Source organism: Zingiber officinale, chromosome 9A, assembly GCF_018446385.1.
Source record: "Zingiber officinale cultivar Zhangliang chromosome 9A, Zo_v1.1, whole genome shotgun sequence".
NCBI lineage: Eukaryota > Viridiplantae > Streptophyta > Magnoliopsida > Zingiberales > Zingiberaceae > Zingiber > Zingiber officinale.
The window spans coordinates 5,459,164-5,531,252 of record NC_056002.1 but is presented as its reverse complement, the minus strand read 5'-3'; the positions used below and the strand labels follow the sequence as shown (position 1 = coordinate 5,531,252).

The window sequence follows — 72,089 nt, the reverse complement described above, 5'->3', positions numbered from 1 at the left end:
CAATGCGAGGGATGCCATGTAAGATTTTTTATAATAAAATTTTGTTACAATTTTTCATAACAGAATTCTGTTGTGATTTTTCATAACAGAATTCTGTTATGATTTTTCATAACAAAATTTTGTTATGATTTTATCGGATCTGGGGTTTATGCACTATTTATAGGGATCATAGTACCATATTGTACAATTATGAGAATCATCGAATGTGATTCTCTCGAGTAAAAAGAATTCTAATAAAGCTTCGGTCGTTTTTTGGAGTAGGCACGTCGTCAAACTACGATAACTTTTCTTCTTCCTCTTCTCCTTCGCCTTCCGCGTGTTTGCGCCTTTTCTTGAGCTTCTTTGTCTCATTGTTCCGTGTGATCTTTTTCTCTCTTCCTTTTCTTCCGCATTAGAGGTTAAGAGGTGTTGCCCCCACCTCTTTGCGCAACAATTGATATCAGAGCTGTAGGTTTCGACGGATTTCTTCAACATATCAGTGACGACTTCAGCGAAGTTTGATATGGTGAAGTTTGACGAAATTGAGAACTTCGGATTATGGCAAAGAAGAGTAAAGAACTTGTTGGTGCAATAAGGGATGATAAAGGCGCTAGGAGAAAGGAAATCAAAAAGCATGGAGAGATCATATTAGGAAGAACTTCTTGTGAAGGCAATTGCAATAATCAGGCGTTATCTTACGAATGATGTGATGTACCATGTCATGCACGAAGAGTCACTAGTGGTAGTTTGGCAAAAGTCGAAAAGTCGGTGCATGCCAAAGTCATTGACAAATAAGTTATATCTCAAGCAGAAGTTATTCGGGCTAAAGATAACAGAAGGAAATGATCTGAGTTAGCACATCAATGCATTCAACCAGATTGTGAGTGATTTGAAACGGGTTGATGTGAAGATCGAAGATGAAGACAAGACATTGATGTTGTTGAATTCTCTACCTTCTTCTCCTACATACGAGAATTTGATTATTACTTTGATGTGGGGTAAGAAAACTCTCAAATTGGAGGAGATTACAAGTGCGTTGTTAGATTTTCACCAAAGGAAGAAAACAAACAATGAAGTTTCTCAGGGAGGACTTGTGATAAATAATAACCAAGAGTGTGGTAGGAGCAAATCTTGACATGGATCTGGTAGCGACAACAAAGCTCGTTCTAAGTCGAGAAGGAAGAAGGTGATTATGTGCTACAAGTATGGAGACAAAAGCTACATGAAGAGATTGTTCAGAGATAATGAAACATGTTGCAGAGAAAAGGTAGTTCGGCAAAGTTTACAAACATAGTTGAAGAGGAAAATTCAAAGAGCGTTGCTGGAGATATGCTATCGGTTATGTCGAGTTCAGAACACAGATGCATGGATCTTAGACTCTGCATGCTCATATTATATGACTTCAAAAAAGGAGTGGTTTGACACCTATAAGGCAGTGGATTCTGGTTCAGTGCTGATAAGAAATGATGTTTCATGCACAGTTGTCAACATAAGGAACGTCAGAATTAAAATGTTTAATGGTGTGATTAAAATCCTATGTGATATCAAATATATATCAGAATTAAAGTAGAACTTGATTTTACTAGGCACATTGGATGCTATTAGTTGTAGTTACAAATTAGTAAGCAGGGTGATAAAAGTCAGCAAGGGAGCTTTGATGGTAATGAAAGGACAAAAGTTAGCAGGGAATATCTATAAGTTGACAAGCACTACAATTGTAGGTGGAGTTGCCTCGATGGAGTCTGAATAAGACAGTACTGTCTTGTAATATATGTGGCTAGGGCATATGGATGAACGTGAATGCTAGAACTTTACAAGATAGATTTGTTGAAAGGTGTTAAGACGTGCAACCTTGAATTCTATAAATTTTGTGTTCTTGAGAAACAGCATAAAGTACAATTCAAGATTACAATACACAAGACGAAGGGGATTCTAGATTACGTACATACGGATCTCTGGGACCAGCGAGTGTAGCATCACACGGAGGACATTTGTATTTTGTGAATTTTATTGATGATTACTCACGAAAGGTCTGCGTATACTTTATGCGCTACAAGTTAGAAATTTTTATAAGGTTTAAATTGTGGAAAACTAAAGTGGAAAATTAGATCGGAAGGAAGATTAAATGTCTTAGGTCAGATAATGAGACTGAGTACATTGGTTCAAAGTTTTAGGAATTTTGTGAACAACATTGGCTAATGAGGCATTTCTCGGTTTGCAGGACACCTCAGCAGAATGGGGTAGCAGAAGGTTGAACAGGACAATCATTGAGAAGACAAGATGTCTCAAGCTGAATGTAGGGCTAACAAAAAAATTTTTGGGCGGAAGCAATTAACATGATATGTTATCTCATTAATAGATCACTAAGGGCAGTATTAGAAGGTAAAGTATTAGAGTAAGTATGGATAGAAAATCAAGTAGATTACTCTCATCTTTGAGTTTTTGGATGTCCATCTTTTATGCATATATCTAGTGAGGACAGATCAAACTTGGATGCGAAGTTAGTGCATTTTTTGGGGGTATCAGAAAGGAGTTAAAGGCTTCAAGCTTTAGGGTCCTAAGACAAACAAGGTGAGTTGTGGTGTTTGACGAGAAGACTATAATACAACGTACTCAGGAAGAAGGAAAGAAAACATAGAGCAACATAGAGAAAGATGTTGTGTAGGTGGAGCTGGAGACTCATGACTCCGATGATTCTAGCTGAGAGCATCAGACTATAACTGGTGGCAGAACGAGACGAGTCATAAAATCACCCACTAGATACAGATTAAAAAACTTGGTATCTTATGTACTTATCACTAATGACGGAGATCATACATCTTTTTAGGATGCGATACATAGCTTTGAGAATGACAAGTGGACGGATGCTATGTCAGAGGGGATGAAGTCGTTGCATAAAAATCAAACATGGGATCTAATGGAACTTCATGAAGGAAAGAAAATATAGAATGTAAGTGAATATTTAAAAAGAAAGAAGCAATGTCAAAGGGAGAAGAAGTGAAGTTTAAGGCTCGGTTGGTAGCAAAGGGGTATTCACAAAGAAAAAGGATTGACTATTAAATTTTTTTCTCTCCAGTAGTAAGACATATGTCAATTAGAGCGGTGTTGACTTTGGTGACATATCACTATTTGTAGTGGGAGCAAATGGATGTGAAGACGATATTTCTTCATGGAAATTTGGAGGAGCATATTTTCATGTCACAATCTGAAGGATTTAGTCAACTCAGACAATAGTGGTTGGTTTGCAAGTTGAAGAAATGACTCTGTGGATTCAAACAATCTCCTAGGCGATGATACAAACATTTTGATGCATATATGATTCAAAACGGACATAGGAGATGTGACTATAATTGCTACATATATGTGAAGAGCCTTGAAGATGAATCACTGGTTTTCTTACTACTATACGTAGATGACATGCTCATTGTTGCGAAGAAGATGAAATAGGTTGACAAATTGAAGAGACTACTGAACAAGGAATTTGACATGAATGGTTTGGGCAAGCAGTGATTATGGTGAGCAAACTTCTCTCAAATCTTGGTCGACCACATTGGGATGCAGTGAAGTGGATTTTCAAATACTTGAGAAATACAACTGATTATGACATCATGTTTAGTAGACAATTGGAAGATTTTCAGTTACTGGGTACGTAGATGCAGAATATACAAGAGATTTAGATGATAGGAGGTTTATGTTCACTATTACAGGAGAACCTATCTGTTGGAATTCTATGATACATCTATTATTGCATTGTTTATAATGGAGTCGGAGTACATGGCAGTAGTTGAAGCTGCAAAGGAAGCTTGATGGCTTACTGAGTTGGTCAGAGAATGTGACATTCAATAAGGTGGAGTCAAGTTGTTATGCGATAGTCAGAGTGTTATTTATTTGGCAAAGAATCAAGTGTATCATGCGAGAATCAAGTACATTGATGTAAGATTTCACAAGATAAAGAGTTGATTGCTTCCGGAGAAATTCAACTTGAGAATGTTCACACTACAGCCTGACAGTCATACGGAGAAGTTCAAGCATTCCTTGAACTTGAAATTGGGAGAGGTTAAGAAGATTCTTAGATGGATATTTACAGAGATAGAGCTACAAGAAGATTATGATTGTCTTAATGTAGCTATGTGGAGAAGGTGTTCGATAGATTCAACATAAAGAATGTAAAGTCTGTGAGTACACCTCTAGCGCATCACTTCAAGTTATCATTATATAATGTTCAAAGACGGATGACGAGATCTAAGAAATGTCAAAGGTTCCTTATGCTAGTGTAATTGGTTGTCTGATGTATGTCATGGTTTACGCAAGCAGTGAGTATGGTGAGCAAACTTCTCTCAAATCTTGGTCGACCATATTGGAATGTAGTGAAATAGATTTTTAAATATTTGAGAAATACAATTGATTATGACATCATGTTCAGTAGACAATTGGAAAATCTTTCAGTTACTAAGTACGTAGATGCAGATTATGCAGGAGATTTAGATGACAGGAGGTTTATGTTCACTATAACAGGAGGACCTATCTGTTGGAATTCTATGATACAATCTATTATTGCATTGTCTATATTAGAGTTGGAGTACGTGGTAGTAGTTGAAACAACGAAGGAAGCTTAATGGCTTACAGAGTTGATCAGAGAATGTGGCGTTCAATAAGGGGGAGTCAAGTTGTTATGCGATATTCAGAATACTATCTATTTGGTAAAGAATCAAGTGTATCATGCGAGAATCAAACACATTGATGTAAGGTTTCACAATGTAGAGAGTTGATTACTTCCGGGGAAATTCAACTTGAGAATGTTCACATTGCATCCTGACAGTCGCACAAAGAAGTTCAAGCATTCCTTGAACTTGAATTTGGGAGAGGCTAAGAATATTCTTGAATGGAGATTCACAGAGATAGAGCTAATGTAGCTATGTGGAGATGGTGTTCGATAGATTCAACATAAAGAATGTAAAGTCTGTGACTACACTTATAGCGCATCACTTTAAGTTATCATTATAGAATGTACAAAGAGGGATGACGAGATCTAAGAGATGTCAAAGGTTCCTGGTGCTAATGCAATTGGTTGTTTGATGTATGTCATGGTTTGCGCAAGCAGTGAGTATGGTGAGCAAGCTTATCTCAAATCTTGGTCGACCACATTGGGATGCAGTGAAGTGATTTTCAGATACTTGAGAAATACAACTGATTATGATATCATGTTCAGTAGACAATTGGAATATTTTTCAGTTGTTGGGTACATAGATGCAGAATATGTAGGAGATTTAGATGACATGAGGTTTATGTTCACTATGACAGGAGGATCTATCTATTGGAATTCTATGATACATCTATTATTGCATTGTCTATAATGAAGTTGGAGTACATGGCAGTAGTTGAAACAACGAAGGAAGCTTGATGGCTTACAAAGTTGGTCAGAGAATGTGGTGTTCAGTAAGGTGGAGTAAAGTTGTTATGCGATAGTCAGAGTGCTATCTATTTGGCAAAGAATCAAGTGTATCATGCGAGAACCAAGCACATTAATATAAGGTTTCACAAGATAAAGAGTTGATTGCTTCTAGAGAAATTCAACTTGAGAATGTTTACACTGTAGTTTAACAATCACACGGAGAAGTTCAAGCATTCCTTGAACTTGAATTTGGGAGGGGTTAAGAAGATTTTTGAATGGAGATTCATAGAGATAGAGCTACAGGAAAATTATGATTGTCTTAATGTAGCTATGTAGAGAAGGTGCTCGATAGATTCAACATAAAGAATGTAAAGTATGTGAGTACACCTCTAGCGCATCACTTCAAGTTATCATTATACAGTGTTCAAAGACGGATGACGAGATCTAAGAAATGTCAAAGGTTCCTTATGCTAGTACAATTGGTTGTCTGATGTATGCCATGGTTTGCGCAAGCAGTGAGTATGGTGAGCAAACTTCTCTCAAATTTTGGTCGACCACATTGGAATGTAGTGAAATGGATTTTTAGATATACTTAAAAAATACAACTGATTATGACATCATGTTTAGTAGATAATTGGAAGATTTTTCAGTTGTTGGATACGTAGATACAGACTATGTAGGAGATTTAGATGACAGGAAGTTTATGTTCATTATGATAGGAGGACTTATCTGTTTGAATTCTATGATACAATCTATTATTACATTGTCTATAATGGAGTTGGAGTATATAACAGTAGTTGAAGCAGATAAGGAAGCTTGATGGCTTACAAAGTTCGTTCGAGAATGTGGCGTTCAGTAAAGTGGTGTAAAGTTGTTATGCGATAGTCAGATTGTTATCTATTTAGCAAATAATCAAGTGTATCATGCAAGAACCAAGCACATTGATGTAACGTTTCACAAAATAGAGTTGATTACTTCCGGGAAAATTTAACTTAGAATGTTCATAGTGCAGCCTGATAGTCACACGATGAAGTTCAAGCATTCCTTGAATTTGAATTTGAAAGAGGCTAAGAAGATTCTTGGATGGAGATTCACAGAGATAGAGCTAATGTAGCTATGTGGAGAAGGTGCTCGATAGATTCAACATAAAGAATGTAAAGTCTGTGAGTACACCTCTAGCGCATCACTTCAAGTTATCATTATACAGTGTCCACGGATGCCGATATCTAGGAGATGTCAAAGGTTCCTTATGCTAGAGCAATTGGTTGTCTGATGTATGCCATGGTTTGCGCAAGGAGTGAGTATGGTGAACAAGCTTCTTTCAAATATATAACTGATTATGACATCATGTTCAACAATTAGAAGATCTTTTAGTTGCTGGGTACGTAGATGCAGATTATGCACGAGATTTAGATGACACGAGTTTATGTTCACTATGATATGAGGACCTATCTGTTGAATTCTATGATACATTCTATTATTGCATTGTCTATAATGGAGTCGGAGTACATAACAGTAGTTGAAGCAGCGAAAGAAGATTGATGACTTACAGAATTGGTTAGAGAATATGGCGTTCAGTAAGGTAGAGTTAAGTTATTATGCGATAGTCAGAGTATTATCTATTTGACAAAGAATCAAGTGTATTATGCGAGAACCAAGTACATTGATGTAAGGTTTCACAAGATAGAGAGTTGATTGCTTCCGGAGAAATTCAACTTGAGAATGTTCACACTGCAGCTTGACAGTCACACGGAGAAGTTCAAGCATTCCTTGAACTTGAATTTGGGAGAGGCTAAAAAGATTCTTGGATAGAGATTTATAGAGATAGGGCTACAGGAAGATTATGATTGTCTCAATGTAGCTATATGGAGAAGGTGCTCGATAGATTCAACATAAAGAATGTAAAATATGTGAGTACACCTCTAGCGCATCACTTCAAGTTATTATTATACAGTGTTCAAAGACGGATGATGAGATTTAAGAGATGTCAAAGGTTCCTTATGCTAGTGCAATTGATTGTCTGATGTATGCCATCGTTTGCGCAACCAGTGAGTATAGTGAACAAGTTTCTCTCAAATCTTGGTCGACTACATTGGGATGCAGTGAATTGAATTTTCAGGTACTTGAGAAATACAACTGTTTATGACATCATGTTCAGTAGACAATTGAAAGATTTTTCAATTTCTGGGTACGTTGATACAGACTATCCAGGAGATTTACATGATAGGAGTTTTATGTTCACTATAACAGGAGGATCTATCTGTTGGAATTCTATGGTACAATCTATTATTGCATTGTCTATAATGGAGTCGGAGTACATGTCTGTAGTTGAAGCAGCGAAGGAAGATTGATGGCTTATAGAGTTGGTCAGAGAATGTGGCGTTTAGTAAGGTGTAGTTTAGTTGTTATGCGATAGTCAGAGTGTTATCTATTTGACAAAAAATCAAGTGTATCACGCGAGAACCAAACACATTGATGTAAGGTTTCACAAGATAGAGAGTTGATTGCTTTCGGGGAAATTCAATTTGAGAATGTTCACACTGTAGCCTGACAGTCACACGGAGAAGTTCAAGCATTCCTTGAACTTGAATTTGTGAGAGGATAAGAAGATTCTTGAATGGAGATTTATAGAGATAGAGGTATAGGAAGATTATGATTGTCTCAATGTAGCTATGTGGAGAAGGTGTTCGATAGATTCCACATAAAGAATGTAAAATATGTGAGTAGACCTCTAGCGCATCACTTCAGGTTATCATTATACAGTGTCCAAAGACGGATGATGGGATCTAAGAGATATCAAAGGTTTCTTATGCTAGAGCAATTGATTTTCTGATGTATGCTATGGTTTGCGCAACCAGTGAGTATAGTGAGCAAGCTTCTCTCAAATCTTGGTCGACTACATTGGGATGCAGTGAATTGGATTTTCAAATACTTGAGAAATACAACTGTTTAAGACATCATATTCAGTAGACAATTGAAAGATTTTTCAGTTGTTGGGTACGTGGATACAGACTATTCAGGAGATTTACATGATATGAGTTTTATGTTCACTATAACAGGAGGACCTATCTGTTGGAATTTTATAGTACAATCTATTATTGCATTGTCTATAATGGAGTCGGAGTACATGGCAGTAGTTGAAGTAGCGGAGGAAGATTGATGGCTTACAGAGTTGGTCAGAGAATGTGACGTTCAGTAAGGTGTAGTCAAGTTGTTATGCGATATTCAAAGTGCTATTTATTTGGCAAAGAATCGAGTGTATCATGCGAGAACCAAGTACATTGATGTAAGCTTTCACAAGATAGAGAGTTGATTGCTTCCGGGGAAATTCAACTTGAGAATGTTCACACTGTAGCCTGACAGTCACACGGAGAAGTTCAAGCATTCCTTGAACTTGAATTTGGGAGAGGCTAAGGAGATTCTTGGATGGATATTCATAGAGATAGAGTTAATGTAGCTATGTGGAGAAGGTGCTCGATAGATTCAACATAAAGAATGTAAAGTCTGTGAGTACACCTCTAGCGCATCACTTTAAGTTATTATTATACAGTGTCCAAAGACAGATGCCGAGATATAAGAGATGTCAAAGGTTCCTTATGCTAGTGTAATTGGTTGTCTGATGTATGTCATGATTTGCGCAAGCAATGAGTATGCCGAGCAAGCTTATCTCAAATCTTGGTCGACCACATTGGGATGCAGTGAAGTGGATTTTCAGATACTTGAGAAATACAATTGATTATGACATTATGTTCAATAGACAATTGGAAGATCTTTCAGTTGCTAGGTACGTAGATGCAGATTATGATGGATATTTAGATGATAGGAGATTTATGTTCACTATGACAGAAGGGCCTATCTGTTAGAATCCTATGATACAATCTATTATTGCATTGTCTATAATAGAGTCGGAGTACATGGCAGTAGTCGAAGCAGCGAGAGAAGCTTGATGGCTTACAGAGTAGGTCAGAGAATGTGACGTTCAGTAAGGTGGAGTTAAGTTGTTATGCAATAGTCAAAGTGCTATCTATTTGACAAAGAATTAAGTGTATTATGCGAGAACCAAACACATTGATGTAAGGTTTCACAAGATAGAGAGTCGATTACTCCTTGGGAAATTGAACTTGAGAATGTTCACACTGTAGCCTGATAGTCACATGGAGAAATTCAAGCATTCCTTGAACTTGAATTTGGGAGAGGCTAAGAAAATTCTTGGATGGAGATTCACAGAGATAGCTAATGTAGCTATGTGGAGAAGGTGCTCGATAGATTCAACATAAAGAATGTAAAGTTTGTAAGTACACCTCTAGCGCATCACTTCAAATTATCATTATACAGTGACCAAAGACGGATGACGAGATCAGAGATGTCAAAGGTTCCTTATGCTAGTGCAATTGGTTGTCTGATGTATGCCATGGTTTGCGCAAGTAGTGAGTATGATGAGCAAGCTTCTCTCAAATCTTGGTCGACTATATTGGGATGCAGTGAATTGAATTTTCAGATATTTGAGAAATACAATTGATTATGATATCATGTTTAGTAGACAATTGGAAGATCTTTCAGTTGCTAGGTACGTAGATGCAAACTATGATGGAGATTTATATGACAGGAGATTTATGTTCACTATGACAGAAGGGTCTATCTGTTGAAATTTTATGATACAATCTATTATTGCATTGTCTATAATGGAGTCGAAGTACATGGCAGTAGTTAAAGCAGCGAAGGAAGCTTGATGGCTTATAGAATTGGTCAGAGAATGTGGTGTTCAGTAAGATGGAGTCAAGTTGGTATGTGATAGTCAGAGTGTTATCTATTTGGCAAAGAATTAAGTGTATTATGCGAGAACCAAACACATTGATGTAAGGTTTCACAAGATAGAGAGTTGATTACTTCTGGGAAATTCAACTTAAGTATGTTCACACTGCAGCCTGACAGTCACACGGAGAAGTTCAAGAATTCCTTGAACTTGAATTTGGGAGAGGCTAAGAAGATTCTTGGATGGAGATTCACAGAGATAGAGCTAATATTGCTATGTGGAGAAGTTGCTCGATAGATTCAACATAAAGAATGTAAAGTCTATGAGTACACCTCTAGCGCATCACTTTAAGTTATTATTATACAGTGTCCAAAGGCGGATGCCGAGATATAAGAGATGTCAAAGGTTCCTTATGCTAGTGCAATTGGTTGTCTGATGTATGCCATGATTTGCGCAAGCAATGAGTATGCCGAGCAAGCTTATCTCAAATCTTGGTCGACCATATTAGGATGCAGTGAAGTGGATCTTTTGATACTTGAAAAATACAACTGATTATGTCATCATGTTTTTTCTGTTGCTAGGTATGTAGATGCAGACTATGCAGGAAATTTAGATGACAGAATGTTCTTTGGAATTCAATGATACAATCTATTATTGCATTGTCTATAATGGAGTCGGAGTACATCGTAGTAGTTGAAGAAGCGAAGGAAGATTGATGGCTTACAGAGTTGGTGAGAGAATGTGATGTTCAGTAAGGTGGAGTAAAGTTGTTATGCAATAGTCAGAGTGCTATCTATTTGGTAAAGAATCATGTATATCATGTGAGAACCTAGCACATTGATGTAAAATTTCACAAGATAGAGAGTTGATTGCTTCCGAGGAAATTCATCTTGAGAATGTTCACGCTGCAGTCTGACAGTCACATGGAGAAGTTCAAGCATTCCTTGAACTTGATCCATATCTCTAAATGCTAGAAGAAGAAAGCCTAGATCCAAGTGGAATTTTATTTAGATACTCGTGTTTTCGAAGGGTTGAATATTCACCAAAGTGGAGATTGTTGATGGATGATTTATATTTAGATGAAAGTTAATGCGATAGTTGTAATTGTAGAATTATCTTTCGTAATAAAATTCTGTTACGATTTTATATAACAGAATTCTGCTACGATTTTTTATAACAGAATTCTGTTATGATTTTTTATAACAAAATTCTGTTACGTTTTTACCGGGTCTGAGGTTTATGCACTATTTATATCGATCATTATAAACATATTATACAATTATGAGAATCATTGAATGTCATTCTCTTGAGTAAAGAGAATTATAAAGTTTCTGTCGTTTTTGTGAAGTGGGCACGCCGTCGAACAACGATAACTTTTCTTCTCCCTCTTCTTCTCCTTCCTAATGTTTGCTCCTTTTCTTGAGTGTCTTTGTCTTGTTGTTCCACGTGATCTCTTTCTCTCTTCCTCTTCTGTCATGTTAGAGGTTGAGAGGTGTTGCCTCCATCTCTTTGCATAACAAATTGTTAATGCAATAGAAACTAATTTAATTAATTTTAATGATGTAAGTGACATGAGTATGTATAGAGATCAGAGAAGGGATAAAAATCAACTGATCCCAGATAGTTAGGCAAACATGACTTGATGATGATGATGATGATGATGATGATGATGGCGCCGGCGGTTATGAAACTACAGCAAGGCGGATGAGTGGTGATTGATGAACCCTTCATGTAGGCCACTATAGATGGCCGACTATAGTTTATAGAATTTTGACTCTATGTTCTCTGAATATTGCTGCCTGATTGATGTCGAAGATCGGCTGTCTAATTGTTTTAATTCTTGACAACTCCTTTTGTATTGCTGCCTGGTTCCTGGAAATGCGTATAGTAGATATAATGTATTTTACGATGCTATCATCATAGAACATTATTTTTTCCTAGCTGAATTCATTTTACTAAGATGTTCCTGGTGGTTCTGAAATGCTGAATCTATTGATGCATCATATGATCGTTTTGGCATTTGCATTAGATCTTTGTTGGAGTTTGATTTTGATACTTCCTCATAGGTTTCTGCATACCCCGGCGGTGAACCTGTTAGGACCGTCAGTGGAGGCATTAGTGGTCATCTTGTTGATGATAGGCGTAAGCTAGGTGTTGGAGGCTTGGATAGTCGGAGTGTGGGATAGATATGGTGGACGTCCTGAACCACCACTTCCTCCTGATGCCTCCGATACTTTGTTTGTGGAGGGTGTCGTGTATCCTTATGACTTGTTTGCCTTCTGATAATAAGTTCTAGTCCATTGCAATTCCTTTACCCCATTTGCAGACATTTTCCATCCTTTTGTGGGTTTTCGTGAAGCGAGGCTTGTGAACAAGGAATCTAGATGTAAGTTGCATTTTTTCTGAGTTTCTTTTGGTATCATTAATATTGGCAGTTAGTGTGCTCATTTTTTTTATTTTTGATTTCTGTTCAATTTCCTTGCAGCCTGATGGAGAGCCACTTATACTGTGCTTTGATGATTTTGCTACTCCAGCCCAAGCTGCAATCTCTTTGGAAGCCTTGCAAGGTGATAACACTTTGTCTGATGTGTTTGATATCTGGCTTCATGCACTCAATTTCTTGGTTCTTTCTTACTGTCCTCTGTTTCATATAGCACAACAATCTTTAATAGATTTTCAGAATTTATTTCTTACTGTTCTCCTTTCTCTACTATATTTTGTCAAAATAGGCGTTCATCAATCTGATTACCAGGAGTTAAAATTATAATCTAAGTTCTTCATGAACAAGAGAGTTGTGATATTGTCATACACAGATTTTTAGAGGTCAAGTTGGCAATTGTTTCACTTTTAATTTAGGAACAACATGCAGCATCCTTGTTGCTTTGTAGGAGCGTAAGGGCTAATGAAAAATTTACTTACCTCGTCCGTAAGAGCTACTGACAATGGGAAAACTATAATAGATGGCCCTATAACACAAATTAGCCAGTTCGAATAAAGGCATGATCTTTGATTTATTGGATTTCTATCACATTCCTTTTCCATAAGAGTTGTGTTATGCTGAAAATTTGTCATCTGTGAATCACGTTCGTATAAAGTGTTATGTTGCAAACTTTAGTTGGCTGATGTTGAGTCGTGCCTGCGTTACTCCCTCTTTTGTCGTCGTTATTCTCGTAAAATCACGTTTGTTTTTAAAGTGTGTTACTTGCGTTCAACGGAAATCTGCTAATCTTGGGTAAAATCTGGCTCGGTCCACAGTGCGAATTAGTCATGGCTCGATTTTGCAGGTTATAAATTCGATGAAAATGATCGTGATTCAGCCAACTTGAGGCTGCAGTTTGCTTGCTTTCCTGGTCCGAGGCCGGTGGGCCTTGTGGCAGGTGTTAAACGTGGGATTTATGTTAATGTTTTACCTTCTCCGTAAGCTCGACAAAGCAGTTGTGAACCTTTGCCGTGTATTTTACTTTTACGGACAGCCAAGTTTGTTTGGTATGTGCACACTCCTAAAGTGATGACTAGGAAGGCCCAAGCCGTACAATCCTACCTATCGAATATCACTTTTTGTCAAGTTCCTGTTTAAATTTTAATACCGGTGACATGGTATTGTATTGGCTAAGTTAACTCCCTGTTTTATGTTTCTAGTTTTGCCTCTATTAGTATTCAATTTGTGATATTTGCACCTTTTGTGATTTTTATGCTATCTCATGGTAAATTCCATTCAAAATTTAATGTTAACAAACTGTTACTGAAACTTGGTTTGTAGGTTGTTCTATAATCGTGTGATTGATCTATCGATCAAGCTTAATGTCTTACATTTTGTTGTGTGTAAAGTCGGCCATTTCACCACTGATTTTTCATCTTAAATAATTAAATTTTATCATTTATTAAGATTCAATGTGATAAAAGGTGATTCACTTTCCTAGTTATTTTATCATTTATTAAGATTCAAGGTTCTTGTGGTAGTTGCTTCATGGTGCAATGTGATTAGATTATCTCTCGCTTTGATTGATGATCCTAAAACCAGGTGCAACTTAAGTTCTAGTCTATGGAAGCGAATTTTAGGTTATGGATTGCCGGCTGGTGAGGCCAATCGAAGATATGTTCAACCTTGTGCCTAGCAAAGGCGGCAGGCAACTGGTGAACCAGATCCACTTCACCATGTTTTTGCATTAACGATAACTGAAAATTTTTTTTGTTTGACCACAAAATGTCAACCAAGCCGTTTGAAGGCTACCAATATATTCTACGATAATATAGCATTTTTATAACCGTTGGTTGAAGTTTTATTTGAGATGTAACTGTTGGTTGCTTTGTTATTTGATGTGCCTCAAAATCTGTTGCATTATTTTACGTGACTAATTTTGTGAATTGGATTAGTGTAGATATGTATTATATCGCAATAGATATTACCAAAATACAAATGATCCGTAGTATGGTATTCTTATCAAAAGACTAATAGTCATTCATACCATGTGTATTGAAACACAGAAAAAGATTAGGTGGTTGTGTATTAACCCGTGAATAACATGATTGTAACAAAGACAGCAACAAGAACATTTATGCATAGTGAGTTTGCAGGTAATGCTGTCGACCAGGTTGAACACCGACTGACCCTAATCAGGCATGTTGGGCATAGTAAGGCCCTAGCCAACGAGGCTCACCCCCATTCTGTGTTGGGGTTGGAGCTAAGATTGATCGGTGTGGTACTTGGTTCAGCTTGGGTAAAACCAAGCCATCCTCGCCTGTGCTGTCTACAACATTCGTTGTGGCTTCCATCTCCGGGTGGACCTTCAACAATTTTGTAACCAGCTACCAATTCACCAAGCCAATAACATTTTGAGAAATCAAAACTCTTAGCAAACAGTTATCTTCACGTTCGCGAACATTAGAGAGTAAAACATGCACCTTCTGTAGTTTCTTAGTTGGATTGTTAGCATTGCCTTTTGTTGTAGCTGATTGAGATTCTTTCCTGTTCTGCACCTTCTTGTCATGGATAATCAAATACTGCTTTGATCTAACATCCATCTTCTTGAAGGCAGCTCTTGGATCTTCTCAGCCGTTTCTGTCCTGGACCACCATCTCCATTTTCTTTTCCTCTGCTTCAACTGGTAATTTGAGATCAAATTTGATAAGAGCTGGAGGCTTGCTTGCCACCAGAGAAGGTGCAGCTCCGTTATCTTTGTCTTTTACCTCTGCATCAGTCTCCACTTTCATTTTGTCTCCCACAGGAATTTCATCTTCCTCGGTACAGTAGGACTGCGAATCAAAGCTGACCTTCCTGCCTAAGGTGCCAATGGCAAGAATGTCATTGACAACATCATGTAAGAGTAATGCTGCTTCCTCGATCATCCCATCAGAGATTTCCATATTTTCTCTTTCGTCTCCTCCAAAAGCATCTGGAAATCAAAACCGTAAAACAAGAACAGAAAGATCATGCATTATAAGATTATGGAAAGACACAATACCCTACGCCTTTCTTTTCAGAAACATGGCTGTACTTGACGCTGGGGTACAAGTGTACAACTTGCTATGCATCCAGTTAAAGATCTGTAATACAGTAGTCACCGGGACATACTAAACATCCAGAGATGAGCAAAAGTTGTAGAATCGTCAAAAGCTCCACATGGTGGTCATAATTTCATATAGAGAGTTCATACGCTAACCTTCATTGGTTTTACCTCCGGGAACTACTACACGCAGCACTGTGTTGGTAACGTGATAGGGGGCCAAGAAACTTGGAGCTCGAGGGCTTTAAAGAATAATATTTAGACATGAAAAAAAAATTGAGGGCCAGAGTATCACATTCTGGAGCTTGAAGGGACAAGCTAATGGAACCCACAAATCTATATAGAGTGGCACGGGGACAATTCCGGTGCCGGGCATATGGTTCAAGGGATCATTCAGGCTGATATTTTTTGTCATCGACCAACCTTGTGAAGGGACAAATCGACAGAATCCACATTTATAGAGTGACATGAGAACAACCCCCCAGTGCCAGGCATATAGTTCAAAGGGGCCATAAGCCAAACAATAGATGCATAAGAGCTCCAAATATCGGAGTAAGAATATCTATGTAGATCCTTAAAAGGTGGTGGTCCTGATACGTTCAGTGGCATCAGTTTGGCATGATTGAGCCACATATTCCTTCATATGTAAAGGCCATCGGCTAGAATCACCAAGCATGCTGCAATCAAGTTCTTATAGACTAATATTCTATCCCAATTTGGAATCCCTCACGAGCCAGTCTCAAACAATGGTAGGTAATTCCAGGGGCACAAGATCCAAGATTGGTGCCACGATTTCAGTATTACCTAAGCATTCACTTCTATAGCATATCTGCAAAGCAACAGCCAAACGAAGGTTACCAACCGCGAGATTGTAAGAGGGTTTAGAATTAAACTCGATAATGTGGGAGGTGGTTGGGTCGAAGAGCTCTCGAACATTCTTTGGCTTACCGCACCACTCCTCAAAAGAGCATCGGAGTCACGCCTTTCCATTTGGTCAATGATAGTGAAGTAGTTGTCCTGGTGGAAGTGGGTAAGGAATCTACTCAACGGTCATTGTATGATGAAGATAACGTCGAGCAACGTCTTCTCGAATTGGATCTTATTAGTGAGACTAGGGAGAGAACAGCAGCATAACTGACAGCTAATAAGCAACGAATGCGGCAAAACTACGACCGATGAATAGTTCCTCGTTTCTTCAAAAAAGGTGACTTGGTCTGAAAGAGGATAAAGCCAATCGAGGATGTCACCAAGCTAGCACTCTAATGGGATGGACCTTACAAAATCATCAAGAAACTTGTATCTGGCGCTTACTACATTCAAGACGCCAATGATTAAAAGTTGGATCGCTTGTGCAACGCAAATTACCTCCAGCCTTACCATACTTGAAAAACGTCCTATCCTTGTATCCGTTTTTATCTAATAAAAATGTCGTAGATTTTCACCCCAGCTATGAGTTACCAGACTCTCGCCCCAGTTGCGAGTTATAAGTGTTCATGGTTCACGCGCCCAATGACCACCCGGTCGGGTCACAGACTCTCACCCCTGCTGCGAGTTATAAGGTGCACAGTTCACGTGCCCAACGATCATCCGATCGGGTCTCAAACTTTCGCCCTAGTTGCAAGTTATAAGCGTGCATGGCTCACGCGCTCAACGACCATCTGATCGGGTCCCAAACTCTCGTCTCCAGTGGCGAATTATAAGCGTGCATAACTCACGCACCCCTAAACTCTTCCTCCAGTTGTGAGTTATAAGCATGCATGACTCACGCGCCAGACGACCATCCGGTCGGGTCCCAGACTCTCATCCCTAGTGGTGAGTTATAAGCGTGCATGACTCACAAACATCCAAACTCTCGCCCTAGTTGCGAGTAATAAGCGTGACCAACGACCATCCGGTCAGGTTGTAAATTCTCATTCCCAGAGATGAGTTATAAGCGTACATGACTCACGCGCGAGAGTCTCCTAGACTCTCGCGCTAGTAGAGTGTCATAAGCGTGCATGGTTCACATGCCTATAGATTTTCGCCCCAGTTGCGAGTTATAAGCTTGCATAGCTCACGTGCCCAATAACCATCCGATTAGGTCCCACACTCATCCCCAGTGGCGAGTTATAAGCATGCATGGCTCACATGCTTCTAGACTCTAGCCCTAGTTGCTAGTTATAAGTGTCCACAACTTACGTACCCAACAATCATTCGGTCGGGTCACAGACTTATCCCTGAAGGCGATTTATAAGTGTACATGACTCACGCATCCCCAGATTCTCACCCAAGTTGTGAGTTATAAGCGTGCACAACTCACGTATCCAACGACCAACCGACTGGTTACTAGATTCTCATTCTCATAACGAGTTATAAGCATGCATGACTCACGCACTCTATTTCGTGATGGGTTATGCCCGATATGGTATGTGCTAAAAACACGTTTCGTAAACATACATAGCGGAAGACTTAACGACATATAAACTAATTTATTACATCACACACGCCATACGCATGCAAGATATATTCACACGGACAAGATCATAAAACAAAATAAAATTGAATAACAATTATTCTAGATATACCTTACGAATGACCTGTAACGAGAAGGGCATCGTTATCAAGTCTCACCTCTATTTGTATCCACGCTGAGCTTTTCAAGACAACTCCAAGAGAACAAGTCTCGCCTTTGGAAGGTACTAGCCACAAGTGAAAGAGAAAGATCAAGAAGAGGAAGAAGAAGCAAAAGGAAGAGGGGAAATACATTATTATGTCCCAATTGTTTTTGAGTTTTCTCACTTATATCCCTAAAATGTTTTCGTTCTCATTTATATCCCTCATAAATCGTTTTCGTTCCCATTTATGTCACTGTCGTTAACTGGTCCGTGAATATGAGACGGAATCGGCACGTGATCTGCACATGCTAGTAAAAATCCCCTAAAAATTCATGATCTTCGTAAATCTTTTCTCTTCTCTACTGGCGTGAGCTGACCTCTTCCTCCAAATCCAAACCCATTCATCCCCTTTATTCTTGTCCAGTTCCATTCCCCATTTTTTTCTCGATCTGGAAACAGCAAGAAATTACGATCAAGGTAAGCTGCAATAAGATGACTTTCTGTCCAATTTCTCTTCAATTATTCTGTTTTTTTTCTTGAATTCATGGTATTTGATCGCGTCTTTCGATCTCCGAGAATGACTTTGTAAGATTTCTAGGGGTTGCGATTCCATAAAAAAATTTAGACTTTCTGATGGTTTTACCTGTCCAGTCCACATGGATTCTGAGAATAAGCCCGGAGATGGCTTCCTCGACCTCAACTTCGCTGCTGGAGAACAGCCGGAAACCCTAACCAGAGCGAAGGAAGCTGAACAAGTTGAGGCGGTGATTGGCAAACACGATGACGGGACGGACTCCGGAGGCGGCGCTTTAGCTGAAACCGAGAAGGTTACTGTGGAAGCCGAAGATACAGAGGCAGAGGAAGATGCGGTCGATGAGAAATCGAAGGACCAAAGTGTGAGATCCAGTGCAAAGCGAAAGAAGGGAAGGCGGCGAAAGAAGGACCAAAGTGTGAGATCCAGTTCCATTCCCCATTTTTTTCTCGATCTGGAAACAGCAAGAAATTACGATCAAGGTAAGCTGCAATAAGATGACTTTCTGTCCAATTTCTCTTCAATTATTCTGTTTTTTTTCTTGAATTCATGGTATTTGATCGCGTCTTTCGATCTCCGAGAATGACTTTGTAAGATTTCTAGGGGTTGCGATTCCATAAAAAAATTTAGACTTTCTGATGGTTTTACCTGTCCAGTCCACATGGATTCTGAGAATAAGCCCGGAGATGGCTTCCTCGACCTCAACTTCGCTGCTGGAGAACAGCCGGAAACCCTAACCAGAGCGAAGGAAGCTGAACAAGTTGAGGCGGTGATTGGCAAACACGATGACGGGACGGACTCCGGAGGCGGCGCTTTAGCTGAAACCGAGAAGGTTACTGTGGAAGCCGAAGATACAGAGGCAGAGGAAGATGCGGTCGATGAGAAATCGAAGGACCAAAGTGTGAGATCCAGTGCAAAGCGAAAGAAGGGAAGGCGGCGGAAATCTGCTGCGGTTCTCGATGAGCATGATTCTTGTTGCTGCCCCTTTCAGGATGAGAACAAGACTATATTTGCAGTTTCTGATTTGGTTTGGGGTAAGGTGAGGAGCCACCCATGGTGGCCGGCTCAAATATTCGATCCTTTTGATCCTCCGAGATGCATCGAACAATCGGAAAAAGGATCACTATCTGGTTGCTTATTTCGGAGACAAAACCTTCGCTTGGTGCGATGATTCACAGTTGAAGCCTTTCCAGAAAAACTTTTCGCAGTTGGCAAACCAAAACAGCATGGACGCGTTTCTAGCACGTGCAGATCACGTGCCGATTCCATCTCATATTCACGGACCAGTTAACGGCAAGGACATAAATGGGAACGAAAACGATTTATGAGGGATATAAATGGGAACGAAACTATTTTAGGGATATAAGTGGGAAAACTCAGAAATAATAGGGACATAATAATGTATTTCCCCAAAGGAAGACCTTCCTTTTTTGGGTGGCTCACGACAAGAAGGATCTCCTTCTTTGTTGGTGGTTGGTGACAAAGAGAGAGGGAGAGATGTATTGAGTGTTGAACCCCGTGGTAGTTTTGATGTAATCAACTAAGTTGGTTTGGTCCTGCGTTTTGTCTGATCCCTGTGTCTGAGTGTGTAGGAACTTAGGAGCACAGGAAGTCGAGCGGAAGACGTAGCTGGCGAGAAGGACGGCACAGGAAGGGAGCCGACGGGCTTGGTACGTCCGAAGGACGGGAGAGCTGCGGAAGAGTACACCCGGTGGGCGAGAAGAACGTGCGCGGCGTTCGAGGGACGTAAAGCCGGGGAGGAAACCTGCTCGAGGAGAAGGCCGGGAATTGGGTTCGGGTGAGTCCTATTCCGGTAGGCCACAATCACCCAAGGAGCCGAACCAGAGCAAGTCAACTAGGAGTTGACTTGTCAATGGTTCGGTCGACCGAACCCCTTGATCGGTCGACCGAACCCTTCTTTATCTGACGCCAGCTGTTGGTGACACGTCAGAAGTCACGTCAAGCAGCCAACCGTTGGGGAGCTGATCGGTCGACCGAACCTTCTGATCGGTCGACCAAACCGAAGTCTATCCAGAGACTGAGTCGAGCAGATTGATCGGGCCAACTCAGCTGAAGACCGTTGGCCGATCGGTCGACCGAACAAAAGGATCGGTCGACCGAACCCAAGCTTGATCCACAGAGACTGCACCTGGACGCGAAACTGGACAGGTACAGCAGGTTCGGTCGACCGAACCTGGGGATCGGTCGACCGATCCCTCTCGAGTCAAACTTGATCCCGAAGGATCAGGTGAACTGATAAGCTCAAGAACCCCTATATAAAGAGGGTCTCGGGTAGCTCTTGTGAATATCGAAAACAGTAAACGAAAAAACAACTCTGTAATTTTTCTTCTGCAACTTCTGTGCTTACAAAATGTAAAAGGCTTCTCCGCCTTCAGAGAAGGAGTTTTCTTACTGCGCTTTTCATCGTCCTGGATTAACAACCCTCTTGGTTGTAACCAGGTTAAATTTGTGTCTTTTTCTCTGCTTATTTTGATTCTTAATATAGTTGCTTATTATTTGAGTTGAAACTGGTTGAGGAGGGTTTAGTTTTAACTTGCAGGCAATTCACCCCCCTCTTGCCGGTCCCCGCTGCACCAACAAGTGGTATCAGAGTCAGGCCGCATCAGAAGGACTAACCGCCGTCTGAAGCAAAAAAATCAGGACTATGGCCGGCGCGAACATCCATCCCCCGAAGTTCGACGGAGATTTCGCTACATAGAAGCGAAAAATGGAGGTATTCTTCAAAACCGAGTTCGATATCTTACTAACAATGAAATACAGTTTTGCAGCTCCTAAAGACAAAGAAGAGAACCAATGGACGAAGAAGGAGCAGGCGGATTTCGTGGCGAACGGAAAAGCTGAGTTTCACTTGCTCAGCGTTCTTCCGCCCCAGGAGGTAAGTCGGATTGGAAGCCACGACTCCGCAAAAGACCTCTGGGAGAAATTCCTAGAGCTCCACGAAGGCACCTCGGAAGCAAAGCTAGCGAGGCGCGACATTCTTCGAACACAACTAACAAATCTCCGAATGAACACCGGCGAGAAGGTAGCGCAACTCCAAGCACGGATCAAGGAGCTGATAACGCAATTGACGAATCTCGGCGAAACGGTAACGAACCGAGACTCCATCCGATACGCGCTCAACGCCTTCTCGAGGACTCCGGAGTGGGCCTCCTTAGTAGATGCATACTACATCTCTAAGGACCTCGAGGTAAGTACTTTAGAGCAATTATTTTCCACTTTTGAACTTCACGAATCTCGAATTACAGAAAATCAAGTAGAAAAGTCGAACCTCAACATTGCCCTACGAGCTGAAAAGGACGATCCCGACTCCGAAGCGACGATTGACGAGAACGAAGCTGCATTAATGGTAAAACGATTTAACAAGTTTTTTAAATCTAACCAATTTAGATCGCTGTCAACTAAACATCGTCAAAAGAGAAGGACAGTCCGTTGCTACAATTGCAATGAAGAAGTGCACATCAAAGAGGATTACCCAAAATTGAAGAGCAATCAGAAGGACAAGGAAAGGAGCAAGAAGCCAGCTTGACCCAAACACAACCTAAAAGCCACATGGGATGATACATCGTCCTCCGAATCTGAAGTCGAAGCATTCTCGGGAATAGCACTGGTGGCCAACCACCTCTTTGAAGATAACTCAGACTCAGAGATGAGCATTGATCAAGGGGGAGAGACTGAAGAGGAAAGCTGCGATGAAGGGGGAGCTACCGACAAACAGGTAAGTAAGGTACGTGCCCTAAACCCTGAACAGTCTTTTGAGTTTATTAAAGCTTTGTCTGAAGATCTATTCAAATCAGAAAAAGAAATTGCCAATTTAAAAATAAGTGTGGAAAATTTAAATTTGGAAAATGAGATTTTGCAATTAGAAAATATAAAATTAAAAAATAAAATTGAAAAATTGAAATGTGATGCATGCTTAAAGAAATTTCCAAATTCAAAAATTAGGATTTATGGAAAATTAAATTGGTACATTAGAAACCATCAGAGTCAACTTAGAAAAGTGCCAAGAAACTATATACCCCCTAAGTATTTGACTAACCCAGTAGGAAGGAACCTCTATTGGGTTCTAAAATCAGTATTTAATTAATCCTTTAAAATTAAAGGCTTCAAAAGAGAAAATTAAACATTGATTTTCCTAATGCGGCTTTGACTAGAAAGTGGTTGTTGCTCCAATAACCAAGAAGGTCTAGTGCCTCGTCATTACCTAGAAGCCAAATTTAGAAATGAACTGTTTAATTAACGGTTTGCTAAAAGCATTGAAAATAAAATTGAATAATGCTTAAAAAAAGTGTTTGGAACTTAGAATTTTTTTTTTTTAACCTAACCCAGTTTTTTTCATTTACTTAAAAATTTGTTTAGAATTTTTTTTAACTTAGAAAATTTTTAGTTGCATTTTGAAAAATATTTTGACACTTAGAAAATGTTTAACGTTAAAATTTTTTTTCTTGAATGTTGAAAACTTAGGAAATTTTCATTGAAAATCTTTTTGTCCCCGTTTTTGCTGTGATCAAAGGGGGAGAATAAAATATAAGTTCAGTTGGGGGGAATTTAAAATTTTTTTTGTATATATTTTCATGTTGCAATTTAGTTCAAAATTACAAATTTATGCCTGAATTGTTAGTTTAGTAATTTTCTTCAAATTACTTTTTGTTTTGTTTACCCCTAACTTGAACTTGGTTGATGCACATCAAAAAAGGGGAGATTGTTGAACCCCGTGGTAGTTTTGATGTGATCAACCAAGTTGGTTAGGTCCTGCGTTTTGTCTGATCCCTGTGTCTGAGTGTGCAGGAACTTAGGAGCACAGGAAGTCGAGCGAAAGACGCAGTTGGCGAGAAGGACGGCACGGGAAGGGAGCCGACGGGCTTGGTACGTCCGAAGGACTGGAGAGCTGCGGAAGAGTACACCCGGTGGACGAGAAGAACGTGCACGGTGTTCGAGGAATGTAAAGCCGGGGAGGAAGCCTGCTCGAGGAGAAGGTCGGGAATTGGGTTCGGGTGAACCCTATTCCGGTAGGCCGCAATCACCCAAGGAGCCGAACCAGAGCAAGTCAACTAGGAGTTGACTTGTCAATGGTTCGGTCGACCGAACCCCTTGATCGGTCGATCGAACCCTTCTTTATCCGACGCCAGCTGTTGGTGACACGTCAGAAGCCACGTCAAGCAGCCAACCGTTGGGGAGCTGATCGATCGACCGAACCTTCTGATCGGTCGACCGAACCGAAGTCTATCCAGAGACTGAGTCGAGCAGATTGATCGGGCCAACTCAGCTGAAGACCGTTGGCCTATCGGTCGACCAAACCCAAGCTCGATCCACAAAGACTGCACCTGGACGCGAAGCTGCGCAGGTACAGCAGGTTCGGTCGACCGAACCTGGGGATCGATCGACCGATCCCTCTCGAGTCAAACTTGATCCCGAAGGATCAAGTGAACTGATAAGCTCGAGAACCCCTATATAAGGAGGGTCTCGGGTAACTCTTGTGAATATCGAAAACAGTAAACGAAAAACCAACTTTGTAATTTTTCTTCTGCAACTTCTGTGCTTACAAAGTGTAAAAGACTTCTCCGCCTTCAGAGAAGGAGCTTTCTTACTGCGCTTTTCATCGTCCTGGATTAACAACCCTCTTGGTTGTAACCAGGTTAAATTTGTATGTCTTTTTCTCTGCTTATTTTGATTCTTAATATAGTTGCTTATTATTTGAGTTGAAACTGGTTGAGGAGGGTTTAGTTTTAACTTGCAGGCAATTAACCCCCTCTTGTCGGTCCCCGCTGCACCAACATTGAGTTTAGGTTTTTAAAACCTAATCAAGTCAATAATGAATTGTATGTTAATTCTCTCTTAATCATATCAATATATAGTTCTCTTTAATGAGTTGGATTTGAAAATCCAAATTCAACCCATTATGTCTTAACTAAAAATTATCTCAATAATCCGTTGGTTTTGTTCACAACTAAATTAAGTTAGTTCATAGCTAAACCAAATTAGTTCATGATTAAACCAAATATGATCCAACTTTTTCATAAGAGATGTGGCACATCCGTGCTTCCGTTCTGAAAAATATTACCATATTTGTCTTATATAAGGTTCAACCAAATATTTATCTCTTGATCTGAGAATCCTATTCCCTAACTTGTTTTACGTCTTTTAGAGACTGATAATGTGTGTAGCCTAATAGGTTCTCAGTTTATCGTGGTCGTTCATAATTAACCACTTAATTATGTAACGATCATGAGTGACACCTAGTAGTACATCATGATCTCTAATTAGTCAAAAAATCGCAGTTGATCTCAGAATTAATTTTGAACCCTTCAACAGCTACAGTGAGTCGTGCATCGTTCCTTTCACTCGTCTTATACTCACTTGGTTCATGACATGGTCTATGTGTTTGCCCCCGCTAGGCTGACTACGTCACACCTAATCCAAGTAATCTTCATCGTTTTCCGAATTCAAATTACTCGTAGATGTGTACAAGAGTCAAAGTCTCATACTCTTATTATGTGATGTTTTGGCCAAAGACTTTGAGTAATAATTCTAACGAATGATCAGAGGGTATATGTCTCCTTGCAAGGAGTGATGAATCCTCTATGGGTTATCCAAATACCTTCGGACACTTCGACATACCCAATCATTTCGGATCCACATCTCTAAAAAATGTTTGCTTAAGATGTCAAAGTATAAATCTTCATGACCAAGATAATTTGTATACCTCAAGTCGAAGAAAAATTTGCACTTGAGCTGTAATAAAAATTTTACAGATATAATCATATATGTTGATAACCATATGAAGTCTTACAGTAAGTCACTCTAATAAAATAACTAGCATCTATGTATAACTCTCAACATTCCAATATCTCTAGCTAATGAAAAATAGTTGTTTGGCCGAATCAAGAAGTATAACTCGTGCTGGTCTTACAAAATTGATGATGTACGAATACACCAATTTGATAACTAGGGAAATTTCAATACATTCATAATTTCAAATATAACAAGTTGTGATTCAATCACAAATTCTCTCATCTCATGTTATGAATTATATTGCAGATATTTATTAAATAAGTTTAAAACTATTTAAACATATACTATACACTCAAATAGTGAATTTATATTTATCAAAAAAATAGTAAAAATCATAAGGTAATTGGCTTAGGACATCCTTCAAAATCTAACACTCCCACTTGGCTTAATGACAATCGCCACGGTGTCAAAAATCATAAGTCTGGACATGACTCTCAAATTTGCTTTGTGGTAGAGTATTTGTCAAAGAATCCACTAAGTTCCTTTCAGTGAAAATTTTCTCAAGTTGTATTTTTCTCCTACTAATGATCTCTCTCATCATATGATGAGACCTAGGATCCTTTGCTTGCACAATAGCTTCAGTGTTGTCGCACTAAATAGATAATGCTTCAATACTAGATGGAACCGCACCAAGTTCGGTAATGAAATTCTTGATCCAAACTACTTCCTTTGCTGCTTCTGAAAACTTGGATTCTGAGTTGTTTTTTAAGCTCCAGCCTTGGCCCTTCTTTTATATGATGCTCGGGGTGCCCCGGATCCCTTCCGGGCGCCCCGGATCCCTTCCAGGCGCCCTGGTGAGACGTGGCAGGTCCAACCAGCAAGCTCCACGTGGCGACGACGCGTTCAGGATAAGATTGCCTCCCGGGCGCCCGGATCCCTTCCGGGCGCCCGGACCTCCTTTCTCCAGAAATTCCTTCTCCTTCAAGACAAGGTTAGTCCAAGGCAAATATATAATTTATTACCTGTAAAACAGAGTGTTAGTTCAGTTTATAGTTTGGCAAAAAGAGTATGACTTAGATTCCGTCTTTCTGAGACCGGAATCTAATCACGATCTCGACTTAGATGTCCGAAATGGATCTAAGCCGTATCGACGCCTAATGTTCCCTTCCCGGGAATGCGTCCTCACAGTCACTCCCTTCCAGTGACTTACCTTTACTCACCTGTCAGACGTCCGGTCAGCCCTTGACCCGTCTGGACTTCTCGCCAGCTATCCGGTTAGCCCGTCGACCTAGCTGGACTTCTCGCCAAGTGTCTGGTCAGCCCGTCGACCCGCTTGGACTTCTCGCCAGCTATCCGGTCAGCCCGTCGACCTAGCTGCACTTCTTGTCAAGCGTCCGGTCAGCCCATCGACCCGCTTGGACTTCGTGCCAAATGTCTGGTCAGCCTGTCGACCCATTTGGACTTCGTGCCAAATATCCGGTCTGTTGGAGTGTATACTGAAAGCCTAAGCTTTGTAAACATTCATTATGAATAAAGAATCAAATTTGGTCAAATTTTCTACATTTAGTTGTAGTTGTTCAATTAATTTATATTGTAGATAATATAGTATGTGGTGTCACATACAGAAGATGATATTATCAGTACCTTATAAATTATAAACAGTAGCTCACGACCAAAATGGAAAGGAACAAACCATTAGAAGGTCGTAGTGTAATTAGGTATCAGTTTATCTTGACTGTATAATTACACTAGTACACTCAGAGTGTATTGAGTAGGACCATTTGAGGTCGTTTCTTTTATACTGACTTTATAAAGAAACAAAGACCTCGGTTATTATAGAAGTGTGTGCTCTTAATCCTAATATAATAACAAGCACATATATTTGATATTTATTTCTTTAATTTATCAATGGGTGAGATTTAGTTCGATAAATCAATAAGCCCGATAAATTGGGAAATGATATCACTTATAGTGTGTGTTGTTGATTATAGAAGGAAACTGTGTCCTAGAGATACTAGGTTGATAATATCCTCAAGAGGAGCTCATAAGGATTGTCATGTTAAACCCTGCAGGTGGACTTAGTCCGACATGATGATAAGGTTGAGTGGTACTACTCTTGGACTTAGATATTAATTAAATGAGTTGTCAGTAACTCACTTAATTAGTGGACATTCGATATCTTAAACACAGGGAGACTAACATGCTCATAATAAGAAGGAGCCCAAAAATGTAATTTGGGATTGGTGCGGTAGTTCAATGATAGTTCTCTAGTGGAATGAATTATCATTGATAAAATTAAGTTGTGTGTTCGGGGCGAACACGGGATGCTTAATTTTATCGGGAGACCAAAACCAATTCCTCCTTTCGGTCCCTATCGTAGTCTCTTATTTATAGAGTTCTATACCCACCTATACCCACCTTCTATACCCACCCAATAGGGGCCGGCCAAGCTAGCTTGGGAACAAGCTACGGCCGGCCTAGGTATAAGATTGGGTGGCCGGCCCTAGCTTGAACCCAAGCTAGTAGGGCCGGCCAAAATAAATTAAAAAGAATTTTAATTTTAATTTTTATTATGTGAAAGAAATAATTTATTAAAGAGAATTTAAATTAAATTATCTCTCTTGTAAAATTTACAAAAGATTAAAGAAAGAGATTAGATCTCTTTCCTTATTTGTAGATTGGTGAGATATTTTATTTTCTCTTTAAAAATTATTCACATGTTGTAAAATTAAAATTATAGAAATTTCTTTTATTAACCATGTAGAGATTTTTAAAGAGAAATTTTAATTTTAAAATTTCCGGAAATAAATTAGGAAGTTTTAATTGTTGATTGAAACTTGTCCAATTTGTTCTCCAATGAAGTGGCCGGCCAATGTAGATTTAATTGGGAAATTTTATTTTATTTTTCTCAATTAAATCATGTCAAGGAAATTGTGGAAATTTTATTGCAATTAAATTTCCTAATTTGCCTAGGCCAAAGAATATAAAAGAAGGGGTGAGGGTGCCTTCAAGAGACACAACATCTATTATTTCTCTCCCTCTTTTGTTCCTTGGTGTGGCCGGCCATCCTCTCCCTCTCTTCCTCTTGTGGTGGCCGAACCTCTCTCTCTCCCTTGGAGCTCTTGTGGTGGCCGGATACTACTTGGAGAAGAAGAAGAAGAAGGAGAGAAAGCTAGCATCTCTTGGAGCTTGGTTAGTATTTTGGTTTTTCTCCTTGGTGAAGTTTTCCTTTGTGGCCGAACCTTGCTTGGAGGAGAAGAAGGTGGTTGGTGGTTTCTCATCTCGGTAGATCGTTGCCCACACAACGTCCGAGGTTAGAAGAGGAATACGGTAGAAGATCAAGAGGTTTTTCTACAAGGTATAACTAGTAATTTTTATTTCCGCATCATGCTAGTTATTTATGGAAATAATACCAAATACAAGAGGTTTACGATTCTAGAATTTCGAATATGTTTTTCGATGTTGTGTTCTTTTGTTTTTTCTTTTCCTTGTGATTTGATTGTTCTCTTTGGTTAACCTAAAGTTATTTTAGGAAATTAAATATTAGCTTTCTATAAAAGGTTTTGTCTAGTCGGTTGTGGTTGCTCCCATATCTAAGAAGGCCATGTGCCTCGCCACGTCAGTACTGGGAACCAATTATGGAAATTAATATTTAATGGAATTAATAACTTAAGGAGACTTGGGTCGAACGTGTAAAGTTCCGCAGGAGATCCAAGTCAAAACCTAAAAGAACAAATAGATTAAGTTTTGGATCAAACGTGTTAAGTTCCGCAGGCGATCCAAAATTTAATTTAAAAGAACACATGGTAGCTAGGAAAAGGTTCAGACCTTTGTACAAAATTTTTGTACAGTGAAACCTATAGGTTTTCCGAGTAGCAACCAACACGGTCAGCCCGTTGACCTGTCTGGACTTCGCCTGCACACTCGGTCAGAGTGTTAGATCACGACAAACCTAACTTAACCTGATTTGTCATTCATCAAAACCTGAGTTAGACCATTAGTGCTAACCGCACCAACAGATATGACTAGTATTTATTCGTAACACTTAGAGCATATGATACATCAGCTCTTATACATAACATAATGTACATGATAGATCCAATTACGGACATATAAGGTGTAGGCACTACGAGATAGTTTTAATGTGGTCAACCGAGTTAAATTGGATCTTGTGTATGTTTGATACCTTGTGTCTATATGTGCAGAACCTAGGAGCACAGGAAATCGAGCGAAAGACACAACTAGCGAGAATGATAGCACGGGAGAGAGTCAACGAGTTTGGTATATCTGACGAACGAGGTGTTGTAGAAGAGTACGCTGGCAAACGAGAATGAGGCACTCGGTGTTTTCGAGGGACGAGAAATCGGAGTGAAAGCTTGCTCGAGGAGAAGGTCAAAAAATGAATTCGGGTGAACCTTATTCCGGATGACCGAAATCACCCAAGCGAATGAAACCGGAATGAAGGAAAAACCAAACATTCAACAAAATGTTGACTGTCCGGGTGCCGGGACTAGTTGGGCGTTGGGGTTGGTTAGGCGCCCGGACCGCCCTGGGCAGCCCAGGACACCTTTGCAGGAGCTTGAGAGTTGTCAACTTTGTAAGAGACTACTCACCCAACTTCACCTCTATCCACATTGATTTGGTTTTGGCACAAAAAAATCAATGTTTCAAGTTTAAAACCAACCCATTAATCATGAGAATGTATCTCTATGGTTTGAACATAACTTTGGCTAACAACTTAAATAAAAACTTAAATTCTGATTCATACCATATTAACAGAAGGTGTAAGTTTTAATATTTTGATATAAGGGATTTATGTCTCATCATTATCATGCAAATCTATTATCTACATGACATCACACGCATGAAATAAATGATAACATGACACATCGCATGCATGACATAGCATGATACATCATACACATATGACAAGATCTAATCACATCGCACATATGACAAAAATCTAAACATGTCATAATTAATGTAACTATATGGTATATAATATAAAATAAACATGATATAAATTTAAATATGTTATAATTCTATTTTATAAATAAAAATATATTATAAATATAATTTTAATAAATCAAAATTCAAGAAACTAATTTTTTAAATTTAATTAATATATTTTATATAAAATCTTTATATTAATAAAAATATTTAATTATTTTCAAAATAAAATTTTAAATTAATTTTCTAATAATTTAGAAAATAAATAATTAATATTTCTTAATTTATTACAAAATAATTTAAATAAAAAACTATTTTTATGATTTTTTAAATCTTTCCAAATTTATTATTTCTTAACAATTTAGGAAACTTTCCAAAAATAAAATATTTTAATGAATCTAAAAATTTCAGGAAAGACAATTTCAATAATTTAATTCAGAATATCTTAAAACTGAATTTTTAAAAATTTTAAAATCTTTCTAAATTTAGCATTACCTAGCAAATTAGAAAATTTTTTAAAAATAAAATATTTCTTAAAATTCTATAAAATTTCAAAAATTATAATTTTTAAATAAACAGAATATTTCTAAATTTAAATTTTTTTAAAATTATTTCAGAAACTTTCCAAAAATTAAATTTTCTAACTATTTCGGAAACTTCTAAAAATAAAAAATTCTTAATAATTCTATAAAAATTCTAAAAATGAATTACAATACTAATTTATGAATCGTAAAATAATTTTATGATCATATCGGATCACGATCAGGTTTTGATATCACTGTTGAGTTATGCCCGATGTGGTGTGTGCTAAAAACATATTTCGTAAACATGCACAGCAGAAAATTTAACGAGAAATAAATTAATTTATTACATCACACGCACTACACCCATATAAGATACAATTTGGCAGACAGGATCATAAAACAAAATAAAATTGAATAATAATTATTCTAGGTATACCTTATGGATGACCTGTAACGAGAAGGGCATCAATATTTTACGTCATTATTGAACCTCGCCTTTATTAGTATCCACGCTTAGGGATGACAATTTCACCCGAACCCGATGGAGGATCCGACATCCGACCTGAATGGAGGAGGGTATGGAGGAGCTATCAATACTCGATACCCGACTCGAATATCCGATTAAATAATATATATACATATATTAAAGAAAATGTTATTTTCCAAAATCAACTTATTATTTTTGTTGATATTAGGAGGAAACTATATAGATGTTTAATCTATTTTTTTAATTATATATATATATATATATATATATATATATATATATATATATATATATATATATATATATTAATAGGTTGTTAATTTTAATATATTTTTGTTGAATGATAATAGTTGGATAGAAAGAAGAAAAATTATAACTATAGAAGATATCCGATCATTTAATGGGTATGAGTATACCCATCGGAGATCCTATACCCGATGGGTAGGGGTGATCACGGATCGGATTGGTTCGGTTATTGGGGTAAAAAATTATCCGGCCCTACTAGATCAGATAATGCAAAATCGGGACCTACATCCGGTCATATATCCGGCGGTTCTTAATTTCAGATATCCGACGGATTGTCAGTTATTTGGATATCCGACCCTATATCCAATGAAATATAAAATATAAATATAAATATAACAAAAAAATAAAATTTTTTAAAATGATAATAGACACTACTCATTATACGTTATAGCAGCTAATCGAAAATAACTATTACAACGTGTAGTAGTTTATCGGCAGTAGTTGCTACAACGTGTAATAGCTTATCAACATTAGTTGCTACAAGTAGGGGTGATCGGATCGGGTTGGTTCGATTATTGGGATAAAAAACTATCCGGCCCTACTAGATCAGATAATGCAATATTAGGACCCTACATCCGGCCCTATATCCGGCGGATCATTTTTTTCGGTTCGGTTCGGGTCGGTATAAGCGGATTGGTCGGTTTGACGAATTGACTGCTCACCCCTACCGATGGGTATGGGGACGGAGGATATAGAATCCGACCCGAACCCGACCCATTGTCATCCCTATCCACGCTGAGCTCTTCAAGATAACTCCAAGAGAACAAGTATCGCCTTTAGAAGGTACTAACTATGAGCGAAAGAGAAAGATTAAGAAGAGGAAAAAGAAGAAAAAGACTTTCTTCTTTTTTGGGTGGCTCATGGCAATAAGAGGACCTCTTATTGTGTTCGACTACAAAGAGAGAGAGAGAGAGAGATATTAGGTTTAGACACAGGGATCAAATAACAAACAGGACTTAACCTCACTTGGTTGATCACATTAAAATAATCACGGGGTCTAACATTAGTATCCTCATTTTCAGTTATTGAACATCTAAGTGATTTCGGAATGAACATCTTTATGATCATTAAACTTATGCAATTTGATCGCTCTCACTTGTCAAAGATTACCTTTTGATCCGCAGTGGAATCACTAGTCAAAGCTGTAGGGCGATAATGCCTAAATGCAAAATTTAGATTCATGCAACCTTACAGTACTGTTATATACTCTTTCAATTGACCAAAGTTTATGTCAGTAAGCACAAGGATGTTGTTCAAGTTAGCAGACATTGATAGCACTACGTAAATAAAAACAAAGAACATATCTCAATTTAACTAAAAAAGACATGTTTCTTATAGTTGTGCAATAATAAAATGCAACAAACAAAACATGCAACTTTATGGGCATTAATTGAAATATCTAATATAACATTACATTAAATCTTTGGACTACATTGTAACTTGCTATTGGTACTCTCTAAATAACTTATGATCACCTTCATCTGCCACAAAACTCGCCTTCCTTTGGGCTGATGCATTATGCGCATGATAATTTATTCATGAGTTTCTTTAGTTAGCTTATGTTTTCTAGCATCACTCACAATCCTTCTAATTGGTCACATAGTGCCCTTTCCTTTGGGCCGACACACTATGCGTATAATTAAGAAGTTTAACTTGATTTGTGAGCTTCCTTAAATATATATCCGGCATAAAAATGATTTTCCTTTGGGTCAATCACCCTTAGCATAGATATACATCTCTCTACACTAGCTAATACTCCTAGCCTCCCCAATAGTTCTCACTTTGGCGATAGTATAAGTTCGACTAAGTAGCAAGAGCGAAGAATAATGCAAGAAAAAATTACTAAAAACTGAGCTAAATAGTCATCAGTCGATTATATCAGAGATCAGTCAACTGATACTGTCAACAGTCGAGTCCCTACGTTCACTGGTCGACTAGCACACCGCATGTGCCAAGTTCTGGACACATCAGTCAATTGGTATTGAACAGCAGTCGACTGATATACAATAGTCGAGTCTCTCAACCGAGTTGATTCACTATTGTTCAAGACTTTATGAGCATCAGTACAATCGAGTGCCCCAGTTAAGCTAGACTCGTGTCTATTCGCAAACTTAAGCACATCAATCGACTAGTCCTAATAGCAGTCGCTTGATGTAATTAGTCGAACGCTCCAATCGAGTGAGGCTCACCTCTGGTCACCAATCGAGCACATCAGTTGACTGATCCTAATAGTAGTCGACTGATGATGTAATCAGTCGAACGCTCCAGTCGAGTGAGACTCGCTTCTATTCGCAAATCGAGCACATCAGTTTACTGATGTATCAGTCGAATGCTCCAATCGAGTTGGACTCGATGTTGTTTGCGAATTCCTTACATATCAATCGACTGGTGGTACCAACAGTCGACTGATATTCACGAGACTCCTCTCCGTGCTTAAATCTCTTGAATATCAATTGATTGATATTCAACATATCCCTTTTTCTACTATGGAAAAACATATTCCACCGCCATTTTTCTTGTTCTTCGTGAACTAATATGAAAAACTCGAAACGTGGGTAATAACCTAGTTTATCCATTGCTATAATCGACGTATATACATAGATTTGCTCATCCACAAGGACTTGAATGCAAAAATGATGTATATTGTCAAATCATCAAAAATAATCCTTACACCTTAAAACATTATGATAAGCTAATCTTAAGCTCTGATACTAATTGAAAGCATTATAGATACATCAAAAAGAAACCAAAGGATGCATTTAAGGAACTAGTTTTCATCATCTATAAGGCTACAATGGATAGGAATTGAAAGAACGACAAATGAATGGTCTAACCTAAATCCATCGCATTAGCCATAGATCTTACTTGTAACCAGAGTTTCTGCAAGCACAAAATGATCTTCTACAGGAATGGGCAACAATCTAAAGTCCTTCTCAATAGGGAAAAGAGGAGGAAGGAGCTCAAAACCCTCTTGAATGCTTAGGTTCAAGATGATGCCCTAATTGAGTAAACTCCTTCTCTTATATACCAAGTTCAACCTATAAGGACAATCCATCATAAAGTCCATCAATCATTAACAGCTCATTAATGTTAATGAACCAGGTTATTAGATCTACATATTGAATCCACATATATAATCTAAACCCCTCTTATATGCATAAAAAATTAGATCACTTAATTGGAGTTTAACTTCTTAAATGGCAATTAATTATGTAGATGTGTTAATCATGTGTAAGCACATCTTATGGAGATTAAGTCCACCCATGTGGACTCAATTGGATTTAGTTCACCCATGTGGACTTAATCCTACAGTAGTCATGTGGTCTAGCGACAACACATAAGAGCGCTTGGTCGCCATGAAACCTAGAGCTTAGAACAACATATTCGTGCCAGATCTGGAAATACAAGTCGTCAAGCTCTACTTGGCTTGCAATTCCATTGCATTCATAGCGTCAAGGCAGTGCGAAGTCGACGCCGACAATGTAGGGGCCGAGCTAGGTGATCTCGTGAGCTGAGAGGTATGATCGATTGATTTCTATAGTAGGATTAATCGTATAAGAATCCAACATAAATACGCACTCGTTTGTTTGCTTCATAAAAATTCAAAAAAAATTTAAAAATAAACTAAATAGTTAAAATTAATTCCTTAAACATATTTAAATCTTAAATTTATTAGAGTTGAATTGTGTAATAAATATTTATTTGTAATTTTAAAAATAATAATAAGTATAATTTTCCACACACCCTTAAGCACAACATAAAATTTGAAATTATAATTTTTCATTTCTCATAAACTTTTAGTTTAGAAAAAAATACAGTTTCAAAATCATTAAAACATAATTCAAAATATAATTTTAGTGTAAAATAAATAGGTTCCACAATACATGTATTAAATTTCATACCTTAATACAATGGTAAAATAATTAATCTCATAATAAAAAAAATAAAAATTATAGGGGTGAATTCTAGAGAATGAATACTTTCCGTAGCTATACATCTCTTCCACGTGCAAGAATTATAATATCTAATATGCAACAATAAAAAAAAAAAGTTCAATTCATAATACGTAGTGGTTGGATTTTATTAAAAAAATATCAATTCATAATGATAGGGTATATTTCGAAGATGTAATCATGAAAGTTTATTTGGTCTTCGGACATGAAAATTCTTGGTTTAAAAAGTCATAAAATTTTCTATTTACTATATTATAAAATTCCCAAAGAGTGTCAAAAAAAGAAAATTAGAGAATGTTTCAGTGGATAATATCAAATTTAAGAGTTAAGAGTGAATGCATGGTACCATAACCTAAATGGGAGTCAGAAGACAAGGTCTGCTCGGTGCAAAATAACAAGAAAGCAATTAACACTAACCAGAAATCATCCTTTGAATCACTCGGCAGCAGTGTGTGTGGTGGCTTCGAGTCAGTGACCTTCGACCATAAGATCCTCCTTCGAGTTAGGGAGATCCTTCTCCCGAGGGTTTCAATTTGAGAGAATAGTAAAGAAAAAAGGTTCCCAATTTGAAAAAAAAAATGTGAAAAATGAACCAACATGAGGGAAGAATGGGAAATATTTTGAAACACGAGGGCCAATTTGGCCGCCCGAAAAGAGGAGGGACTCTTTTAGGGTAAGTGGAAAGTAAGAGGGACCAGATCAAATAAATGTTCTTAATTAATATAGTTATGCAGAGCCTACCGTGCAAATTATGTTTTGTCTTCCGTGAAATTAAAAAAAATAAATGATCCGCAGCGCCCATGTTTTCTCTTTAGGAGTAAGGACAATGATGATTAGGAAAAACAAAAAATGATCAATAATTAAGAGGCAACTCATTTAATTTCATAATTAGACCAATATCTTTTTTAATTTACTTTAGAAATAATTGATTTTAGCTGTCATGTTGTTTGATAAAGCTACTTGGCTTATTGAAATATTTTAATACTATATAAATAATTATCTAGTTTAATTTAATTATATATTGGGAGATCTTCCCATTTAAATAATAATAATAATTTATTTCTTTAGGGAAGACAATAAATAGGTAGGCAATTGAGGGCAATTTGGTCAAGCAAAATAAAAGGGCATAATTTAGTCTTTTTCAAATAGAGAAGTCCGATTTGAATATTTACCCACACCAAGAATTTGTCGGTTAATTGCTTAAAAATTATTTTAAAAAAAATACTTGTATTTGAGAATCATTTTTTTAATTATAGTGATAATAAAGATCTTAAATTTCAGAGTTTTCTTTTACTAATTTTGATTTTAAATGGAAAATAATTTTCTTTAACTCTCTATATAATTGAATGCTATAAAGTAAGAAAAGTACAAGAAAGGATAAAATGAGAGATATTTTTTGTAAATGCTGTAGAATTGAATGTTTCAAAGTATGAAAAGTATTATGATGAAAAATCAACACTGTAATTTTTTTCCTCATCTACATAAATTTTGATCGCCAATCAAAATTAAAAGTAAAAGTCAAATTTAAAAAAAAAAAAGGTAAAGCATTCTCTCCATTTGTTAATTGTGAATAGAGTAAATGCTTCTTAAATGTTTTAAACTAAGAAAAATTCCATCTTGTTTACCTTATTTTTTTAAAAAAAATACATTTATAATGCTATAATTCTGCACAAAATGTTATATATTCTGTCCAAGTTCACGAGAAGTAAAAGAATCAAACTGTTCACGGCAGTTAATTGTTGATCATGCAAGAGATGATGATTTCTTGTTCTTCATCCAGATGAGATAAAGTGTCTGTGACTAGTTTGCTGTGGCAGGAGGAAGCTGAGTCCAAACATCTCCTTGAGGGCCTGCCCCTGCTCCTCGAGACCGATCAGATTACCGACAAGCGAAGCGCTCTCCCCGGCGTGTGCCGTCTCCGTTTTGGTCGAGACGAGTTGGGCAAGCTGCAACCTCCTCTGTTTCGAGTTGAGATTGATCCCCCACTTGTTATATGACATGATCCTTTCCTGCAGAGTTAGCCTCCTTTGCATTTGCCTATACAGCATTTCTCTTTCACGGCGGAGATGCTTCAGGCTGTCGAATGGTACTCGCATTATCGTACATTATCTAGTTCGTACGATGAAAGGGAAGGAACAAAAGAGAAGCAATGTAGCACCTTGAAGAAGAAGTAGGGATGTGGCTGTTGTCGGTTGCTATTGTTGTGGCACAATGATGATGAGAAGATGTGTTTTGCAGAAAGGGTAGCCTTCTGTGTTCAACTTCCATGTAGATGGAGTCGGTTGGATCGCCTTTGAAAAGAAGGAAAAAAATAGTCATGTGGAGTAGGGAAACATGGCATGAGTGTCAAAGCTCAATTATCTCTTGTTGCTTCCTCTCGAAGTCGAATGGCCATCTCGAAGGAGATTCAACGGGATACAGCACCGAGTCAATTCCTACATCCTTCACAATCTTCTCGAATTCAGAAGATGAACGGTCTACAAATGGTTTTATGATATGATCACCAACTGCCTTTGTTATTATCTTTATTGGTTGTTCCATTCTTGGTATCAAATCCATATATGCTGACTCCTACCTGAGATGGTAGACTATATATCATCATCTTGAATCACCGATGCAGCACTGGAATCCTCACTTTTGCTTGTGCTTAAAGTATGTGATCCTGTCCGAGCACTGAGTCGACGGACGCTGGGGATGTGGCACGTTCCGCTGTCTTCGACTGGTGGCGTAGATCTCCGGCGAACCTGCAAAGAAGCCGAGCCGAGAGGGATTTTCTGACGACGGCCCTCCGACGCTCAAGTCAGGCAACGAGAGAGGCAGCGTAATGTGGCTACAGTAAAGATTTGTACATACCTTCGTCGACGTCTGGGGGTCCTTATATAGGACCCCAGGGAGGCGCGGACACGCTTCTCGATGTGTACATGCTTCCCCAAACATACCTTAACGAGCCTGTGTCAGAAAAGTACCCCTGACGTCATTCCGCAATCGTCCGAGCATATCTCGGATGTGACGGTGGAAGCTTCCACCGTATGATCTTGTGTATGGCTCGGCCGTCAACTTTGCTGCTTGTCGGCGGCAGGTGTCTCGAGGATGATGTTATCCCCTGTCTCCTTTGTCCTCTTGCGTTCCCTGTCTGTTCTAGGGCCGAGCGGGTCGGTCGCTCGGCAGACGTATTATCTCTGTCGCCGGTTGTAGGTATCGGTCCGACCGGGAGAACTCCCGGCCGTATGCTCGGATGAGATTGCTCCTGCCTCTGTTGCCTGATGCCCCGGTCGAACGGACATCACGCTCGGCCTTTAAACCTTTTTACCTTAGAGTATCGGAAACCCGACCCCTAGTCGGGTTGTCTTTCATTCGTCTCGGGGGATTCACGATCGGTCGGCCCACTTCGTCCGGTCGGTCGGCCTGCTTCGCCCTATCGGCCGAGACTCAGGGTTGAATCTTTCAACCTTTGACCTCTACGTATCGTTGACCTTCCGCCAACGAGAGTCCCCCGTCTTTATCACCGGATAAGTATGTATATATTTTCTTACAAAGATTCATAGCTTTTGCCCCTTCGCTGCTGTAAGATCAGTCCACTGATTGCAGCACTAATAACCGAGTGACTGGGTGATGAGATATCTTGATCTTTATCCAGTTTACCACAGAGCTCTAAATGATATTTACCTCCATACTTGCTTTCGTGTGACATGCAAAGTCTTCTCGATTCAATATCTGGACTTCGATATGCAATGTCTGATGCAACATAAATCTTCTAGATTCAACAATTTCTCAACATTGATATGCGATGTCTGATGCTCTGGAAAATCTTCTAGAATAAAAACATGGCTTTTGAAAAGTGACTCCTGAGGACTGACGCAATTCATCCTATACAAATGTAAACAAACTTCAACAAGGAAAAACCATCAGCTATAGGACACACTTGTTGAACATGTTTAGGATTTGTACCCATTGTCTTCAAGATTGTTCATCGTCGCCTAAGACTGTAGACAGATCATCGAGGCGAGACTGAGCGAGATCTCTTCGCTGCATCAGCTCCTTAATTTATCTTTCCATCTGAATAAGGACACTGTCAGAATATAGTGAGAACCTCCGACAAAAGTGCAGTAGCAAACTTCGGTTTGTAGAAAGTTGAATGCCGGAATCGTTATTACTTTACTGACCTTCTGGATTTGTGAATCTTTGTCCCTTAGAACTTCGAAATGGGAAGTGCAGGAGGTCGATCCTGGATCACTTAGCTCGCTCTCAAATCTGGCGACTTCTCTCAGTAAATGCTTGATCAATGCCTTGTCAGACATCATCACATTCACCTGTGCATTTGTAACTACTTGTTTCGCACGATTCGCAAAGAAGAGGGTGTTCCGAGACTGCTTGACATGACTACGAGCAGGACTCATTGTGCAGATAATAGCAGTTCTTGCATTGCCTCCCAAGGGCGATTGCAATATCCGTGTCAGTTTTGAATCTCGATATGGAATATGCCCATTTCTTCCCTCGCTGCAGCAACATTTGATGATTCAATCATTCAAAAAAAAAAAAAAAAACTAAAATCCTTGAGAACATGTAAACGAGCACAACAACCTGAACTTTCGGATAACTGTTCCAAGGGTAAGCAAGCTTCGATTGACATGGCAACCTTCTTTTAGTCAAGCTCCTGCGGATAAGGATCGAGATGCACGTTCGCTACCTGCAAGCTCCACGAAATTCTGTTCCGAGGAAACATACTCAGACACAAGATTTCATGTTTCTGAAATATCATAGCGATAACGATAATAGAACAGATATGCAAAAAAAACATACCACGGTTGCAGCTAGGGTGCTGTTTCTACTTACAAACTCTCTAGTTGAGCTTTCAATTGTCTGGCACAAAACATAAACAGACCTTAATGATATGCAGAAGAGTACGAAATATGAAGTTAATTTCGTATGGCTCGAGGAACAAACCAATCTAAGGATCTGATGGGATCTGGAGCTTGTTTAATTCAGGGAGGTTTCCCCTACCTGCCTTTGTGCTGCAGTATGACATGTGACGCGGTGAATCAGGTAGCGCCCTCAAGAGATGGTCAAATGGAAGTCAAGGACAGAGAAGACGGCTGAGGTGGTGAACCAAGTAAAGGAAGCTCAAATCGAACCACCATCTGACCGGCTTGGATCACCGGAAGGATGGACTCATCAACTGACTGGACGATCGATCGACCGACATGGGTAGAGCAGAAACGGCCCAAGCCAGTATGGGATCTGACCATACAACCGACTGATTGACCGTCTCGGATCGTCCGAAGCAAAGGGCGGGCAGTCAAGCCCGACCACAGCCGACCGACTAGCCAGCTGATCAACTGATCAATTTAGACCATCCAAACAAAGAATGGACAAGCAGGCTGATAGTCAAGCTACCTCACCTACTCCGCTTGTCGACTAGCTAGACGGTTGGCAAAAGAGCATTTGTCAAAGGATATGTCTAGAAACCAAGTGAGCTAGAAACTACCAACGGTCGCCCAGTGCTGGGCGACCTGAGAGTGGCAACATCGAGTACAGCTAAGGGTGGAGTCAGGTACAACCCTACTTGAATTGTAATCCAGATGTCCAACGACAGTGAGAAGAGAAAAATATTAATTTTACTGTAAAAAAAAAATGGAAAAAAAAAACGGAGGTTAGCCCTGGCGTCAACTTCGACATCAACGTTAGTATGTCCCACAATCCGGACAAATCACTCAGACTGGCTCTACCATTGAGTATAGCAACGGTGGACACTAATGAGGAATGATGTCAAAGTGTCAGAGGACCCATGCGGAACATGGGCAAGAGAGCCCAAGGCCAAGTTATCACTATAAGAAGGAGCTTTACATGCACAGCCCAAGGTATGCACACAAAACACATCACTTGCATTCATTCTCTTGACAACTCTCCTCTACAGCTCGAGGTGTCTTTCGTCCTTCATCCTGCTAACCTTCCACCTCTACATTTAACAAGAGGGCACAGTGCCCTCCGAGGGTTAGGATATAATATTCGATTAGATTTGACCATAGTTCGAAACCGACGGTTCAATGGTTTAGAACCACCGGTTCAACGGTTCAGAATCACCAGTTCGACGGTTTCGGACAGATCGACCCTTAACCTTAACCGCTCAAGACGGTTACGATTCACGGTTCGGAACCGCCGGTTCACAGTTTGCCACAGTTCAAGATTATCATGTTAAAAAATTAATATTAAATATTAAATATTACAAATTAGAAATTAAAATTTATTGGAAAAAAAGACTTGCACTTATTTAAGTTATCTACGTATCCCTTTAGGAGCATCAAAGCACACGTAGTTATTTTACATTTTTATCCTTTTACATTTTCACTCACTTTCATTTCCTGTTCATGTTGTATTTAATTTGTTCTTTCAGTATCAAAATCTTCAACTTCGTCATTTGAAAGTTGCATTCCTTGGATTCTTTTCTCCTCTCTGATCCAATCGTCTAGTAATGTTTGGGCTTCCAATGAGTCGGGAGATAAAGTTGATCGTCGTTCATCTAATATGTTGTCGTCGGTACTAAACGTCTGCTCCACAACAACAGTTGACACTGGACAAGTTAATATTTCTTTGGCGATCACAGAGAGGATGGGAAAGCTTTGGCCTTCTGTCACTACCACTTTAAGATATCGAAATTTTCGCTATATGCTTCATTAAAATCAAAAGAAGTTGTAAAATAATTCTCAAGTTCCTGTGTGGAACTTGAGGATCCTCATGGACGTTTTGTCCGTTCTTTTAATAAGAGTTGTGCTTTTGTAAGTTTTAAATTACTACTAGTAGTTTGTTATATTTCAGAAATATTAGTTTGTGTTCTATATTTTGCATAATATTGATTATAAATATCATATAAATAAATTCTAACATTATATATAATATTAACAGGATCAGGGGAAGAAGAATCTTTAATTGGAATTAAAGCGCCATAATATAAAGTTAACATTTCTTATAAAACTTCTAATTTAAATCTAGGATCCAAATCAAATGCAATTAAATAAATTTCAGGAATTAAATAAAAATATTTTTCCCATTTAGTTTTCATAGCTAAGATGCAAGGAGATAAAGATTCATTATTAATATGTTCATTTAAAACTAATACTATATTAGAAAAAATTTCTAAAACTAATTGAGCAGTGGGGTAATAAACACCGAAAGTTGTTCGATTGCATTATTAAATACTTTTAAAATTTCACAAATACTACTATAAATATTCCATTGTTGTGAAAATAAATATATATTAGTGCTAATATTTTGTGCAAAAAATGAACATAATAATTCTTTATATTGAAATGAATCTTGTAATAATTGGTATATTGAATTCCAACGTGTTGGTACATCACGTGAAAATTTTTTAGGTCTCATTCCATTAATTTTACAAAAACTACCCCATTGTTTCATTATAGATGGATGAGACCATAAATAAGAAATTACAATTCTAATTGGTTTAATATAACTTTCTAAAAATTTTATACCATTTTGAACACATAAATTTAAAACATGGCATACACAACGAATATGAAAAAATAAACCGTCAATAATAGGTTGACAAACAAATTTTAGATTATCTATACAAGCGGTATTGGAACTAGCATTATCTAATGATATTGAAAATATTTTATGAGTTAAGTCATATTCTTCTAAAATTAAACATAATAATTATGTGATGTTATGAGCATTATGTAATTCATCAAAAACTCTATAAACTAACAATCTTTTTTGGAGGTTCCAAGGGTTATCGATTCAATGACAAGTCACACCCATATATGAATGTGTTTGCCAATAATCACTCCAAATATCGGAACATAAAGAAACTTTATTATCTAATTTACTAAATTCATCAATTAAATTTTTCTTCCTTATTTTACTAATTTTTTAATTGTACGAATAAGTGTAGTCCTAAGAACACGTTTAGCACATGGATTAAGAGATTCTTTACAAAAATCTTCAAATGTGCATTTAGATCCAAAACTAAAAGAAAGATGTTCTATGAAAATAAATTTAACTAATGATTCTCTTAATTTATTATCCGAATATAAAAATAAACCGGAATCGGTACTACCGCTAGTTGAAGAAAATCTTGATAATTGTGTTTGAGAACGGTCGAGTCCATATTTCGTCGGGTGCTTCGTTTCTATATGTCGTTTCAACGACCCATAGCCACCGCCGGCTTGAAATTTGTAGGAAGCATTGCAGTGCTTACATTTTGCACGCATTTCTCCCGACAGACGAGTAACCTTCTCAAAATATTTAGTGAAAATAGAAGACTTTAGAGGAGGAAGTTCCCGAACCTTAGAAGTGATTACATCAGTACTTCCTTGTATTTCGGGTGTCGGATTCGGAAGATTCTCGATCTCATCATTGGTGGGTTGAATGTTGGGGTCCTCCTCCCGCGGATTCATTATTTGCTTTTCTTTCCGAGCTCGAGATGATGCACCTCCGCGACCTCCTTCCATTGTAATTGAAAATTGGAAACGAAAGCGTATAGAGAATACGAAATTGAGATTAAGAGTAAGAGTAGAGAAGATGTGTGTAAAAATGATGAAATGAGCTATCTATTTATAGAATTTTGATAGTAACGGACACTAAATTATAGTCATTGATCAAAAAATGGTCAAATGATCCTAACTATTGAAAAAATGCCCAAAAAATCCCCCCAACAACTATGAACCGCCGGTTTCAACAGCTATGAACCGGTGGTTCAAGTCGTTACAAAAAAAAAAAAAATTACGACTGAACCTGTGGGTTGAACCGCTGGTCACCCGCCGGTTTTACAACAAATGAATCAGAATCAGCCCGGCAAGTTGCCGGCCGATTCCGATTCGACCTGGGGAACCGAGTCAACGGGCAACTGACTCGTTGACCCGGTTACGAGCCCCGACCGAATCCGGGCCAGATCCGGCCCGGGGTCGGGTCTATATTCGACCTTCCTTCCTCTCCTTCTTCATTGCTCCACTATCCCTTTCTTATTAAAGCATCCATAATGTTGTTCATACTTAGAACCATTAATGTCAACGTGGCATATTTTTTTGCTACTTTAAGTTAACGAGTTCAATTATTTGAATAAGTTAACGAGTACAAATTTTTTTAAAAAAATAACATATTGCCATTAACGCACGAACGCGTTAATGGCAATGCGGATGCTCTTACATTTTGGGGACTGCCATGAGTGTTGAAGGCCCGGGCGCCCCTCTATTGCTCACCTTGATCGAAGTCTCTATGAGTCAATGTTCGTGTCAGCTATCCCGGCGTCCATCCTCTCCGCTCTCCGACAGAATCAATGGCGTCAAAAAGGGGCCATGGACTCCAAAAGAGGACATAATCTTAGTCTTCTACATCCAAGAACATAGCACTGGAAATTGGAGCGCTGTTCCTACGAATACTGGTATTTTATTATTATTATTTTTTGAATTCTCTGTTTTTATTTCTTCTATATATTCTTGGATTCTCAAAAGCCCTGTAAGTATATATATATATATATATATATATATATATATATATATATATTTGAGATGTAGCAAGAGTTGCAGGCTCCGGTAGACGAACTACCTCCGGCCGGGGATAAGGAGGGGAAACTTCACGGATCAAGAGGAGAAGCTCATCGTGCACCTCCAAGCTCTGCTGGGAAACAGATGGGCGGCGATCGCTTCGTATCTGCCAGAGAGGACGGACAACGACATCAAGAACCACTGGAACACGCACCTGAAGAAGAAGCTCTGGAAGCTGGAGAACGACCCCAAGTGCTGTATCCAGCCGAGCTGCAGGTCGATGGCGAAAGGGCTGTGGGAGAAGTGCCTGCAGGCGGACATCGACATGGCGAAGAGGGCGCTCAGCGAGGCCCTGCAGGCGGTGGAGAGGCCGCCGCCGGAGGCGTCCGTCACCAGCTTCGCCTCCAGCACCGAGAACATCTCGCGGCTCCTGCAGACGTGGATGAAGCCCGGCCTCCGCGGAGCCGGCTCCGGCGGGCCGGGGCGGAGCGAGCAGGCGTCGAGCCAGGGGAGCGTTAGTACGTCGGCGGCGGCTGCGGGGCTGAACGAGAACTCCTCGCCGCCTCCGCCGCCGTTGATGTCGTATCTGGAGTCGTGGCTGCTGGACGAGACCGAAGGGCAGGATGGCTTCCTGGATGATTTGCTCTGACTAAAAAATTACCAAAAAAGGTAGCTTGTTTAGATCTTTCGATCGTAAATCGACATGCAGACGATTAAAACAGAGGGAAGTGTATATCATGTGTACTTTTTCCTATTTTTGTTCTTCTACAGGAGAATGAGTCAATGAAATATGATTTCGAATATATTATTATCAATAAAATCTCATTTGTGGCTCAATAAATTTAATGAATATATATGATAAATCTAACAGCAAAATAATAATCGAGGTAAAACGAGTAAAATAAGTTGTACATAATAGGCACTGACAGGTCGAATAAAATGGACAGTAGATGGAGTGTAAAGCTACTAAGAAAAAAGATAAATTCGTGAAGTGGTAGTCAGTTCAAAAGTTCGGTATTTTTTAATCATGCCCTTATTATGAGGTAGTTGGGTTTTAAATTATGGGTATGACAATTTAAATGTTTCACCGTGGCACCATAACCCAAAGATAAGTGTAAAGTTATTAATGAACCATGTAAATAAGCTTGATACTCAATTGAACAACAAGATTAACAAATATTCTTGAATATTTAATAGTTTTTTAAAATTTTATTATGTAAAATATTTATTTCCACGTGAATTAATATATCCTTTGAGAAATATTTATTATGTAAATTAAACTCTTCACCAACTTCACATGGTGATCGAGTTGTCGTCATGCATGATTTCCTTTAATTTCTAGACGAGCAATCAATTGCCATCGTTAACAATGATAATTAATCCCAATTAACTAACATGCAGGTGCATTAATAGTTCCTGGAAATTATAAAGGAGAATTGCTGAATGGACCCTTGCAACCTCACAGGCTGCCATGGTGGGCATAGACGAGCTAATTAGCAATTAGGAAAATGATAAATTTTAATGGCTAGTGATCTTATCTGAAAGTCGAAGAAATGGAAAGTTGGTGATATAATATTCATGTTGACCTCTATAGACTTCGCTCGGACCTATAACATAAACTACGTTAGTGCCGAGTCAGGAAAAAGGGTCCCCGACGTTGGTCCTCCAACGTTCAAGTCAGTCACCAGTGATGAAAAATAAAGCGGAGCAACGAGAAGACTATAACACAAGCAGTGAATATCGTATACCTCCGTCGATGTTTGGACCCCCCCCCCCTTTATATAGAACTCCGGTAGCGTGCGTGCACGCTTCCCAAGGTGAGTACGTTTCTCAAAGCTTCCCTGAAAAGACTCGTCAGTAAAATGCCCCTGACACGGTACCTTAACGGGCTGAGCATATCTCTAAAGTGATAGTAGAAGCTTTCATCATACGATATTCTGGCAGTTCATGCCTAGTGTCGGCAGCACTAACTCCTCAAAGGATATCACTGGATATTATCAGGAGTGTACGGCTAGGCCGAGCGGGTTGGCCGCTCGGCCGGAATTCCGCCGTCCTGGTGCCTCGTCTGGTCGGCTAGAACCTCGATGCTCCTTTGTGTGTCAGTTCAACCGAAGTTTCACCCTGCCATTGCCAAGACCCGTTGTCAGGTCGAGCAGGTTAGTCGCTCGGCCGAAGCTGAACTTTGTCGATGGCAGGATCGGTCGCCTGGTTGAGCGGGGTAGCCGCTCGGTCGTAGTTCTATCTACCGATGATGAATATGGTGCCTTGTCGAGCGGGTAAGCCGCTCGGGCGACTTCTGCACCTTGTCCATTGAGCGTCGATCGTTTCACTTCTTCATGTGTCAAAGGCGGCGGGGGGTTGGAGCCTTCTATCCGGTCGAGGTATACTTCACCCGATCGGGCGATGTCATCTACATGTTAACCACATTGACTTTAATCTCCTTTGATCTCCATCGTGATAGCGGGATGGGATCTTTCATCATTACCACATCAATTAGAATCTCATAATCAGAATATGAATATAAAGTGTTTTATTATCATATACAATTTTAATTAATGCAGGTCAATCAAATGTAAAACGTTTCATTATGGTTGACTCTAGCTATTTAATATTATCCTTAAGAAAATGAGTTGTTAGAGTGAATTCTTAAATTAATGCTCCATGTGAGAAGTGTTGCCAGAACACCAGATAATAAAATGAGTTGTTAGAGTGAATTCTTAAATCAAATGTAAAACGTTTCCTGGACACCAGATAATCTCATAATCAACTTTTCTATAAAGGCATTTGGCAAGATTCAAACCCAATTACATTACTTCTTCGATTGTTCTCTGTTTATCATCATTGGTTCTTGAAGGTTTTTTTGAGCAAAGTGTTATTATATTTTCAAGCACTAAGAGATGATCCACACTAGTAAGAGATCAAAAGCAAAGTTACTTATTCTTGTATTTATTTACTTGTTCTTGTCGAATCCCGTATTTGCTTATATGAGGTTTTTTCATCTCATAAAAGGAGGTTTTCATAGTGCACTGTAAGTGAGAAGAGTTGACTCTTGAATTACTTATCCCAACGAGGTGAATACCAAGTAAAACGAAGGTGTTAACATTGCTTCGAATTTCACACTGCAACAAACGGAGCTAATCACCTCCCCCCTCTCCTCCTCTAGCTCGTCGAAATGTCCTAACATAGATTAATTATGAAATTTCACGACGAATTCTTTTTCGTCACAAATTTGCAACGAACATATATTATTTTTGTCGCAAAATTTGGTAACGGTTTTTTTTATGACGAAAATTTTTTCATAACAAATATCATCACAAATTAATTTTGCGATCATTTTTAAATAAAATTATCTTAAAATGATCAATTTTTATAGTGTGGCATGATATGACCTTACATGACCTTCTATAATACAGAACATGAATGACGTGACCCTCTTATACAACGACGTGACACTTGTTTTTAATAGGATATGACATCCAACAATGATAAGAGGAGTACTATTTCTTCTTCAGTAGTGTTATAAAATGAGTCTACTCATATGGGAAAAGGTATATATATATATATATATATGATAATTTGGGACATCCCAACCTCCATTCTAATACTCTCTTTCTCTCTTTCCACCTTTGCTAGATTTTTAGATGGCCAACCCTCCTTCGACCTTCATCAATGTGCCCACGTCAAAGATAACTCATTAATTCACCAATGACTCATTCGAGGATAAAAAAAAACAATAACAAAAATACTTTTAATGCCACTGGACAAATCTTAGTAGCAAAATAATTCAATATTCTTAATCGAGATAACTTTCTTTTCAAGAATTGATTGCAAGTTATAACCACTAAAAGATTACATGTTATCCGTTGTTGTTACGCCAGTGCCTTCACGAGACGCAAAAAGTAGTGTCATAAACTAGAAAATAAAGGAAAACTATATCCTTACCACTAATAAAGCGAGCTGGTCTAATTCAATGGTGATAATACCCCTAGCACGGACTAGTTTCAACTAGCTTGCCATGCCCATGCGACATCCTCCCATATAATTTATTGCTCAAGTGTTCAAAGATCTTTGGTCCATAGGCCAACCTCTAAAGTTAGGTCCATGTGTCAACATCTTCTCCAAGTTGAAGGGGCAACATCAATCAAACTTATCGATCTCTTCTTAGATCGCCCTAAGCTTTATGGACTCTCTATTACCCTGGAAGGGTCTCTCATGATACTTTTTGTTATAAATTCAGTTTTTTATCGAACAGTTTTTGAAATTATCAAATTAAGTAGGATAATTTAAAAATTATAAAATCATATATCCAATTTTTATTTTACTCATAATCAACCGATTGATAAAAAGATCAGTTAAATTGATTTCTCTTTCAAAATAAGTCGACTGTTTTTTTTATCAGTCAAATCAATTTATTTATGTGCCGAAATTTCATAATTTTGAGAAAATGAGTCGATTGATAATAAAAATTAGTCGATTGATTTGTTTTTATATTAAATCGATTTTGTACAAAATTGGTTGATGAAAAATTTAATTCATTGTTTAAAAAATAATTGCTTTTAAGAATCAAATTAAAGTTTAAAGACATATAAAATAAAGAGAAGTAGATAAGAGATAATTTCATGTTAATTCAAGATTAATCAATCAGCTAATTTTGACAAAATCGACTTATATATCAAATGTCCTTGAATTGACATAAAATAAATTCCTATGTATTCGTCTACTTATCCTTATTATATACATACTCTCAAATGTTAATTTGATTCAGTATATTATATTAAAAGTAGTGATTTTTAATATGAATTAAATTTTTTAAACATATTAGTGTTAAAAAAAATCATTACTTTTAATATATTTGGTCAAATTAATGTTTAAGAACATGAATATAATCAGGAGAACTAGCTCAACATATAAGAGATAGTTTCATGTCAATCCGAGTTCGTTTGATTTATCAACCGATTTTACCGGGTAAAATCGACTAATTGACCTGGTAAAATCCACTGATGGATTAAATGAACTCTTATTGACATGAAACTAACTCTCAACTAGTTTTGTTGATTATATTCATGCTATAAAAAATTAATTTGACTTAATATATTAAGAGTAATGATTTTTTGAACATGAATTCACATGAATCAAATGAACTCTGATTGACTTGAAACTAACTTCTATATGTTGGTCTATTTTTGCTGATTATATTCATGTCTTTAAACGTCAATTTGTCTCAATATATTAAGAGCGATGATTTTACAAATTAAATTTTTTAAACACATTTGTGTTCAAAAAATTATTATTCTTATCAAATTGACGTTTGAAAATATGAATATAATCAGAAGAACTAGCTGAACATATAGAAATTAGTTTTATGTCAATTCAAGGTCGTTTGATCCATTTATCATTTTTATCCAAAATCAATTTTTATACCATAGCGTTGTTCATATAAAAGCAAGTCAGTCGACTGATTTACTCAAAATTTTAAAAATAAATTGAACTGATTTTTTTCTCAATCGATTAATTAGGGGTAAAATGGGGATTGAATATTTAATTTGGTAATTTTAAATTGTTCCACGTCGTTTGATAATTTTATAAATTTAGTTGATAAAAAACTATTTATAATTATTTATTTGTTTTTTTAGAAAAGGAATTAAATCTATTTAATTGGACGTATCATATATTTGTAGTAATTAATAGGTCCCGGAACGTAGGGATCTTAGGCACATGCATATGCTTGCTTTATCCTATTCCGAGGGTCTAGAGGTGTAAATTAATGAACCAAGTTGCTCGTGAGTTATTCAAAGCTCGATTCGATAAAAACTCATTTTAGCTCGTTTAGTGAGGTTCGTTAAGATAAACAAATCAAGTTCAAGCTTTACAATACTCGGCTCGTTAGCTCATGAACATGTTCGTTAGTAAACTCATTAATCAACTTTTAAATGAAAAAATAATAGTTTTGATATTGAATTTATAGATTTTATACTTATGAAAAATATAGACAAATATATTAAATTTATTTATTAAACTAAAATTATAAATTTTAATAAGAATATTATAATTTTATCTAAATATATAATTTAGTTTTTAATGAATATTTAAATTTATAATTTATATTTATTAAGCTTGTTTAAGTTCGATAAAAGCTCGAATAAATTCGTGAGCTATGAATATATTTGTTAAATAAAGCTCAAACTTGGTTCGATTATAAACGAGTCAAACTCAAACATTCAAGAGTTCGGCTCAGCTCGGCTTGATTACACCCCTACGAGGGCCCCTTCCTTGAGTATCTCTGGCTGGTTGGGTTCTTCGCGACGTGTCCATAACTACGACGTCCATCAGAAATCATGATTTCAGATCGGACGGCTGGAGAAGCCCGACGTCACTCACGACAGTAGAGTATGGACTATGCCTATGGAGTTGAGCCCGCTCACCAGTCTCTCGGATTTACACGGTATAGTTACCTCCAGTGTCCCTCTCGTTGGATACACATCAAACTTCGACATCTGGAAATATACGACGGAGGCGACTTTAGAACATCCCTAATGCAAACTTTTTAAAAGGATTGTAAAGTTAAAAAAACTTAACAAAAAAATTCTAATAAATGTCGAGATAAATTTTGAGGTTTTTAGTTTAAGATTAAATTTAATTTTTTAAATCTATTTTTTTTCTTTTAAGATAAAACCATTAATCATTGGAAAAAATAATATTACACTTTTTAAAAATCATTAAATATTTTATTTAATAGTTAAATTACACACTTTCTTTGAAAAATAAATATATTTGATAAATTAGAAAGAATACAAATCACTATAATTAAATTAAAATTCATAAATTAATTAAATATTAAAAAATATAAATTAAATTAAATTAAAAATCATAAGTTCATTAATTTATTAATTATAAATTATAAATAAATTAAATTTAAAATGAGAATTAATTAAAATATTAAGTAAAAATTATATAGAAATATTAAATAAAAAATAATTAAATAAAAAATAATTAAATAAAGATATGTGATTTGTAAGATAGAACTTACAAAAAAAATTATATGAAGATTTTTTTAACTGTAAAGGGAATAATAGATTTTTTTTCATTTTAATGTGACACATTAATTATGGAGGTGAGGATATCTCATAAAGGGAATGACACATGACTGGCTCTGTTTAGGTATACCTCTCACCGCCAGTGGCTAAAACCTCCCTCTCTTCCGGACGCGCTGCTTCTCCGTCGCTTTAGGAAGTAGCAGAGTTAGGGTTTTGGATGCAGAAAGGTTTAGCAACCAGGATGACGGTGGCGGATAAAGGGAAGAAATCGAAGTTTGAGGAGGAGGGCACCGACCACATTGACGGCGAGCTCGTCGTCTCCATCGAGAAGCTACAGGATATCCAAGACGAGATCGAGAAGGTAATGGACTGTTTTAGATTACTTTGGCATGATGATTGACTTTGTATTTTCTGCTCGGTTGCTTAGCTTTAGGCGCGGAATCAATGCGCAGATAAAAGATTTTTTTTTTCTCGCTTAATTTTGAGGTATTGTCGAAGGATCCCAGTAACATACGGAGCGGTGAAGTTTGATTTCATAGTTGCTGTTTTTTTAAACTAAAAAGTGTAACTTTTTGATGTCCCGTTTTCTCTACTTGAAACTTGCTTTACAACAGATGTTTTGAATGCGCTTGATTTCTTCTTTTTGAAGAACTTTATCTATCCAAACCATTTTGTTGAGCCCATGCAAAAATCTATTTGCTGGATGAAAATCATGGTAATCGAGTTTCAACGTAGGCTAGCTCCGTAGTTTTTCTTGTAGTCTGGCTGGGTTGCTATGGAGAAAGTTTGTAGATTCCAGTTGCATTAGCATACATTTGAATGCTCGCACATGCATGTACACATACACCCACGTTGTAAATCCAACTATTGAAGTATATACTATAATAAGAAAACGTTTGAACTTTTGGTAGATCATTCTAGATAGTTATTTGTCATACCTTGCTATCTCTCATTATTTTTGGTCCTGTTTTCGTCATAGCAATGTTCACAGTGTCTTTTGCTTTTCTGCTACCAAGCAACAAACTGACAAACTGATTCAATGTGCAACACAAAAGGTCCTACCCAGAGAATCTCATTGAGTTTATCATTCTACCCTTACAGATGCCAGTCTTTTCCTTTATCATAGATTTCTTGTATAGGTGAATGAGGAGGCAAGTGACAAGGTTTTGGAGGTGGAACAGAAATATAATGAGATACGCAGGCCTATCTATAGCAGGAGGAATGAAATTATTCAATCTATTCCAGATTTCTGGTTAACTGCTGTATGTTATGTTCCTTCTCTTGCCTTGTCATGTATATCAAAGAGATACCCAAATTAACTTGTTCAAGTTATTTTTGTATGCAGTTTCTAAGTCATCCAGTTATAGCTGATCTTATAACTGAGGAGGACCAAAAGGTATGATCTTTTCATCATGATCTAATGAGCATGGGCATTTTAAACTCATTAAAACTTCCATTTTGCTCACAATCCATGATCTAAGAACTAATCTGCACTATCAAAGAGTCTGAGTGAAATCCTTGTGCCTTTGTCTTTCTCAGCACATCATTTACTCTTTAGTGATCCATAAATATTGTTGATGAGTTTGATAGCATTTTCCAGATATTGAAGTATTTGATTTCCTTGAATGTGGAAGATTTTAAAGATGTGAAATCAGGCTACTCTATTACCTTTGTGAGTTGTTTCTTTCATTGTAGTGCTCCATGTCTTGTACAACTAATTCTGCTGCTTATATGCTCTTTTTTATTCATTGTTATTCTTAGCATTTTGTATTTTTGTGTATGCCTAGAATTTCTCCCCAAATCCATACTTTGAAGATTCAAGTTTGACAAAGACATACTCATTCTTCGATGAAGGAATTACAAACATAACGGGCACAACGATAGAGTGGAAGGAGGGAATGGTAGGGATTATTATTATCTTTTTTTGCCAACCCTTTCATGTTCAATTCTTTGTCATGTGCATCTAATTCTTGTGTGTTTGATTGCAGAATGTTGCAAATGGTGTTGTTCATGAAAAGGAAAGGGGTAAGAGACCCTTTTCTGAAGAAAGGTTTGTATGTGTCTTACTATCTTAATTCTCAGTCCATTCCAAAATTATAGCATGTAAAAAATTGAGGATCTAATACTTTGTTATGATGTCTGTGTTACTAGTAGCCTGTCCCTTGTTTGGCAATTATTAAGTTGCCTGCTTGATTCACTGTATAGACAATGTGCTCAGAAAACTTCCTCACCATGGATAGTGAACTACTTCAATTGCTTATTTATTCTATATCATGCTAGTTATAAAACACGCAACTGTTCTTTTCAAGCATGTGCATATTTGAGATGCTAAAATTTATATTGTTTGTCTCCTCAATTAACAAATAATAGTTTGTCTATAAGATACTGAATTTACGGAGATTGTGGTATGTGCAGCCCAACAAGTAACTTTTTATTTAATTTCATAAAAATAGTTACAAACCAGACTTTTATGTGACATTTGAGTTCATTCAATTTTTTTTTTGGTTAGCTTGTGACCTTATTAATTTCTAGCCTGACATGTGCATCTGATTTATGTGTTTTTCCTTGTTTATAACCCCTCATTTTATGATGCAGTTTCTTTTCCTGGTTCAGTGAGACTCAACAGAAAAATCTTGCAGAAGGATTTTCTGATGAGGTATATATTCTGAAGCTGTACTTTGACACATTGCTGATGCATTTTCACCTTCAAATAGATCATTCGGCTTAGTGTTGTATATATAATTATACAAGTTTTTTTTTCTCCTCTCTGCTTTATACATTGTTACATACTTCTCACTCTGGAAATATTTTTTATTTTTTATTTTTCAATTCAGGTGGCTGAGATATTGAAGGAAGATTTATGGCCCAATCCATTGAGGTATTTCAACAATGTGAGTTAATTCTCTTTTTTCACACCTTATCACTTGCTCTTTACCAATGTCTAAATGCTGCTGGATTGATACTTGTTGAACTTTTAGAGCACAAGCGTACTGCTTGACTATGTGATGCAAAGGTGTTTGCTGTTGCTGAACGAACTATATTGAGGCTGTAATCTATGACTTCCTTTTTGTAATGACTCCAAAAAGATTGATCTGTTTTTTGGCCATTGCTTATACAGGAGGTTGATGATGAAGATTTTGAGGGAGATGATGATGATGATGATGATGAGGTACTTCTATGAACCATGAATGATTAACATGCTTGATTCTCTCATATCCTTTGTAGATATGGTCGTTTTCAGCTGAGTTTACCGTTGCTGATGAAATGAGGTTTTGATTGTTTAATCTATTTGCCAGAAAGGATCCGACTTCGACAATGAGGATGAATCAGGAGGCGACGAAGATGGTGAAGCAGACGGCACTTAAATGGAAAATCTCAAGCTATGCTGATCATCTCTCGACCTGAGTACGTTTGGTTGCAAAATGTCCCGAACATCAATCAGCTCGTGAACAACCTGTTTTAGCAGTCCCTGACTAGTGTTAGGCTTAAAATTATCTGCTAAACTATAGTTGCTGCACAAGCATGGCCTGCTGATTTTCTTGCATAGAGCTTTGTGGATCTGGGTAAATCCATAAATTGGACACGACGCACACGATTATCGCGCGTAGGGGGGGTGCAAATCCCCGGCTCGTGGGCCTTGCGCTTGCAGGCGGTCCGGTTTGTTTTTGTCAATCTCTGGTTTGGTTTGGTTCTGGATTCTGACCCGCACACACTTGGGTTTGGTTTTTGTTCTTTGGTTCTGTCCGCGTGAGGAAGCAACACGACTCGTAAGGAAGTGAACCGACGCGGTTCTATCCGCGTGAGGAAGAGAAGCGACGTACGCTTTGGTGCGTGCGCTACTCAACTCACTCCGAAAAAAAGCAAAGCATTCCTCTGCTTTCTTCTTCTTCTTCTTTCCAAGTTCTGAGGCTTGGTTCCGTAATCTGAGGTTGAGTTCGAGTGCGACGTTCGTCTTGGAGTGTACCTACGAACGGCGTGAGCGGTTGTCGGATCTTGGGAGGATTTTGCTGGAGAGCCTCTACACCGTGGGCGGTAATAAATTCTCTAAAGACAGTCGGCAAGCCCAACGCTTCAACCGGAGATACACAAATTCTTAACCTTACTCTTATTACCGTTTATTGCATGCTTGTCGTTTATTGGTGCAATTATAGATTATTGTGTTAGCGTAATCATATCACAACAATTTTAGAGAATTTATTGTAGCATCAATAGACATGGTGAATGATAGGGTAATGGGGTTTGATGAGACTAGTGCCCGACCCGAAAGATTTTTCGGGCAAAACTTCAGACGTTGGCAACAACGGATGAATTTTGGCTTACTACGCTAGGGCTATTCTCCGTTATAGAAACAGATCCTCCTTCACCTGATGAAGAGGAACCTGTCTATAGTGTTGTCTTACAGAGGTTTAAGCAAAGGGATTATCTCTGCCATGGGAGGATCTTGTCTGCCCTCCCAGACGCACTATTTGATGTGTACTGTTCAACCTCTTCAGCTAAAGAGCTATGGAAATCTTTGGATAAAAAATACAACTCCGAAGATTCTGGTTTAGAAAAGTACATTGTGGCAAAATTCCTAAACTTCAAAATGGTTGAAGGCAAATCTGTAATTGAGCAGACACATGAATTTCAAGTTCAAATTTATGGTCTTGCCGAAGGAGATATGTCCTTACCCGAAAAATTTCAGGTCTTATCAATCATCGAAAAATTGCCTCCGAGTTGGAAAGATTTTGGCATGACTCTTAAACATCGGAGAGGTAAAATCTCTCTAGAAGATTTGATGATTGCCTTAAATATCGAAGAAGAACATCGGAAGCAACATAAAAATGTTGATACAAGAATGCCTATGGATTTTATTCCAAAGGCAAATATAGTAGTCTCATCTGATAAAAAGAAATTCAAAAATCAGAAAATGAAGAACAAGATGAAACCCAAACCAAAGGTTCAAAAGAAAAATGTAACCAAGCCGTGTATGGCATGTGGACAAATTGGACATTATGCCAAATTCTGCCCTAAGCGAAAAGACAAAGAGAAAAACCAAAGCAATACGTCCAACATCAAAGCACAAGCAAATGTCGTGACTGCTAGTGACGATACCAGCAATAGGTTTGTTACCTTTAAACCCGAACTAAACTTGATCTATCAACCTAATGAATGGTTAGTTGATACAGGTGCAAATGTGTACTGTTGTGCTGATCGCTCTGCCTTCCTTATTTATCAGGTAATTGAAGGCACTTCCGTAACCATGGGGAACCATTCTGCAGCCAGGGTGTTTGGGATAAGACAAGTTGACCTGAGGTTCACCTCTGGAAAAATCCTGTCATTGCATGAGGTGCATCATGTTCCAGCGGTCCGTCGGAATTTGATTAGCGGGTCAAAGTTAGTTCGATCGCGAGCCAGAGCTACCGTCACTCTCAGTGTTCTTGTTAGATTCTTCAGTTGCCATTGGGTCATTCTGCAATATATTGAGCACAATTAATTCTTCACATTGCTTCTGTTTTGAAGTCCAAGTTTTAGAAAGAGAAAACAACAACTTTTTAAATTTTTCTGCTATGGTGAATCAGTGATAACTGTGCTACCTGTGTGGCTGTGATTGCTTCTACGCGCTCTAACGGAGTTGGTGACGATGATCGGCAGTGGCGTGGTGGCCTATGATTTGATGCGATTGGAGCTTCTTGTTCCTTCTGCTTGGAAGAAGGTCGAACCATCGTATGTCGGCAACACAACAGCACGCCCACACCCGCACCGATCAACACAATAGGACCAAATGGCGGGTGGTGCTGTGGCGGAGATTGCTCTTGGACAACGTCGGCGACTCGCGACTCGTGACTCGACGTCTACAGCGATGCCTCCCAGTCGCCAGTCGGCTAGGGCAGAAATTGCAGAATCGGGATTTTGGGCGGAGAATGTGGAGTTGAGGAGAGAGAGTTAGACTCACGAGAGAAGTTTTGAGGTAATTACTAGTTAGTGTATTATAAAAAAAAAAACAATAGTCAAGCGGGCCCACTTATGACTTTCCCAGCACTTGAAATCGTAATTTGCCACTAATTTCTCATTTATTTGGTTATTTCTTACTCACGCATCAATTTCATAAAATATCAATTTCTTACAATGTATACTGTATAGCGAACGTGGTTTAGTTGTAACCAATCGGGCATAGATGGGCTGGGCGTTGGGCTCCGGCCCATCGGTTCTCAGTTAAAACCGGTTAACCGACCGGAACCGGTTCAACCGGAACCGATACAACCGGAAAGGATACCGGTTGGTTAACCGGTTCTATATAATCGACGGTAAATCGGAATTAACCGGAACCGGTAAACCGATAAACCGGTTAACCGACCAATTGAACAGGCCTGCATGCTATAAATGATAAGAAAAAATGTGAAGTTTGTGTGCAATATAAATAAACCCGAAAACCCTTCAAATCAGTTGAGAGAAATTCTGATATTTTAGAATTGATCCATACTGACTGTTGTGAGTTTAACGGTGTAATAACGAGAGATCATAAAAGGTATTTCATCACCTTCATTGATGATCACTCTCGTTATTGTTGTGTTTATTTGCTGAAAACTAAGGATGAAGCTTTAGATAAATTTATGATTTTTAAATCTGAAGCTGAGAATCAAACAAATAAATCTGTTAAGAGGTTAAGGTCCGATAGGGGTGGAGAGTTTACCTCAAACCTGTTTCAAAAATTTTGTCAAGATACAGGTATAATTCATGAGGTAACTGCTCCATATAGTCCTCAATCCAACGGTATAGCAGAACGAAAAAAATCGAACCCTTAAAGATATGATTAATTCCATGTTAGACAGTTCTGGGTTACCTAACTTCATGTGGGGGGAAGCTTTATACACTACATGCCATGTGTTAAATAGAATCCCCATGAGGTCTAAGGATAAAAGCCCATATGAGCTTTGGAAAGGTCGGAGGACAAGTTTGAAATACCTTAAAGTGTGGGGGTGCCTTGCAAATGTACTAGTACTTGAACACAGAAGGAAAAAACTTGGTTCAAAGACCGTAGATGGTATCTTCTTGGGTTATACTCAAAATAGTATTGCATATAGATTTCTGATTATTAAATCAGAAATTTCTGGAATAGATGCAAATACTATTGTCGAATTTCGCGATGCTACATTTTTTGAGGATATATTTCCTATGAAGACAAGAACACCTCAGTCTATATCTAGTATTCCTACTAGAGATAAGCCTGCTTCCGAAGAGACCCCATTATACGTAGAAGGTATACCTTCCTCAAGTCACTCTAGACTAGATGAATCTAGTGAGTGTACAGAACTGAGAAGAAGCAAGAGGCAACGTGTGTCTACGGATTTAGGCCAGGAATTTATCACCTATAATATAGAAGGTGACCCTGTGACATATAGAGATGTTATGACTTCTCCTGAAACTAAGCACTGGAAAGAGGCCATTAAAAATGAAATGAACTCTATTATCTCTAATGCCACCTGGGTGTTGGTAGATTTACCTCCTGGGTGTAATACTATAGGATGTAAATGGGTGTTTAAAAGAAAACTAAAACCTGATGGGTCAGTAGATAAATTCAAAGCCCGCCTAGTTGCTAAGGGATTTAAATAGAAAGAAGGGATTGACTATTTTGACACTTATTCTCTTGTTACTAGAATTACTACAATCTGAGTGTTGATAGCATTGACATCCATATATCATCTTGAGGTTCATCAAATGGATGTCAAAACGACATTCCTTAATAGAAATCTTGAAGAAGAGATATATATGGATCAGCCTGAGGGACATGTAGTTTCTGGAAATGAGAATAAAGTCTGTAGGTTAGTTAAATCTCTTTATGGTTTGAAGCAAGCCCCAAAGCAGTGGCACGAAAAATTTGATAGTGTTATGCTATCGTTTGGCTTTGAAATGAATGACTCTGATAAATGAATGTATGCTAAAATGAAAGGTAATAGTTGTATTATCTTATGTTTATATGTAGATGATATTCTACTTTTTGGTTCTAACCTTTCGATTATTAATGAGACTAAGACCCTCTTAAGTGGTAAGTTTGATATGAAGGATATGGGTTGTGCTGACATGATTTTAGGGCTGAAGTTGACTCGATTAACTGATGGAATAGCAATTTCTCAGTCACTCTATATTGAGAGAGTATTAGAGAAATATAGCTATAGGCAAGTTAAATCTGTAGTCACACCGTATGATCCTTCAAAAACTCTCCACAAGAATAAGAGTTGTGTGACAGTGTCTCAATTAAGATACTCACAAATAATAGGTAGTCTAATGTATTTAGCAAATTGTTCTAGACCTGATATTTCTTTTGATATATCAAAATTGAGCAGGTTTACCAGCTGTCCGGACAGAACACATTGGGATGCATTAGACAGAGTACTCAGATACCTAAAAGACACTATATCCTTGAGCTTGTGGTATGGGAGATTCCCTGCAGTCCTGGAGGGATATAGTGATGCTAGTTGGATAGCGGACACTGCTGAGTGTAAAGGCGTTACTGGTTATGTCTTTACACTTGGAGGCGGTGCAGTTGCTCGGAGGTCTGTTAAACAAGCGATTATAACCCGTTCTACATCTGAGGTAGAATTGTGTGCTTTGGATACCACAGTAACTGAAGCTGATTGGCTGAAGGGTCTTCTTTCTGAAATTCCCTTGATGATGAAGCCAATACCTTCTATTTCAGTATATTGTGATAATCAAACAAAAATAGCTCAGATTAGAAGCTCCAAGTATAACCAGAAACAGAAGAGACATGTACGAATATGATTAAAGTCTATTCGTGAGTTAGTGTCTCTTGGGGTGGTGTCATTGGACTTTGTAAGTTCAAAAGACAATATTGCTGATCCACTCACTAAAGGACTTGATTCTGAGAAAATCAAGAGATCCAGTAAGGAAATGGGACTGAGGCTTATCCTGGTTTCACCTATAACGGCAACCCAACCTATCTGATTGGAGATCCCAAGAAGTAGGTTCAATGTGGTACAAACAAGTTATAAGGGTGAACCGTAAGCATCAAATTAATTGAGATGTAATCTCATAGTCTCTTCCCTGGATAGATGCTTGACTGCTAGTAAGGATGAGCTTAGGAGCTCTTAATGAGTTCAAGTTCTTAATGACAGGATGCTTGCAGTACATCCTTGGAGAACTCACCTATGTAAGTGTAACTGTGAGGCCGCAGTGTGAGGGGTCTAGACAACTCTCCTTAGCACTTATGAAACAAGATTCGGTGGCATGACCGTAATGCACCAACCCAGAAGGATTCAACCGTCGCCAGTGATGAGTTGTTACTAATTGATCTTCACATATAAAATGTTTAAGATCAAGACTCAGTTCTCTTCAAACCTATATGAATAAGATTGGTGCACTTAAGTGAAAATTCAAACCGGAAGGTATTTTCACTAAAAGCTCATTGCAACCAAGCCTCAGAACATATCTTTATTTTTGACCAAAAATATTTTGAATTAGTGGGGGATTGTTGAATTTGGTGTTTTAATTCAAACTATTTGTTGTTTTGGCAATGCATATGTGCATGCATTTTAGTCCCACATTGCTAAGCAAAGAAGGTTGGAAGGCCTTATATATGGAGCCCTTCCATCCTTACTTAGCAATGTGAAGGGGGCCTACACGCATGCGCGGGTCAAACCCAAATCAAGTGGTTTCGGGGGGTTCGAACCGGAAATCCATAAACCGGGCGCGACGCACACGATTATCACGTGCAGGGGGGGTGCAAATCCCCGGCTCGTGGGCCTCGAGCTTGCAGACGACCCGGTTTGTTTTTGCCAGTCTCTGGTTTGGTCTGGTTCTAGATTCTGACCCGCACACACTTTGGGTTTGGTTTTGGTTCTTTGGTTCTGTGAGGAAGTGAACCGACACGGTTCTGTCCGCGTGAGGAAGCAACGCGACTCGTAAGGAAGTGAACCGACACGGTTCTATCCGCGTGAGGAAGAGAAGCGACGTACGCTTTGGTGCGTGCGCTGCTTCGAGGTGTATAAATACACTTCTTCTGTTCCTTCTCAACTCACTCCGAAAAAAAGCAAAGTATTCCTCTGCTTTCTTCTTCTTCTTTCCAAGTTCTGAGGCTTGGTTCTACGATCTGAGGTTGAGTCCGAGTGCGACGTTCGTTTTGGAGTGCACCTACGAACGGCGCGAGCGGTTGTTGGATTTTGGGAGAATTTTGCCGGAGAGTCTCTGCACCGTGAGCGGCAATAAATTCTCTAAAGACAATCGGCAAGCTCGATGCTTCAACCGGAGATACACAAATTCTTAATCTTACTCTTATTACCATTTATTATATACTTGTCATTTATTAATGCAATTATATATTACTGTATTAGTGTAATCATATCACAACACTTAATTCAAAGTGGGCACATGCTTGTGTTGCCTTTTAATTCAAATTCAGGTATCTAACTCTTTCAATTGGATTAATTCGGGTAGATTAATCAGTCGGCATGATGTTTTGTTTAATTGTTTTTTATTTTTCTCGCAGATTTTCAAATATTTGAGCCTTTATTTTAAAAATACATTATAAATAAATAGATTATAAAATAAAATTGAAAATTTTCTCAAGGAAAGCTGTAAAACATAGGTTGCCCTTCTAGTGAGCTGGCGCGACGCCAGCTAAGTCCTACGGAGGTGGGCGCCACCGCAGCTCCCAACAAAAATCTGACAGCCCGTCAATTCTCCGGGAAAAAAAGTTGCTATAAACCTCGGTACTCTCTCACTGTCTCTGCACTTCCTTTCTTAAATTGCATTCGCATACATTTTATTGGAAAAGGCAAAAAGAAGAGAAAGACGGAGAGGGATCGGACTTTGTCGGCATCTTTCTTCTCCGATTTTGGTGGCTGATCTTTTCCATTCTCTTCCGGCATCCGGAGTCCATCAGCGAACGGAAGCCAGAGTCTGTGACTGTGAGCTATTAGTGTACCGGACAAGGAGTGATCGATGGGTTCGGGGTCGCTTCTTAGGGTTTTGGCTCGAAACTTCGACGTTCTCGCTGGGTATGCGTCTTCTCCGCCACTCCATTTCCTACATAGTTTTTCTTCCTAATGCCCGCTTCACCTCTCCTTCTGTTAGTTTCTACCGAGGAGCTATGTCTGTTTTCTTCTTTTGGTTTGGTTGGTCTCTTTTTCGTGAGCTTCTTCGACATTTATGCGAAAAGTTGATGACTTGCCTTAGAGATGATCCAGGGTAATACAATCTAGAAAGTCTGTGAAAGAAGGACGAATATTCCGTGGCTTGGCAAAATGCCTAGAACTATTGTTGATGAACGATGTTTCTCGTCTGTTTCTTCTGCAGCGCGTTTTTGCAGAGCTATTGGTTATCATTCAACTGAATTTGGTACTTTAATAGCTTCTGCACTCTGGAGGAACTTGTAATGTTGAATCCTTTGAACTGAGATCATTGGTGTATGAGATTCTCCACCGACTTATTACATCATGGGAGCACCTGCATTGTGCCACTATTGTGAAGTTAGAGTTTGTGACCATAATTAACTTTCAACATCATGCTTATTATTGAGCTGTTCCCCATTTTTTTACATTGATCAGTGTGAACCTGAAATGAAACCAAATCTAAGAATATGATATAATCTAGATATCATATTTTATATCTTTGTTTATTTGAACTCGCACTCTAGACTTGGGGGTACTTATTATAGCCATATATACTGTTTTTTGACAGGAAAAACATTTCTTTACTATTAATTCTATGTGTATCATAGAATATAATTGTTCTTTATTTTACCTCTTTTGTACTCACATTCATTTTGCATTCTGCACAGGCCCTTGGTTACATTTGTGTATCCTCTGTGAGTACTTTCTGGAACCACTAAGTTTTTCTCGTTTAGGGATGTTTAATGAAATATGGATTAATATTTTGTTTTTGGCAGGTTTGCTTCAGTCAAAGCAATAGAAAGTAAATCACCTGTAGATGATCAGCAGTGGCTTACTTACTGGGTGTTGCATTCTTTACTTACACTATTTGAGCTGACTTTTGGAAGTATTATTGAGTGGTATTTACTTTTATCATATTATATTTACATGTATGACTGAATTCTTAATTCTAATGTACTCTGTTAAAAAATTCTTTTCACAAATGCTGATACTGGAGTAAAGTCGTAGTCTATTGTCTAGTTAAGATAAAGTATCTGTTTGATCAATCATCTATAAACTACTTGTCTCTAATCTGAATATGCATAACGATAGTAAGAGTGGTTTGTTAGGAATCTTCACTGGTACATAATGTATCCTAAACCACATTCCAAAGATAGTATATATTCTGGAGACTAGTCTCAGGTTCATCTCTGGTTAGCAATTTCTTTCTGTACATGATACTGATCCATCAGGCTGAGTTTAAATCACTAATCAAAATAAGTGAATAACTAAATGGTACTCAAACCACATTCTAAGGATAGTATAGTCTGGAGACTAGTCTTGACTCTTGGTATCATCAATATACTTAATGACCTCTTCAAAGCACACAACACTGCTAGTCAGACTGATTTTAAATTCTGAATCCACCCTAGTACACTTGGTCCTAATGGTACATCCCATATCTTTAATTACTTATGCTTGGTTACTCGACCTTTTTCTTTTAGAGCAAAATTGGTTAACTTGGCTTCTTAAGTTCTTAAAAGTTATTTGTAATAGTTTCCTGAAACTTTATCTTGTTTTGATTGTTTTACAAAATTGGACTGCATTATTGCAGCTTTAGATTTTTTTATTTCACATACAGTATATTTTGCAACCAAACCGAACGGGTAGACAAAGACATACTACAAGCTACTCATACTTCCAAAACACATGCAGCTACAAATTGCTTGTCTTTGATTAGCTAACTTACACTAAGCCAATTATTTGGTTCAAGCCAACTTAATATTTGCATCAATAGACCACATGTTGAAAAAGTGATTTAAATTTTTTTTTAATTTAATGTAAATAAAAAGTAATGTTCCTATGTCTAGAAAGGATCATGCAAGTGAAAAGTAATGATTAATAGGGATGTAAACGAGCCGAACCAAGCCGAACAATATTAGGCTCGAGCTCGGATCGTTTAAGTTATATTCGGGCTCGAGCTCGAATCGAACTTTTATCACAAGGCTCGAGCTCGGTTCGTTTTGGAATTATCAAGCTCGCGAACCGTTCGAGCTTGGCTCGTTATTAGCTCGATTATCAAAGTTAACGAGCCTAACTCGTTAAGCGAGCTTGGGCTCATTTTAGAGTTCGTTTTTGGCTTGTTTTAGAACTCGTTTTTTTGGCTCATTTTAAAGCTCATTTTAAGGCTCGTTTTAGAGCTCATTTTAGAGCTCGTTTTTTTGGCTCGCGAGCCTATAAACGAACATGTTCGCGAGCTCACGAGCTGAATATCCTTAAGCTCGAGCTCGGCTCGATAAAACTGTCGAGCTCGAAATCGAGCTCGAGCTCGGTTCGATAAGATAAACGAACGAACTCGAACGAACTTTTTACCGAATCGAGCTCCGAATAGCTCGTGAACCGTTTTGTTCATTTACATCCCTAATGATTAAATGATGACTTAAAACAAGAAAATATTATTGGATTTAGTTTGACATGGAATATTTTTCTAAATCCCTCAAGAATGTGTATCTCTGAACTCTCTACTACTGACTTTTGTTTCACTTAGATAATTATATTCTGGTGTTGCAACAATAATATTTGACCCTATGAGTCCTACCTTACCTAAAAAATGTGTATAGCATGAGGTGAATATATAATGATTGCATAATGGTGTTTTTTATCAATTAAATCTCAGATAAAGGGGGTACTCATTGATTTCCAAGTTGTTTGGTCATAAACACAACTTTTTTTAGTTTTATTTATTTTTTATTTTGTTGTTCATTATGTGGTAGAAAACAGATTTAAACTCTCATTATTTGCTAGAAAACAGATTAAAAATCTTTTGATGATTGTTCAAATAGATTAGGGTCGCTCTACTTTTTAACTATAATTTTGGTGGATATATTATATCTAGATATTTACTACTAAGAACTGAATAACTCTCTCACTGTGTATGCATTTGTAGCTATGGATGTATGCCATCTAAATTGTAGAACCCTATTTTTATTCTAGCCTGATTGCCTCATTGGGCAATGAGAGGCCAATTTGATAATAGTGTATTAAGATGATAAGATACTAAGATCCCTTCGTAATCTCGACAACATATGTATGTAGCGAGCCTAGATAGTTTGGATCATGGTTGTTGTTCTTGCCTAAGATCATTGACGAGTGAGCCACCGGTGTTTTCTACGTTGACGAAGTCTTCGTATACTAAAGGGGGATCCTGGGTCAAAGAAGTCTATGAGACCTGATAAAGGGAGAGAGAGTGAGAAAGAGGGTTAGAATGGAGGCCAGGGCCCAGGGATTGCCCCGGCTCTGCCACTTCGACGCTCAAGATCTCCGGTGGGGGAGGTGGGTAAGATGAACAATAGTGGATCAATGAACGTGTATATGTGAAGATGTAAGCGCCCCTTAGCCTGCAGATGCGGACTCCTTTTATAACACAGTTGAAACAATACTTTTCTCTTCATTAATTGGACGTGTAGAGAAAACGCTCATCAGCGTATTGCCGCCGTATCACAGTCGTATCCTATGGTTACATAACCCACGTTTTGTATTTATAGGTGATTCCAGGTGCTATCCCATGTGTCACGCTAGTCCGCAGATACCGAAGTTATTGGGCCCAAAGGGCCTGGCCCATTAAGTCAGATTGGCGAGACCGCAAGGAGTGAGTTGGGGAATCTTATAGGCAGGAGCGCTCAGTGGGCGGGGCCAACTGGATGAGAGTGAAATGTTCGGTGGGCGGGGTCGATTGGAGAGTAGCCGAGCTTAACGATTCGAGGGAGTTGAGCCTGAGGAGTCGGATAGGCCGAATTGGAGGAGTTGGGGGAGCTGAGCCCAAGGAATTAGATCAAATTGAAGGAATCGCGGGAGCTGAGCCCAAGGAGTCTTGTTTCTGAGGCCACCTAGTGAGCGGACTCTGATTCCCCATCCCAACCTTCTCTTCTGACATCTCCCAAGCTAGTCTCGAACTCTTTCCATCTGCTTTGTGGTTGTGGGTGGTCGTAATTTTTCATTTATACCAAATCCCTTTGGCCCTCCCCCCCAAACCTTCCATTATTTCTTTTACTCGAAGAAATTGGAAGACGGAGTATTCTACTTCATCGCTATGTCTGGGTGCAGTTTCCTGCAAAAGCTGCCCACGTCCTAGAAGGGGTGGAAACCTCAGTTCCTTTTTATCAAGCCTTCCACTCCTATGTCTTGGCCCCTCGAGTGGGTGTTACCGATTGGAGCTTGTGAGGGAGCTGTCGATTAGGTGTTGGATAGATCGAACTGAAGGAGTTGGGGGAACTGAGCCTATGGGGTCGGATAGACCAAATTGAAGGAGTTGGAAAATTTCCTAAGGAGTTGGATAAGTGTAACTGAGTTGAATGGACTGGTGGTGTTGAGCCGAATGCAGAATGGGCGTTAGTCGGTGGTGCTGAGTCAAATGCCGAATAGATGTCAGTCGGTGTCGCTCAACCAAATGCCGAATGGATGTCAGTCGATTTAGGGGTGACGAGCCGATAGATGAATCTTCTCGCCTTGGGCAATCAGTACATCGGTTGTTTTGTTATTATGATTTTCTAGCTTTATTCTAACAATTTATGTTGCTTCATGGTGACAATTCAGGTCAATGAATCATAAATAGATCATTGTCTCAGTTACCCACGTTCCATTTAACTTCAAACATGATTGGGGTTTCAATTTATGAGTCATTAATAAATTCTATGATAATTGTGAAATGATTGTTAAAGTATTATCGTTGGTTAGTTTATTAAACCCAAAAGTGACCTATTTATTTGCCTAACATGGTTAACTCAAACTCAAGCTTGTCAATTTGTGAGTCAGATCGTGCTGGTAAATGGCCTGTTATTTTTATCATACACTCCATTTTTAATGGAACCTACATGGAAGCTTCTGAATTTTCATGCTTAAATGAGTTGCCTTAGTAGATCATATGTATTTTTTTTAATGTTAAAATGTTTGCCTCCTGTGGAGTTCTCTTTTTATTTCAAAAACTATGATCTGGAGGAGGTGAAAGGATGAAGAAAAATTGTGAACTTAACTATTCTGAACTTGTGGTTCTAAGTCTACTACTGTTTTACTTTGTTTCAGGGTTCCAATTTGGACTTATGCAAAGTTGATGTTTAATTGCTGGCTTGTCTTACCATACTTCAATGGTGCTTCATATGTTTATGAGCATTTTGTGAGGCCAATGGTGATGAATCAACAAACAGTGAAAATTTGGTATGTTCCTAGGAAAAAAGGTATCTTCAGTAAACCAGATGATGTTCTTTTAGCAGCAGAGAAATTTCTTGAAGAAAATGGACCTGATGCATTTCAAAAACTTCTGAACAAGGTATCTAGAATCTTATATCATTATAATGAGATCCTTTTGGTGAGTTATAACACTAACATGTGATCCTCTCTACAAAATGTTGCAATTTTTCTGCCATCTTATTAATCTTGTGTCTTTATATCCATTATCTGGAAAGAACTGAATATAGAAGCTTGGACACATGCAATGACAATAACAACACATAGTGGACACATGATTTTGTTTATTGCTGTTGTAGGTATACTAACAAACACTTTTCCTTTGTGTATCTTTAGTTGTGGCCATATTATTATAGTCATTGTTGTCATCATCATAAATGTGCGTCCATCCCAATTATTTGGGTTCGACAATCTCTCCATCAAGTTATATACAAGCAATATCACTAATAATATTCAAATTTATTAAATTATTTTTATTATATTGACAAATGTTATTTTGATCTCCTTCTCCACTTACACTTCTACTTGTTGGATTTAACTCTTCTAACTATAAAATCTATTGCTCATTTTTAACCATGTGTATACCATCTCAATCTATGTTTTCTGAGTTATTCTGTTAGATCTACACCTAGTTGCTCTTGACTTTTTATTTTTATCATTTTAGTAACTACATATGTTCATTTTAACACTTTTATTCCTATTACATCAATTTTTTGTATTTGTTCTTTCCTAATAGCTAAACACTGATTCATAAAGTATGACAATTTGTACAACAATCTCATAAAATTTTCCTTTTATCCCAAGGGGATATGAAGATCACACAAACTCCAAACTCCCCTCTCTATTTTGACAACTTTTCTTTACCTTATTAATTATATCCCCATCAATATCCCTTTTTATATTGTCTTTATTCTACATAGTTTAAAACATTCAGTCTTTACATTGTTTTTGTTCTCCAGCAATATCTCTGTTTTCTCACTATAATTACATTTAATATATTCAATTTTTATATCATCTTTGTTCTAAAAAGGGCAATTAGTGTATGAAGCTCCTATCAATGTAAGGTCCTCAGAAAGGGTCAGATCACATTGGGTCTATTATACTCATCCGTCGATCGGACTATGGGCTGTGGCTGAATCAGACTCGGGCCGGGTCTGAATCGGACTCAGGCTGGGTTCGAACCAGACAGGCCGGATCCGTAATCGAGTCAACGGGTCGGTTACCTGCTGACCTAGTTAAATGGGAAACCGTAACTGGCTCGTCCATGGACAGGTTGGTTATGGTTCAAGGTAAAATTTAATTGTGAATGGTTGTTTGAACCGGGAACCACCTGTTTAAGTTTTGTTTTGGTATATTATTGTCCGACTGTTGGAACCAGTGGTTCCAACCGTTTAAAAGTTATTTTTATTTATTTATTATTATTTTTTGAATGGTTGTTTGACTGTTTTTTATCAATGGTCAAGAGAATTTGTGGAGGAATTTTAGAATTTTTAAATGAAGCTTGGCATGAGTTTTATTTGGGATGAATTAAGTTATTATTATACAAAGAGCAAGTCAATAAAGGATCCTATATAATTTTATCTCCTAGTTGTATTATTTTTCCTCTTTAATTGTCTGTTAGAGGTAGTTATTCATTTGTTCATGGATTTCTTCTTGATTTTCTGAATAATTTGAGGGATGATTGAGCCTAACCATTTCCCATTACATATTCAGAGCCTTAGCAATTCTTTCATAAATATTGTCTTCTTTGGGTGAATCTTTCTGAGCTTCATGATGTTGGTGGTTTAGCCTTATATGGGTTTTAACCATATTGTTATAGTATTTGGGATTATTTTCTTTTTAGAAGTTGGACTGTTGGAGTCAATGCATTAATGGCACAAACATTTAGGATTACTTTGAATTTATACAATTGTGCACTTTAACATTTTAAATTGTTAGAATGGTGGCAGTCTGTTTGCTTTTCAAATTTTATTAAATAATTGAGTTGCTTGCACTAATTCAAGTTTATTCTCTCACCATGGTAATCTCTCTCTCTCTTTCTCATTTGATGTGGTAAAGAGCTATTTCACAATCAAAAAATTCTCAAATTGGCTCTCATATCTAGTCTTTTTTTTTGTGGATTCTGCACTCATGCTAGTCTATATTTGCTATCTTTTTTGAAGGCTAAAAATCCATCAAAACCCACAAAGAACGACAAGCACGTGACGTTTGAAGTGGATGAGAATAAAAAGGAATCCAAGTCTTGGAAGAACCTTAGACGTGTTAGATTTTCCAAAGGGGATGCTGATAAAAAACCAAAATCTTCACATGGCGATAGGTTTGTAACTGTGGATGAGGTGAAGGTAGAACGTGAATCAAGGACATCAGCCAACAAGGTAGATGCTGAAAGGGAGACAAAGTCCACAAATGATTCCTCAAATAGTGGACCTGCAACTTATGATGAAATATATGTCCAATCGGAATCAAACACATGGATGAATAGCAGTTTTATGATTTTCGACGATGATAGAAGATATTGGAGCTAAACTATTAGTACTCTAATTTAGTAAGCCAACAAATCTACGAAAGCTATCTCTCTCAGTTTTCTGTTAAACTATAATATCCCCATTTGTGATCTTGTGTCTCATTATTATTATTATTTTCAGGTGATCAGGCCTGATAACTCCGCGTACCTTCAGTGGGGGATTTCACTTAAAAGTTTGCTTTGGGTCTTAATCTTTTCAGTTCTGTATATATACTGAAGTAGTATCTAGGAAGCTTGTGCAATGTAAGGAAGATAAAAATCATAATATCTATCACATCAGTGTAATTTATAGGTTCAATTATGTTACATGGTGTGTGATGGTGTGTTATATTATGATAGAAATGCAGTTGTTTTAAGCTTTTGAAATATTTTGGCGTGGCAAAATTTGCAGTGATTGGTTTAAGCTTTATATTGCATACCATCAGATTCACCGTGAAAAGTTTCTTAAAGTGGACCGAGTCTTTACAATACTTGGCAAGGCAAAGTCTTTAACTATCCTTCTAATTTTAGGGTATTCCACTTGTTTTCTTAATTATTTTAAGCATTTAAAACAACAGTTAACCAAATGATGAAGGCATAATTCCCCCATTGTATTTGTACAAGGCTTTTTTTTGTTGTTGTTGTTATTATGTCCATAAATCTGTCATCTCAATGATTTCTTCTGGCCAGCTATTAACTTGTAAACATTTTCTACAGTAACCATTAGGCTCGATAGTTTGTCTAGTTCATCGATAGAAAATCTTATTGTCATATATTTTTTTGGAACATTGTTAACAGAAACTCACTGCACCACAAATAAAAAGGGGACCATCATAATTCTTGAATCATGTGAAGGAATACAGATCCAGATCCAGAGACTGGCCGTCATTAACTCAGTGAGATAGGAAGTAGGAAGAACAAGAACACCCTGACGAACTGCATGGATCTCTCCTGTCGCATGCATCTGGACGGAAATCTTCCAACGTTTGCCATTCGCCAC

At 38.0% G+C, this 72,089-nt stretch overlaps 2 protein-coding genes and 3 pseudogenes across 3 annotated transcripts; 4 read left to right on the top strand and 1 right to left on the bottom strand.

The window, feature by feature from the left end:
• The window catches only part of LOC122021559, a 15,273-nt pseudogene extending 1,728 nt beyond the window's left edge, over positions 1-13,545 (top strand).
• A 23,910-nt stretch (positions 13,546-37,455) lies between these two features.
• On the bottom strand, positions 37,456-40,862 carry LOC122021557 (annotated as a pseudogene).
• Positions 40,863-44,945: 4,083 nt separating this feature from the next.
• LOC122021307 lies at positions 44,946-45,938 on the top strand (annotated as a pseudogene).
• A 6,404-nt stretch (positions 45,939-52,342) lies between these two features.
• Positions 52,343-55,802, top strand: LOC122021737 (NAP1-related protein 2-like). Of its 2 annotated transcripts, none has more exons than XM_042579889.1 (10): positions 52,343-52,619; positions 53,398-53,520; positions 53,604-53,654; positions 53,859-53,930; positions 54,046-54,159; positions 54,247-54,308; positions 54,854-54,914; positions 55,093-55,136; positions 55,377-55,427; positions 55,555-55,802. In XM_042579889.1, exons 1-10 carry the CDS (start codon positions 52,476-52,478, stop codon positions 55,661-55,663), a joined length of 831 nt encoding a protein of 276 aa, XP_042435823.1. In that variant the 5' UTR covers positions 52,343-52,475; the 3' UTR covers positions 55,664-55,802. The 2 variants fall into 2 exon arrangements, with proteins under 2 accessions (XP_042435823.1, XP_042435824.1); XM_042579890.1 differs by having other exon boundaries at positions 52,345-52,619; positions 55,093-55,149.
• Positions 55,803-62,975: 7,173 nt separating this feature from the next.
• LOC122020387 (HVA22-like protein a) lies at positions 62,976-71,478 on the top strand. The gene is made up of 6 exons (XM_042578301.1): positions 62,976-63,252; positions 64,035-64,061; positions 64,143-64,265; positions 68,425-68,668; positions 70,749-71,131; positions 71,232-71,478. The coding sequence occupies exons 1-5, from the start codon at positions 63,197-63,199 to the stop codon at positions 71,109-71,111; spliced, it is 813 nt and encodes a 270-aa protein (XP_042434235.1). The 5' UTR covers positions 62,976-63,196; the 3' UTR covers positions 71,112-71,131; positions 71,232-71,478.
• Positions 71,479-72,089: the final 611 nt, after the last annotated feature.

Bases quoted from the DNA above. Each gene is read 5' to 3' on its own strand.
- LOC122021737 (XM_042579889.1), top strand. From the start codon at position 52,476: ATGCAGAAAGGTTTAGCAACCAGGATGACGGTGGCGGATAAAGGGAAG. The intron at 53,521-53,603 runs GTATGTTATGTT...TTTTGTATGCAG, and splicing joins CAGATTTCTGGTTAACTGCT to TTTCTAAGTCATCCAGTTAT. The intron at 55,428-55,554 runs GTACTTCTATGA...TCTATTTGCCAG, and splicing joins ATGATGATGATGATGATGAG to AAAGGATCCGACTTCGACAA.
- LOC122020387 (XM_042578301.1), top strand. From the start codon at position 63,197: ATGGGTTCGGGGTCGCTTCTTAGGGTTTTGGCTCGAAACTTCGACGTT. The intron at 63,253-64,034 runs GTATGCGTCTTC...CATTCTGCACAG, and splicing joins AACTTCGACGTTCTCGCTGG to GCCCTTGGTTACATTTGTGT. The intron at 68,669-70,748 runs GTATCTAGAATC...TCTTTTTTGAAG, and splicing joins TTCAAAAACTTCTGAACAAG to GCTAAAAATCCATCAAAACC.